Source organism: Nicotiana tomentosiformis, chromosome 3 (genome assembly GCF_000390325.3).
Source record: "Nicotiana tomentosiformis chromosome 3, ASM39032v3, whole genome shotgun sequence".
Classification (NCBI taxonomy): domain Eukaryota; kingdom Viridiplantae; phylum Streptophyta; class Magnoliopsida; order Solanales; family Solanaceae; genus Nicotiana; species Nicotiana tomentosiformis.
Window position 1 is genome coordinate 116,726,206 of NC_090814.1, and position 72,089 is coordinate 116,798,294.

Consider the following 72,089-nt stretch of genomic DNA (forward strand, 5'->3'; position numbering starts at 1 on the left):
ACTTTTTCAAACTCCGTTCGAGGACGATCGTTTGTTTTAGAGATGGAGAATGTGATGATCCAAAAAATCATCTTTAAATTTAATAAGTAATTCTGTGTTCTAAGACCTCAAAAAACACCATTTATCATTCCTCGACTTGCGTGCACAGTCCGTAAAATTTTCCAAAAAGTTTTCATGTGAAAAATGGATTAAAATGTGAAATAGAGCTTTAAAACTTAACTGAGTTGACTTTGGTTAATAGTTTTAGCAAACTGACCTGGATCAGTGTTTTGACAGTTCCGGTAGCTCCGTATCGTGATTTGGGACTTGGGCATATGCCCGAAATTTAATTTGGAGGTCCCTAGCTCAAGTTATGACCATTTAACAGAACTAGCAATTTAAAGGCTAAAGAATTTCAAAGTTTGACCATGGGATTGACTTTTTGATATCGGAGCCGGAATCCGATTCTGGAAATTTGAACAGCTCCGTTATGTCATTTATGACTTGTGTGCCAAATTTGAATTCATTCCGGATTCATTTAATATGTTTTGGCACGAGATTTGTAAATTGAAAAGTTTAAAACTCAAAGTTTGAATCAGGGTGTGAATTGTAATTTCAGCTTTGTTTGACGTGATACGAGACCCCGAGTAAGTCCGTATTATGTTATTGGACTTGTTGGTATATATTTATGGGGTCCTGAGTACCCCGAGAGTGATACGGATTGAAATTGGATCAAGAACTAGACTTTAGCAACAATCTGTATTTTTCCTTCTGCTGTAATCGCACCTGCAGATTTTTCTCGTGAGCTTGCAGAAGCGAGCCTTCAAACGCAGATGCGCCCGGGCATGGTTGTGCAAAAGTACGCAGGTGCGGAAACCTGAACGCACCCGCGCGTCCGCAGAAGCGGACAAAATGATCGCAGAAGCGAAGGCAGCGCAGGTGCGTATTTTTCCTCCGTAGGTGCGAGGCCTCGCTTGGCAGCCCCATTTCGCAGATGTGAGATTTTTTTCGCATGTGCGAGCCCAGGCACCGCAGGTGCGGAAATGCTTGGGCAGTGTATATATCGAAGAGTCCGACATTTTTACTCATTTTGGTCAATTTGAGCTCGGTTAAGGCAAAATTTTGGGCGATTTTCACGGGAAACATTAGGGTAAGTGTTCCTTATCCTATATTGATTATATTTCATGATTCCATACTCGTTTATATTATGAATCCATGAATTTATGGAAGAAAAATCAGTTTTTTCTAAAATCTTCCAAAAACGAAAATTTAAGATTTAAAGGTCCATTTGACATCGGAATTGGATAATTTTTGTATGGTTGAACTCGTAGCGGAACGGGTGTTCGAATTTTGCGAATTTTTTTGGGATTTGAGACGTGGGTCCCACTGTCGAATATTTAAATAAATTTTGAATTTTTATCCGTAAAATTAGTAAATACATATGGAATTAATTCCTATGATTAGTATATCGAATTGTTTGTGAATAGATTTGAAACTTTCGGAGACAAATATAAAAGGAAAAGGTGTGGTTGAATAATTTATTGGAATTTGCAAAGCGAGGTAAGTGTCGTGGTTAACCTTGACTTGAGGGAATAGAACCCTTAAATGATTTGTTATGTGAATTGCATGTGAACGACGTATAGGCGAGGTGACGAGTGTCTATACGTCGTCAAATTAATTGTTTGCCTGCTTACTTGAAAAATTATAAATTGTTTAAAATCATTAATTAATTATTATAATAATTATTTTTCTCCTATTTTTTGCTAAATATTACTTCTTAAATTCCTATAATAATTGCTAAATGCTTATTTGAATTATGTGCATTAATTGCTACTTGACATTTAGCATATAAAATATTAAACTGTTTATTTTCTCTATGATTTTCATAATAAATTGTTATTTGTCATTGTTTGGTTCATAAATAAATTATAATTATTGTGTGCCTTGATGCTTAATAATTTCTCATCGGACATGGTGTTTATTGGAGTAAATTTTATTACATTTATGAGATGTTTAAAAATTATATTGGGGGAACGGGTTGCACGCCGCAACGAAAATGAAAGTATAAATATATATATTGGGGGATCGGACTGCACGCCGCAATAGACTTATTTAAAAGTCAATATTGGGGGATCGGATTGCACGCCGCAATAGACTTATCTAAAAGTCAATATTGGGGGATCGGATTGTACGGCGCAACAAACTTATTTAAAAGTCTATATATATACTTGATTGAAATAAATATATGACAGACTAGATTAAAAGGAATATATTGTGAGAACGGGTTGCACGCTGCAACAGAAATGAATGTGAATATATTATGAGAGTGGGTTGCACGCTGCAACAGAATTGGTTAAAATAATAATGGATTATGACTGTCGAGTTAGCTTCAATTATTATAAATGAGTTACCTGATTTATTTTTATTATTTGTTGTTGTTATTAATATTGCGTACAGGTCAATGTAAGTGAATCGCCTTAGCCTCGTCACTACTTCGTTAAGGTTAGGCTCAACATTTACCAGTACATGGGGTCGGTTGTACTGATACTACACTCTGCACTTCTTGTGCAGATTTTAGAGTTGGTCCCAGCGGCGTACCATAGACTTGCTCGGATTTCAGCTACCAGAGGAGACTTGAGGTATAACTGCATGACGTCCGCACTTCTGAAGTCCCTGTCTATTTTACTTTAGTTGTGTGCTTATTTCCAGACAGCTTTATTTTATTCAGGCCTTTATTTGTATTTATTCTAGAAGCTCGTGCACTTGTGACACCAATTCTGGGATGGTATTTAGACACCGCTGTTTTTATGGATTATTTTACTATATTTCAAACTTTGCTTCCGCTTTTGTTTCCTCGATTATTAATAATTTAGAGATTGTTTAAAAATTGGTTAATATTATTCTAACGTTGGCTTGGCTAGCAAGTGAAATGTCAGGCGCCATCACGGTCCGAGGGAGGGAATTTCGGGTCATGACAAATCACTTCCCATTTCCAAGTCCGAATCTCTATAGCCTGTAATAATCCACCGGATTTCTGATGCTCAATCTTAACCTGCTGACAATTAGGGCACTGAGCAACAAACTCTGCTATATCCTTCTTCATTTTGTCCCACAAGTATATTCCCCTGATATTATGATATATCTTAGTCGCACATGGATGAGTAGAATAACGAGAATAGTGAGCTTCTCCCACAACCTGTTGGCGCAATCCTGCCACATTAGGAATACATAATCGACCTCGATATTTAAGGAATCCATCTCATGTAATCTCAAATGGTGTATTTTCTTTTTGAGGGGATGTATCTCTGTAATGAGCTAGCACAAGATCCTCATACTGGCGTTCCTTCACTTTAGTTACTAAAGGGGATGTTATCGTGTCCTAAATAGTAACTCCGATATCACCTGAGTCCAGTAATCGAACTCCAAGACTAGCTAGCTGATGAATATCATGGGATATCCCACACTTGTTTGGCTGTAAATATGAGAGGCTACCCATATATCTACGGCTGAGGGCGTCGGCTACTACATTCGCCTTCCCCGGATGGTAAAAAAAGATCAACGCCATAGCCTTTCAGTAGCTCCAACCATCTCCTTTGGCGTAAATTCAATTCCTTTTGATTGAAGATATATTGAAGTCTCTTATGATCCGTATAGATATCAATATGAATGCCATGCAAATAGTGCCTCCACATCTTTAGTGCATGAATCACCACGGCTAACTCTAAATCGTGGGTCGGGTAATTCTTCTCGTGCTTTCTTAGTTATCTTTAAACATAAGCAATTCCTTTTCGTGGTCGTTCTGCCACTTGTTGCATGGATACATGGCTTATCTCATTGCCCAATAATACTGAAATTTCCTGTAACTCATATGATCTCAAATATCATCTTTTGATTTTTTTTCTTCCCGTTCATTAGTGACGATATGTGCCAATTTCTTATGGAGTGCATACAATGTTATTGTGAGACTGTTGTTACAAGACCATATCTTCCTTAAGTCACTATGCTTAAGTTGAAGCCTTCTTCCTTATTCCCTCAGCTAGTCTTTCTTTGTAGTACTTAAGAGAGACCCTTTAACTCCTGTAAAGTTACGAGCTTGTTATATCGTATATCCGAAAGAATTTTTTTTTTGATGTTCTTACTCGCCTATAATTATCCTTAATTACTTACCTGTGTGCCCTTATGCTCGTAAGGTTGATTTTGAACTGAAATTTTTGATTGTCTTCTCAGTGGCACCATTTTTTTTTTCGTAACACTTATTCGGTACCTTTAACAACTCCAACTCCTATCTGAATATTTCTCAAGGATTACGATGTCATCATATTTGCGAGATTGAATTCCCTATGTTGGGTTTCGCTATGTTTATCTTGCACAACATGCTGATTTGTTGGTACCCTCTTGTTTAGCCATGGCTAGGTTCTTCCTGAATCAACTACTAACTACACGTTAGTCCATTCTCATATCTATATTCTGCGTAATCTTTTTTGGGTTATATCCTTTGTCTTAACTTATCCCGCATACTGGCTCCTTATGCATCCAGTGTTCATTTGCACTTATTTATCAATAACATCTAGTGATGGAACCCTTTCTGCCTCTCCCCGTCGTCATGCTTACATAATGTTCTGGAGTCGTATCATATCCGTAGGATCTGAATAAATGCAATCTCATTCCTTTCGCCTTTCTACCACATTCTTCCTTTATTATTCCATAGTTATCTTAACCACATAATTCCGACTTACTACCATATCACACCATCTTCCCCCTTTTAGGGGAGTACTAACATTTATTGCTATGAAGATTTACCTATAAATGTTTCACCTCTTCATATTTGGCGTCTTTTCACATCTTCACGGACTCTTACTTGCCTTGCGGTAACCCTTCTGTACCAGGGTTAATTTAATTTCTTACATACAAAGGTGACACATAGTATAACTGGCACACTTAGTCCCTTAAGTTTAACTCGGCTCACAATGCTTGTTTTAGGGAAACATCTTCCTGAATGACCTTTAAAAGTTATTCTTCTGTTGTCCATTCAATTATCGCCCGGAATGCGATCTCTGAAATTCTCATGATGTCAACTATTATCAAATCCTTCGGTCCCGAATTCATGTTCAGTTTATCTTATTCACTAGACCATACTAATTTCTATTACTCCGAGGGTCTAACTTTTCCTTCTGGTAATCATGTATGAGTCACCAACTCATTTCTCGAAATGGGGACATAACTTTATGGCTTATACTCTTTTATTGTCTCAAGGCTTGTAACTTCTTGTCTTTTCCTTCACTTGACTATAGAATTTGTAGTCTTGTCATATTTTATCACCCATATATCACATCTTACTCATGATTCTTCATTTACTCTCTTCTTATTCTGCGGATAATATTTTTGTCTATCACTTTATTCTGAAAACTTCAACAATACGTTCATTCACTTTTAGCTCCCCTTGCTTCATCTCACTAGCTCTTCGGAATGCCTAACATTCTTTTTTTTACTAGGGACGAGAGCCATACAAAGGTAAATATTTATCCCTTCTAGGATTCCAATGCCAATCTTCTGAAATTTCTGAACATTCTAGTATTCATATCTGATTGTACTATTCTAGAGTGCACCATCTGGGTGTCTCATAAGGAGAACCATTACCACGTTTGCAATATCCCTCAGAAAGGTGAGCTAATGATAACAATCCATCCACAATTTTGGGTTACTCTAACCCGAGCTGGATGCTGATATCCCATCCTTCTCTTAAATTATATCTGTTAGCTCCCACAGGGCATAACTGAAATGGGTGTTGTCAAGTGAATATATCTTTATTATTGTTGAAAGTAACTCAGAATGCTTATATTTCTCTGCCTGAGTTGTAAATACAGATAATCTTCACTAACTGGGTACCTCGTACCCTTCTTCACCTTGCTTCTTTTTGCTTGTTAAAACTTATATCTACTTTCTGATTCTCTTGTTGCTTTTTACCATAGGGGTAGATAGATATTCATGCCTTACGGCTCTTTATCAAGAAGCTCACACGTCGTAGTACACACATAAACTACTAAAGGCCTTACATTTACTCATCATAAGCATGATGCAAAATCGAGTTCCTCTGACTCAAATCTTCCACAGCCACATTCAATCTCTTACCAGTTGTCTTTCTCGATGTAGATGTCGTTGTATAGCGAATAAAATAGAACTTAGGAGTTTGAATTTCTTACAACTGAGCTTTACCACACGATCTAGAGTAAGAAGTGTCACACTTCCTTTTTCCCGTGGGATAGGGGAGTATGGAGTTTTTTCAATTAAAGTGACATTAATCAAAATGGAATTATTTATTTAATTCAGAGTCCCCACTTGGAATAAGTTATGGTGTTCCAAGTCACCGATTTATTTTAGAATCCCAAATCGAGAAAATTTGTCTCTTATTTTTGGTCCGCGAACACAGAAGACCAGGTAAGGAATTCTGTTAACCCGGGAGAAGGTGTGAGGCACTCTCGGATTCCGTGGTTTTAGCACGGTCGCTCAACTATTAATAATTGGCCTAATTATATGATTTATTACATGTTTTAGAACCCTTTATGTGTTAATGCTTTTATACTGCTTTTAATTATTTTAAACAATTTATGAAATTTATTTAAACAAGTCGCGATGTCGCGCACTCGCTTGTTTTTGTACATATTGCGAATCGCGTCACGTGAAACGCACCCGCGATCTACAACATATTGATTTTTATTATTTGAAATTGGGATCAAGTCGTGTGAAACACGCGAGTTTAGAATTATGTATCATGACTATGCCACGGGAACCGTACCCATAGTCACGATGATTTATAAGTAATCGTGCCTAAAGCAAGTTACGAGGTTCGGATATTATTTATTCTCCTAAGATTTGAGATTAGTGAGGCCATGAATTATGAAATCAATTGTGGAAAAGGATAAGCTTTTGCTCTTAATTATTCTGGTCCAGATAACTTAAAATTGATCATAGCACAATTGACCTTTTTAAAGCCAATTAATGAATATGCCCAGTTACTAGTTCATCAAGCTACCCCACTATCCATTAGTCAATTGCAGTAGTACATATTTCATTAAGCAAAGCCTAACCACCGGGCCCAATAATCTTTTTTTTTAAAAGTCCAAACCTCATTTTTTAATTTCAACTAGCAGACATGAATTTTATCCCCAAAGTTCAAATATTCACTACATACCCAAAAATCATGTTTTCATCAATTTTCATGTCAATCAAACAAGAAATAACTTAATTTAACAAAACTAATGAAACCTAACAATTAATACAGAAAAAAAAAATATTTCAATCTTCATGAACCTAAATAAGATCAAATTATATATTCAAGCATAATATCTTAACAAAATAATGATGGAAGAAATGGACCTTTACAAGACTGTTTTGAAGCTTGGATAATGACAAGGATGCAAATGGAGCCTCGACCAAAATCGACAAACGGAGCTCGAACTCGACGACTCAACTTTGGAGCTATTATTTTCTGTACAAAAGGGGACTGTTTTGCTGGGTTTTCGGCTCATTTTTGTCGTGCTTTTTAGCTTGGTTTCCAATTGGTTTCAGGGTTAGAGTTTGGTGATGGATTGCTGGATTTTTCGAAAGAAAGCCGAAGAAAGAATGAAACAAATAGAAATTCCCTTAACGTAGAATAAGCAAAAACATTTCTCTCAATTCCCTCCTCTCTATTTTTTTCTCCTACTCTTTTTTTTTCATCACATTTCTCTTCTATTTATAGAAAAAAATTCAAAATTTTCAGATTTTTATTTTTTATTTTTTATTTATTTATTTATTTTTAATTAAAAAGAATTTTCACTTCCCATTTTTCTTATTTTTTTAAAAAAATAATTCCCCACTTTCCTTTTCTTTTATTTTTTAATTTCTCACTTTTTTTTTACTTTTAATATATTTAAAATCTCACTTTTTTACTTTTCTTTTTTTATTTCCCACTTATTTTACTTTTCTTTTTTTTATTTTCCACTTACTTTTACTTCTTTTTTTAAAAACAAAAATCAGATACCATTACTTTTATTTTTTAATTCCAACTTTATTTTACTTTTTATTTTTTAAATTTCCACATTCTTTTACTTTTATTTTTTTAATTTTCCACTTTCTTTTACTTTTTTTATTAAACAATTTCTACCTACTTTTACTTTTACTTTTTAATTTTATATTTCTACTTTTCCTATTTTTTAATTCCCATCCGAAATTTGTTTTTTTTAAAAATAAATAAATAAATAATTTTTATTTATTTTCGGTTTTTAATTTATTTTATTTAAAAATAAAGATAAAAATAATACTAATAGTAATAATTGACCTTTTAAATTATTAATAATTTTTTCTATATATATATATATATATATATATATATATATATATATATATATATATGTATGTATAAGTGTAACAAAGCTAAAAGAATATATATATTAAATTCTGAAAATATTTACATAGTAGATGGTGATAAAAATTCAAATATAATCAAAAATTAGGTGCTCACAGCTGGCCCTCTTTGCTTGGAAACATGAAGAGTTCTCAGGCAAAGACTAGGTGAGCCACGTGACTAATTTTTGACCAAACCATTATTCAAAAGGAAAAGAAATAAAAGATAGGGTGCAACCGAGTCCTGGTTTTGGACAGCCTACATATCCCGGGTTATAGGGGAATCAGACCGTGTGTAGTTCAAGGAGAATGGTGGAATGATGAGTTGAGGAGTCGAGTGAGGTTCCGTCGAGGCTCCGGTCCGCGGTCCTGCTATTATATCAAAATAAAAAAAGAAACTAAACAAGCCTATCAATTATGAGTTACAAGATTTCTATCTATGAGTCTTCAGAAACTTGATCTTGAGTCTTGACTGGTTCTTCATGCAGACTCTGATCTAAACCTTGATACTCGCTAGATGTAGGTTCTAGTTCATTGTTCCTCATGTCTTAGCATTCCACATCTTTTCAATTGCTTTTGCATTTTGGATTCACTTATTTTTTTTCTTTTCTTTTATTCTGAATTGAGACTTCCTTTTTTGGTCATCTCGAACCCTGTGCCTCGAGGTAAAACCTACTCAGACACCAAAACAAATAATCGAACGAAATTTTTCTGCCCTAGATTGCACTAGGAAATTTTAGTGAGTTATTGTAATAAAATTCTAAACTACTTCTTTATTGATAGCAATAAAAGGTCGGGAGTAGTGTACCCTGAAAATGTCATGTTTTTTTCTGGATTGTGTTCTTTTATTGTCAAAAGGATGTCTCAATTAAGGATTGGTGTACCTTATGTTGGAAAAATGTGGCCAGGGAATGAGATACCCTATATTGGCAAAGATATCGGGAAATGGTGTACCCTGCCTTTAAGAACAAATCAAGTAGGGAGTGGAGACCCGATGTTGGAAAAAGCGACTAGGTAGTGGAGACTCTATGTCAAAAATAAAATCAACTAGGGAGTGGAGACCCTATGTTGGAAAAGACGACTAGGGAGTGGATACCCTATGTCTACAATAACATCAATTAGGGAGTGGAAACCCTATATTGCAAAAGCGACTAGGGAGTGAAGATTCTATGTCTAAAAACATCAACTAGGGAGTGGAGACCCTATGTTAAAACAGAAACTAGGGAGTGGAGACCCTATGTTTGAAAAGAGACTAGGGAGTGGAGACCCTATGTTTAAAATATCATCAACTAGGGAGTGGATACCCTATGTTGGAAAATCATCAACTAAGGAGTGGAGACCCTATGTTGGAAAAGAGACTAGAGAGTGGAGACCCTATGTCTAAAATATCAATCAACTAGGGAGTGGATACCCTATGTTGGAAAAGCGACTAGGGAGTGGAGACCCTATGTCTAAAATAAAATCAACTAGGGAGTGGAGACCCTATGTTGGAAAAGGCGACTAGGGAGTGGAGACCCTATGTCTAAAAATAAAATCAACTAGGGAGTGGAGACCCTATGTTGGAAAAGAGACTAGGGAGTGGAGACCCTATATCTAAAAATCATCAATTAGGGAGTGGAGACCCTATATTGGAAAAGCATCAACTAGGGAGTAAAGACCCTATGTTGGAAAAGAGACTAGGGAGTGGAGACCCTATGTCTAAAATATCAATCAACTAGGGAGTGGATACCCTATATTGGAAAAGCGACTAGAGAGTGGAGACCCTATGTCTAAAATAAAATCAACTAGGGAGTGGAGACCCTATGTTGGAAAATACGACTAGGGAGTGGAGACCCTATGTCTAAAAATAAAATCAACTAGGGAGTGGAGACCCTATGTTAGAAAAGCCGACTAGGGAGTGGAGACCCTATGTCTAAAAATCATCAACTAGAGAGTGGAGACCCTATGTCCAAAATAACTTCAACTAGGGAGTGGAGACCCTATGTTGGAAAAGCGACTAGGGAGTGAAGACTGGAGACCCTATGTTGGAAAAGCGACTAGGGAGTGAAGACCCTATGTCTAAAAATATCAACTAAGGAGTGGAGACCCTATGTTGGAAAAGAATATTAGGGAGTGGAGACCCTATGTCTAAAAATATCAACTAGGGAATGGAGACCCTATGTTGGAAAATAGACTAGGGAGTGGAGACCCTATGTCTAAAAATTATCAACTAGGGAGTGGAGACCCTATGTTGGAAAACGCAGCTAGGGATTGGAGACCCTATACTACTATGATTTTTTCTTTCTTTCTTTTTAATTTCATATATCTTTTTTAAGACAATGAGTAAAATGCGGGAAAGATTTTGGAGAAGACTTCCCTTTTGCAGTAGTTGCTGCAAAATTGTTTCTAGCCTTTGCGTAATTTCATTTTGGTTGCACCTGCTTCTTGCAAGGTTGCTTTTGGATTGCATGTGTTTCCCTATTTTTTTTCAAACAAAGAACAATTTGTCAGTTTGAAACTGTGGTTGGTTTTGTGGCCTTGATTGTTTCAGTCACTTGTCTCGGTCCTTTCAGTTGCAACTGGTTGTTTCCTGAATATCGATTGCATTTCTAACCTCGGAGAACCTCTGGCTTTTCCGGACTTTGCCATGATGGTTAGTCATGTGAGACTTAACCTTTTCAACTTTTATTTTGCCCTTGTGGGCATTTGACTTTGAATTTCTTCTTTCAACAGTTTTTGATTTCGAAACATCGGCCAACATGGCCAGTTGGAGTCAACTTGATGCCCTTGCCGAGATTGGGTGCCTTTTCTTTTGCATATTGGCTTGTATCAAGTGAGAACCCTGTAAATCAGTCCTGCCTGCCCTTCTTTGTCTTAGTTTATAAACAAAGTTAAACCGAAAAGGATTCAAAGAAAAGCAAACAATGGAATAGACAAATGAATTTAGACAAGAGGTATCCCTTTCGGGGAAAAGAAAGAAAGACTTATCTGGAGTGTATACAGACTTCAATGAACATAACATGCCTCTTGGACTAGATTCCTGATCTGTGTAAACCGTCCAACTCTCAGAAATTCATCACAACTCTTGCTTTGAGACTGAGAAACTTTGCCCAGGACTGTGTCGATGCCAGTGACTGTGAGGATCCTCTTTTCGATCAGTGGCTCCCTTTGCGGGTTTTCACCAGCTGGCCTCTTTCATTTCTCTTCTCACCATTGCTTTATAGTGCTCTTTGCGAGTTTTCACTAATAAGACTCTCTCATTTTTGAATTTCTCTGCTTACCATCGCCTTACGGTGCCCCGCAAGTATTTTCACCGATAAGACTCTCTCATTTTATTTCTCTCATCTTGTTGTATCAGATCCGGTTAACTGTATCCACCCATTTTGAATCTCTTTGTTGATTGATCGAAAGGACTTGAAAAGAATTTGGGTAAAAAGGATTTGGATTGAATTACAACTTTGGAACCTTTCAGACAAAACCATCGCCAAACCATTATAAATTCTGCCCCAGTTTCAACTTTTGGGGAATGTGGATTTTTATTTTGGTGTGACTGAACCCAGAGAGAGGCTGCCTACGTATCCTTTCGGAATCAAGTTGAACGTAGTTCAAGGAACATGAACTTGTTTAGATTTTTGTTTTGTTTTCTTTTTATTCTTCTTTCTTTCTTTTTTTTCATCTTTGTTTTGTTTTTCTTCTCTTTTTTCTTTCTTGTTTTTTTTTTTTTAATAACATCTTCAGGTTCCAAAGAGGGTAATCAAAGAAAGGTAACCAGCTCAAAATGGTTAGCAAAGGGTTAATGATGTTTGGATAGAGAGAATAAAAGCCTTCGTCATCCAAATCAGAGAACATTAATGCCACATAGAGGGTCAAACATAGTACCTTTTGACTACATCCGCGTTGACAGTTATTTCAGGGACATTTCCTTTGTTGCTTCCCAGGTACAACACTCTCTTTTGCAGTACTCGCGTTACAATGTATGGACCTTTTCAATTTGGAGCCAATTTTTCTTTAGCTTCTTCATGAGGTGGGAGGATACGTCTCACAATGAGTTGTTCTATTTCAAATTTCATGGGCCGCACTTTCTTGTTATAGAAACGGGCTATTCTTTGTTGGTACAACTGCCTGTGGCAAATTCTGGCCAATCATTTTTTTATCAATTAGTGTCAATTGTTACAATCGATTCGTGACCCAATCATTATCCTCAATCTCGGCTTCGACAATGACCCGGAGAGAGGGAATTTCAACTTCTACAGGTTTCAATCGGGCTTGGCATAGGATTATTCTCATACTGTTCCGATTTTTTGTTTTATTTCCTTAACCTCATTTTCATTGCATTCTGCTTCTTGATTCATTATTTTTGAAGTCTGACAGAGTTTTAGTATCTAGTCATGAAGTCCGCAAGCATGTCATGTTATTAAAATCTGCAAGAATCAAAACTGAAAAGAGAATAAGGAAAGTGACAAGATTAAAAAAAATAGACATTCCTAGACAATGAAATATTAATTTCATTTGACTTTTTTATTCTTTTTTTTTTTTGCTTTTTTTATTATTATTATATAATTTTGAAGATAGAAGGGTTTACATTGAAAAGTAAGACAATAAAGTAAAACATCCGGATCACACCCTGAGATAATCCGGACGCAGAAAGGATAGCAAGACTGGCTACCGAGACTCCCGTTTGATGGGGAACTTTCAGGCTTGGCGATCGTTTTTTGGGTTTTCTTCTGTCTCGGCAATGGCTGCAATGGCCTTCAGTGCTGGATCAAATTCCTCATCTTCACAAATCATTCTAATTACTGGCTCATTGGTGTTAGTAGGCATAGGATTGTTTATTATATTAGGAGCCTTTTCTTCCACTGCTCTTTTGAGAGTTCAACAATCTTTAGTATCATGTCTCACTGCTCCGGAGTAGCATTTACAACTAGCATCAACTCGGTACAAGGGGGACTCGGGGTTTGGCCTGTTTGGGGCTAATGGTTGTAGTAGACCTAGCCTGACTAGCTTTTAGAATAAGCTTGAGAATGATTCACCAACAGGGGTGAAATGATTCCATCTCGGGAGACTCTTTTTTTTTCTTTTTTTTTTTTTCATATCTTGATTTTTTTAATTTTTTTTTTATGTTATTTTTTTTGTCACTCTTTTCTGTCTTTTCCACTAAATTTTTTTTTCAGTTTATTTTTTCACTCTATTCATTTATGGCTATGATCGAATCCGATGGGGATTGCCCACGTATCATGACGCCACATGAATCAGATTTCGCGTAGTTCGGGAAGATTAGGAATAAAGTAAATAAACCAACTCTTTTTTTTTCCTGAATTTTGAATTTTTTTTTCAAAAGACTTATAAAGAAGAAAGAATTTTTTTTTATTTTGATTTCTTTGTTTTTTTTTGAGAATTTTTGAAAAGAAAGAAAATTTTATTTTGGATTTTTTTAAAAAATATTTTGGGAGAAAGACTTCTAAAAAATAGGTAGAAAATATTTTTGGATTTTGAATTGATTTGTTTCTTTTTTCAAATGAAAGACTTCTATAAAGATTTTTTTTTTTTGGTTTTACATTTTTATTTATTTGAAATTTTCTAAGGAAAAACTTCTAAAGAATGAATTAAAGAAAAATATTTTTGGATTTTGACTCTTTGTTTTTAAAGAGAAAATTCCAAAATAAAAACTTCTATAAAAGAAGGAAAACTTTTGAATTTTATGTGTCAAAGAAAAACTTATAAAGAAGGAATTAAAGGAAAATATTTTTGAATTTTTGAAAATTGGGGCCGGAACCGATTAGGTTTGCCTACGTATCTCACATTCGGTGAGAATCAGACCCGCGTAGTTTGGTAAGATTAGGAATAAAGTAAATAAACTAACTCTTTTTTTTTTCTGGATTTGAATTTTTTTTTTCGAAAGACTTAAAAAGAAGAAAGATTTTTTTTTATTTCGATTTCTTTGTTTTTTTTTTGAGAATTTTTGAAAAGAAAGAAAATTTTATTTTGGATTTTTTTAAAAAAATATTTTGGGAGAAAGACTTCTAAAAAAAAAGGTAGAAAATATTTTTAGATTTTGAATTGATTTGTTTCTTTTTTCAAATGAAAGACTTCTATAAAGATTTTTTTTTTTTGGTTTTACATTTTTATTTATTTGGAATTTTCTAAGGAAAAACTTCTAAAGAATGAATTAAAGAAAAATATTTTTGGATTTTGACTTTTTTTTTTTTAAAACAAATTCCAAAATAAAAACTTCTATAAAAGAAGGAAAAGTTTTGGATTTTATGTGTCAATGAAAAACTTATAAATAAGGAATTAAAGGAAAATATTTTTGAATTTTTAAAAATTAGGGCCGGAACCGATGAGGTTTGCCTACGTATCCCACATCCGGTGAAAATCAGACCCGCGTAGTTCGGTAATGATCAGGAATAAAGTAAACAAACTAACACTTTTTTCCTTTATTTATTTTTACTCATACACAAAACAGACCACGAAAACTTTTAACAAGAAACATATTTTTGATATTTGTTTTTTTGGAGGGGAATATTTGAAAGGAAAACTTCTTTAAGAGGAAAGAAAATATTTTTAGATTTTAATTTATTTTTTTTGTTATATTTTTTAAAATATATTTCTTTTCTTTTTTTTGAGAATTTTTGAAAAGAAAGACTTCTAAAGAAGAAAGAATTTTTTTTCTTTTTGAATTTTGATTTTGATTTTATTTTTTCCGAAGAAAGACTTCTAAAAAAGAAAAAAAATATATTTTTGGATTTTGATTTGATTTTTTATTTTTCGAATGAAAAACTTCTAAAAAGAAAGAAAATATTTTTGGTTTTAATTTTTTTTATTTGGGATTTTCTAAGGAAAGACTTCTAAAGAAGGAATTAAATAAAAATATTTTTGAATTTTTAAAAATTGGGGCCGGAACCGATGAGATTTGTCTACGCATCTCACATCCGGTGAGAATCAGACCCGCGTAGTTCGATAAGTTTTGACACAACAAGAAAACATGACTTTTGCAAATATTGGCTTATTTTCTTTCTTTTTTTGAAAAAAAAAAAACTCATCAGAGTTTCGAAATTTTTTAAATACCTACCTTCCACTCTTGTTTTTTTTTGTTTTTTTGTTTTTTTGTTTTTTTTGTTTTTTTTTTCTTTTCCTATTCTAGAAACCGGTCAACATGCAAGCCGAAACAAACATATGCACAAGTAGCACGTAAAAATACATCAGGATGGTATTTTATATTGGGTACACCTATCCTAGACGGACACAACCCGTGTGTTGAGTCCCCAAAGTCAAATGCACGTGATACAAACAAACGTACCTACTAGGGATCCGGCATGAGGTTATGTCATTCTAAGTTTAAATCCTGGGTGTATTGTTCTAGACCTGGATTACCCGAGCGGACAACTCAAGCCGAAGTGGGGCAGCGTACCGGGAATACAAAAGCTTCACCGGCTTTGCAACTTGTCCGATCCTCGTTCTAAAATTAGTATATGACTCTTACAGAAAAGAAGCCACGCGAAGTGCACGCTTCCCAGAAGATTTAGAAGACTCAGAGAGAATAAGGGTTTTCGTAACATTTTATATACAGTTCACGGCAAAATCAAAGCGGTAAAGAGCAGCAATTAACACATTAAGCTCAAACACGTTAAACAATCAGATAATAAACAAAAACCAAGTATAAAAGTCATCTAAGCTCGAATTTTGAACCATGAACCAGAGATTCTGGGTTCGTGTTCCCAGCAAAGTCGCCAGAGCTGTCACACCTCCTTTTTTCCGGTTGATAGGGGAGTAGGGAGTTTTTCCAATTAAAGTGATATTAATCGAAATGAGATTATTTATTTAATTCAGAGTCGCCACTTGGAATAAGTTATGGTGTCCCAAGTCACCGATTTATTTTAGAATCCCAAATCGAGGAAATTTGACTCTTATTTTTGGTCCGCGAACACAGAAGACCAAAATTGCTGGGTTTTCGGCTCATTTTTGTCGTGCTTTTTAGCTTGGTTTCCAGTTGGTTTCGGGGTTAGAGTTTGGTGATGGATTGCTGGATTTTTCGAAAGAAAGCAGAAGAAAGAATGAAACAAATAGAAATTCCCTTAACGTAGAATAAGCAAAAATATTTCTCTCAATTCCCTCCTCCCTATTTTTTTTTTCTCCTACTCTCTCTTTTTCATCACATTTACCTTCTATTTATAGAAAAAAATTTCGAAATTTTCAGATTTTTATTTTTTATTTTTTATTTATTTATTTATTTTTAATTAAAAAGAATTTTCACTTCCCATTTTTCTTATTTTTTTTAAAAAATAATTCCCCACTTTCCTTTACTTTTATTTTATAATTTCTCACTTTTTTTTTACTTTTAATATATTTAAAATCCCACTTTTTTACTTTTCTTTTTTTATTTTCTACTTATTTTACTTTTCTTTTTTTATTTCCCACTTACTTTTACTTTTTTTAAAATAAAAAAAATCAGATACCCTTACTTTTATTTTTTAATTCCAACTTTATTTTACTTTTTATTTTTTAAATTTCCACATTCTTTTACTTTTATTTTTTTAATTTTCCACTTTTTTTTACTTTTTTTATTAAACAATTTCTACCTACTTTTACTTTTACTTTTTAATTTTATATTTCTACTTTTCCTATTTTTTAATTTCCATCTGAAATTTATTTTTTTTAAAATAAATAATTAATTAATTTTTATTTATTTTCGGTTTTTATTTCATTTTATTTAAAAATAAAGATAAAAATAATAATAAAAATAATAATTGACCTTTTAAATAATTTTATATATATATATATATATATATAAGTGTAACAAAGCTAAAAAATATATATATTAAATTCTGAAAATATTTACATAGTAGATGGTGATAAAAATTCAAATATAATCAAAAGTTAGGTGCTCACAAGAAGAAAGAGTGACAGTCCTAAATGCCCTGTAGCCTCCTGCTTATAAGTGGTGCACAACACACCTATAAACAAGACTCTACTAGACACGACTTGTAGACTCCCGAGGACAGAACTGCTCTGATACCACTTCTGTCACGAACCAAACCGATGGGCCACGACGGGCACCCGGTACCTTACTCAATCGAGTACCAACGTAACATATCTTTCTTATCATACTATCATAGGTAATTGAGCCGGAGAGGCTGTCGTGAGTTAAGTAGAATAAAACATGAGGAAATACTCAATATAGGGTCACCCAACTGATATACCGATTTATACAAATGACGTACTGGCCTATAAGGCCATACCAGTATCTGTATATATGACATCTGTCTACAAGTCTCTAAGAGTACATAAATATCATAAAGATCGGGATATAGCCCCGCCATACCAAACAATACATATTCAAATCATACAGACCAAATAGGCAACTCCGGAGCAAGTGGAGTGCACAAACACCTTCTGCTGAGCTGATAGCCTACTAGGAGAACTCTCAACCTGTCTATCGGGACCTGCAGGCATGAAACGTAGCATCCCCAGGCAAAAGGGATGTCGGTACAAATAATGTACCGAGTGTGTAAGGAATGAAAATCAGTAAATCATAGATATGAGAGAAACATGGAGTAACAGACTCGTCATGTAAGTCTGAATAGATCTGTGAATCATTTAATATTATAATGTCATGCATGTGCGTATAAATATCATACCATGCATAGGTATATGCGTACATAACATCATCAAGCCTCTGAGGGCATCCCATCATATCATCTCAGCTACCGTGGGCAAAATCATCAACGTATACCAGCTGATCAGGTGGTGGTGCGTATATAACGCCTTAACCTTTTCCCATATCCCATATACATATAATATACGCGTATATAACGCCTTCTGGTCATGGGTCATTGTACATGTATAAATGCATGAAATGCATAAAAATACTTTAATAAGATTTCTCGAATATCATAAAATTAATATGCCTTTCGGACAAACTTTATCAAATACGTATTTTTCTGGGACCCATAAATAGAGGATATAGTAAAAATTCACATAGGGAATCAAGAATATAGACACCCCTAGTATTTCTATGAATAGAGTTATTTATGAAAGTTGCGTATTTTGCTCGTTTCGTTTGTATCATTTGGATCATGCCAAAAAGAAAGAAGGGATAGCCTTAACATACCTTAACTCCATTGAGTCCTTAATACCTGCCAAGAAATTATTCAAACAACTCAACTCAATCTACCATAGTATAAGGAGAAAATCAGTGTTGAGTAAAGACTAAGTCCGCAACTTAAACTAGTAGCTCGTTTACGTAAATTTGGGCAGCATCTCCCCTGTAACTAGGCCCTCCTCCAATACTATACACCAACAAAAATAAGAACACAATAATAACAACATGTAATCATCATTTTCCAACCTTATATCCATCATAATATACCACAAAACAGCCCACACACCCTAATCACTTCATACATAAAACGACAACCAAAGTAGTGTCAAACAACGTAAACAATGGAACGACGAACGACCAGCCCACCATTCCGTCATTATGTGGTGTTTCTCTACACCATTTGTCCTTCAAATCTCCATTAAACATTTGAAAAATATACAGCCCAAGGGAAACACAAAAAAACCCACAAAACAGTCCACAAAACAGTCCACTACAAGTCAAATAACTCGAACTCACGGCTTCCGATCACCGTCCTGTGAGTTCTAACTATTAGAAAGCGAATTTATCAAAATTCCTTGATAGTTAAACACTTAAATACAGAAATTAGGAATTTTATTAACTATTAAATACATTTCAAAACTCAAACTACAAAGAAAAAGAGAGGCGATATAGCGATACTTACGTCGTAGGGATCGTTTTAATGTTATCACTTCTTGATTTCGTGTCTGAGATGATAGTCTTGTTTGAAGCACTATTAGAGAGCTCAAGCACCGTTTTATGGAGTTCTCTGGTCAGATTCTATGTAAAAATGAAGAGAGAGAGACGAGTTAACAAAATATATATCAACTTTTGAAAAGTCAAAAGGTGCTAGCTTGGCACCCTCTGATTCGCCCATTTTCCGACGCTTATATCTTTTTATCCGGATATCGTATGAATGAACTGTTAAGAGTGTTGGAAACTAAATTCTAAGACCTTCAATTTAGTATATAAAATGTCCCCAAAAGACCTCATATAAACCACGAAATATATTTCTCAAAATACTCTATTACATGGCAAATCCTTAGTCGGTGTTTCCGCAACTTTAATCCGATTTTTTCCAAACTTCATATTTTCTATCCAAATATTATATATAGACATATTATGACTTTAAAATCATTTAAATCATTATTAAAAAGTCTCATATTCATTACGTCACCTTGGGACGCACAGGGTGTAACACTTGGTCTTCATCGCAGGTTGCATCTCCATCCTCGGGATTTTCTCCATCTTCAGATTCATTTGAGATCTCGGCGTCTTCCTCAGGGAAGGCCAACCTCCGGGCCCTGGCTTCCATTTTTCATGATCCATCATGCCCTTGGCCTTGGTCTAGATGGCCTCGACGTCGACCCTAAACTGGGCCACATTTGCATTAGCTTTTGTATTGGCCACAGTCACCTCAGATCTGGCCACTTCAAGTTCGTTGGCCAAGTTTGCTTTATCAGAAATGGCCAAATCAAACTGAGACTGAAGCTCTTTGATCTTCTCGACCTGCACCGAGGTCTTCTCTTTTGCAACTTGGAGTTGGGTCTCGGTCGACTCCAATTGCGCTTGAACGACTTCCTTTTTCGAGGCTAGGATGTCTATGTTCTTTTTGAATTCTTCCGCCTCGGCCTGTATCGCATCTACGTGCGTCTATAGCTATCCGATTTGTTCGAGCCTCTTCCGGACCTGCAGAATCAGATCATTATTAGTTATCTCCAATTCATCTTCACTACCGTGAAGAACTCGGAATACCTGCTCGGCCATCTCGGCATGCTCATCTCGAGCCGTCACTAAATCGGCCTGAAGCTTCTCACTGAGAAGCTTGTAAGTATCATTTTTCTTAGTGAGGTCCCGAACCTCAGCCTTGTGCTCCTCCCGGAATTGATGGAAAGCCTCATGATGCAACACCGAAGCCTGCAAATAAGTAAGAAGACATTAGAATTATCTACAACTCCAAAGTTTAAAAGAAATAATGAGAGATCCTCGAAGTTACCCGATTCAGAGCATGTTGGGCCTCGTTAAACAAGCAAGCGACTCCTATCGCATTCATCACAACTTGATCTTCCTCGGTCACCAAGGACCTAAGGTAGCTAGCAATCCCCACGGGGTGGGGAGGGGGGGGGGGAAACCTGAGCATCCTCTGGGACATAAAGCACTATATTCTGCCTGCGGTCGGGGTTAACACTATGGGCCGGGAAAAGGTCCACCAGTTTTGGGCTCGATGAAGACCCAATAACACCCGATGGTGGTGCTTTCTTCGGTATCGATAAACTAAACCCGGTGACATTCTCCGAGGAAGCAGACTCAAAACCATCCAAGAAGCCATGGATAGCAGTCGCCCCCTGAAGACCCCCGTAAGAGCAACCTTCTAACATATTGGCCTCACGGATCATAGCATCCAAAACCTGAGGGGATCCAGAAATATCCATCAGTCCGAGCTCGTCCCTCGGGATATCTTCCGCTGCCCGGGAAGCCTCTCCCCCGATATCTCTCTTGACCATCTCATCTTGGGATGGAGTGGCCTCAACTCTTTCTGGTTCAGGAACTTCGGCCAAAGCTCCCTCATCAACCTCCGCCAATTCGGAGGACTTTTGTATCAAAACATTTGCCCGCACAAGGGTCACTAGTTTGGAATTATCTTCCTCTTCTCCTTCTTCGGGCTCATCCCTTAATCGGCGGATCAAGTCCGAAGGCATAACACCGGTGTCCCCCTTGGGCTTGCGAGACTTCCTCACCGATTTTTTATTTTCCGAGCCCGGGGAACTCGGAGCCCCTTTTCTCTTCTTCTCTTTGACCTGCTTCGGAGAAGATGGAAGGACTTCTTCGTCACCAGATGGGGGCGTCATTGCAACGTCCTTCCCGAGGCCTACAAAGGAAAAAATGGGAGTAAGCAAGAGAAGAAGATCAAACGATAACCGTTCTAAGAGTGAAACTTACCATGATTGCGGGCCTCCCATCGACCCTTTGATAACTCCATCCAAGAATGCTCGGAGTGTGGTCTCTACGACACCAGACCCTCAACCCATTGCTTGAGTTCCGAAATTATTTTCGGCATCTGGGCCACAACTGTAACACCAAAAAAGTATACAAGGAAAGAAAATGAAAAGTAAAACAACAAAATTGAACGTTCAATGGGAAATACTACTCACGATTCATATTGCATTTCTTATGAAACGGCATGTCTTCTGCAAGGATCAGGTCTGAAGTCCTTATTCGGATAAATCAACCCTTCCAACCTCGGTCACGAGTCTCGTCTATGCTCGAGAACGGGGCTTTGATGGCTCGGCGAGCAAGCTTGATCAGCCCTCTTCGATAGAGTCGGGGACTGTTGATGTGATGCCAAAATGCTATCCTTTTAGCATATTACTCACCCTATATTTTGTTGGTCTAATAAGTTATTGTGCGATATTTGAACTAAATTGTGTTGTTTTATGTGTAGGAATATCGAAAGGAATCATCAAATGAAAATTACACAAAAAGAGGAAAAAAATACAAGAAAAGAGCAGAAAAGCATCAAGTATCCAAACCGTGCTACAGAATAGGCTTTGCAAGGTCTATAGCTAGGTTGACTGTGCTATAGACCATGCTTTGCGAGGTATATAGCTAGGTCGACCGCGATATAGACCAGGCTTCGCGAGGTCTATAGCCAGGTCGACCGCGCTATAGACCAGGCTTTGCGAGGTCTATAGCACGGTAATTAAAAGTTGCGGGTTAAAAGACTAAAACCCAAAATTGGACCAGGGGATTGACATAAAACTCCCTAAATGAGTTATTCAAGGGTTGGACATGATTTGGGAGAAGAAAAAGGCTGCCAAGCATAGGAGAGCCATTTTTAGGGTCAGACTCCACCAAGTAGGACGTCTTTGGAGATGGGATTCAGCCTAAAGATGCAAGAACACGCTAGGAGCAAGAAGGCGAATTCTTCTATGAGTTTTTCACTTCCTTCTTCCTATTTTCATTGTTGGTTATGAATTCTAGTATTGTAGTTTTGTATATTATTTTGAATAGCTAATTTGTTATCTTGAGTTTTGATAGAACCTTTTGTAGGATAAATACTTGTTATGTTTTTATACAATTGAGTTGTTGGATTCCTCTACTTGTTTAACTACGTGTTTATTGTTGTTGATTGAATAGCCATCAATTAACTATGCCTATTTAGTGTGTATATTGCTCGAGAGAGAGTACACATTTAGGTAGTTGTTGAACAACATCACTCCTAACATATGTGAGAGATCAATACGGAGGGTTTAAAGGTGGGATTAGAGATAACGAAACCTTGGTACGATCGTAGTGAGCAGTGAATTAGTGCAATCTAGAGTAGTTCGAGAGAATACGTCTAGTAAATTATGGTAGTTGCTCGAGAGAGAGAGCTATGATACCCAAAATAATTACGATCGGTAGAGAATGCTTAGGTGAAATTATAGAAGGTGTAGCGGGAAGGATTCCGACAATTGGAAAAATTATAACTCTAGACCTCCTTAGGCTTGTCTCCAATTTCATCCTTGTTAGTTAATAATTTTACTATTTGTTAGTTAATTAGTAGAAATAAAAACCAAATCTTTATAATTAGGAAATTGTTTGGACTTGTGTTTCTTAGCAATATTGAACAACTGTAGCTAAGCCTTAGTTTTCTATGGGATTCGACTTCGGACTTGTAAACCGGATTATTTTTACAATGACCGCTTAGTCATTTTTATAAGGCATAGTTGGGCGTGATCAAATTTTGGCGCAGTTGCCAGGGAACTAATAGTGTAGCTGTAGGTGTACATATTGTTAGGTTGTAAGTTTGAAGTTTTATTTTTGTTTACTTGTTGATTTTAGAAACGTGACATCTTAGAATTATGAGAGTTTTGATGTTGGTAATTCTACTTTTGATCCTACTTATAAATATTGTGGAGGAAATCATCCATGGCAAAATTATCAAAATATTCCCGAGAGCGAGTTATGTGCATCAGCTCAATCTTATGTATGGAATGTGTGTGATATGTGTGGTGGTCAAGATGGTCACTTTCATGGTTGTGCTTATATGTCTTATCCTCCCCTAACCCCTTACTATGATAGTTCTACTTTTTCTGGTGAAGTTAATAGGAACAAAGAACCCAGGGAAGCTAACATGAAGGAGATTAAAGATATGTTAAAGTATTTCATGGAACAAAGTAATGAGAAACAACTACAAATACAAAGGCTATGCGATACTATCCAAAGGCAAGAGGCAATTATTCATAACCTGGAGGCACAAGTGAGTCAATTAATTGAAGCATTTAATGCTCAACAAGCTGATATTGTGGATAATAGCCAAAAGGAGCATGCATTAGATGTAGAAATTGAGGTGTCAATAGAGGGGTCCATAGTAGAACACCAACAATCAATCAAAATAGAATTTGAGGATACCGATATTGTAGAAAAGATACTAGAGTCAACCAATAATATTGAGGATACATATTTAGTTGACTCTAGTGTCATTGGTGTTGAGGATGTAGACAGTCCCACTATTCATGTAGTTGAGCGTATTGGTCCACACTCCAAACATTTTTCTACATTGTGTTTGGATGATGATATAGAAATAGAGTCATCCGAGCCACTTGAGGAGTCAAAGAATGAGGAACAAGGTGACTACATTATGGAATACTTCTTGCCAGAAAGTCGGGATTACACATCTCATCTAAAGGCCAAGAAGTGAAGAATACTACATTGTTTTCTTGGGTCAGTTAGATTCTTTCCACCACCCCAGGAACATAACCATAAGCTTGAAGCAAAACTTGGGGTCTAATTCATAAGTTCGAAGTAGAGAGAAAGGTGGTAATAGAGCACGACGGGAGGTCGTGGCGCTGAGAGTTGGTCACAAAACGACATAAAAAGTATTTATGTACGCTCCAAACAACGTTTCGTACCTTGTGTCACCAGCCTTTAAGCTCGATGTAGGTCGCGCGCCACCTGGTTTCAAGCTCGCTATACAGCTCGCCCAACGAGGGATATAGCGAGGTATATCTCGCGTCAGACCTCGCCCAACCAGACCACCAGCTCGCTATGGACCTCGCATCGCATGAGTTGTAGCGAGGTACACCTCGCTGTAGCCCTCGCGTCGCCTGCTTCTCAGCTCGCTAAGGAGCTTGCCTCGCTAGGTATTTTGCTCACTGGGAGCTCGCGTCGCCAGGTAACGTGATGTTTTAATTTTTTTATCTTTGTTTTCTAACTTCTTTCTATTAAAACACTACACACACACACACACACCTCACTTAACACAATACACTGCCCATCCCTTTTCCTTCCCCCTCATACACAAATTCCATTGAAGACATTCACTCATCATCTTCTTCATTCACTTGAGACATCAATTAAAGAACACTTCAATCCTCCTAAGCATCTAAGGTATGTTTCTAACTCTTTCCTCTATCAAAAATTCGAATTGAGTTAAGAAATGCAATTCCACCACTTTTGTGTATATATTCATAGTAACAATGTGCTTGCTCGCCCTAATCCCATAAACCCCATAGGATTGGTATTGTTGTTGGGTATAAGGGTGATAACATGAACTTCCCAAGTCGATTTGGAGAGGGTGAGGCAATCCCTCATCTCTACAACCACTATGACAATACTAGTGCATGCTAAGTGTTTGTCGAAATGCCTCAAAGGCATTCTTGGCCGAAATGGAGTTCTTCTCTCCAAGATTGTAATGACTAATGCAATGTTGCATTGCAACACTCGAAATTGCAAATTTAGGTGGGCTAAATAGTAGCTACATGCATCACAATTATAGTAAACACCATTTTTCCATTGCTTTATTCGCATGCTAAAATAAAGCGGTGAAGTCTGAGTAGCCTCAAAATGGTTGAATATCACGTAGTGAAATCTTAAGTGTGGGGTCACAAGACCATGTTTTGAATTGATTCATATGCTTTATCACTGAGGAATGTTCACTTATGTAGGTATGAATGATGATGTTGAGGAGGGAGCAACAGATAACGAGTGGACAGCTGCAGATGGAGCCTTCGACGATGAGGGCTATGACGATGAATGATCAAGGAGTTTTTCCTACCACCTTACATGTTTTTTTTATGCTTATGAATTTATATATGCATTGGGGACAATGCATGAACTAAGTATGTGGGGGAAGGTATTCTTTGTCATTTGTAAACATTAGATAAAATATTTAGTTTGTGTGTTTATTTATTTTTATTTTACTTTTTAGCTTCGTCTTTCCCTTTATACAAAAAACAAAAACAAAAAATGACTGGACTTTTCCCGACGATGGATCTCTTAGGCAGTTTTCTTGAGGGACTTAAGTCTAACAAAAAATATATATATGTCTTTTTATTATTTTAGGTAGTAATTATCCCTTGTGATTTTTCTTTGTGCCTCGGTTCTTTTCCACGGGATGTAATTGAACCGGGTAGTAGTTTTTATTTTTTATATTTTTAGAGTAGATTAGGATTTAGGGAATAAAAGAAGGAAGATAAAATTTTTAGGCGTCCTTTTGACTTGTTTGATAGTAGCATATATAGGCTCTAACATGTGTATTACCTTCCCTATGGTTTGAAGTTGCTTATGATGCCTTGTTGAGTTAGATGACATGTTTATTAACGCCTATATCTCATTTTCTTGGCTTGTGTCATTTTGTGCTTAATGCTTAATATTTTTGTAGCTCCGTGAATACTTATAATTGTTTGAGAAATAGAATGGAACCGTCCTTAGTGAGTCATGTGCCATGTGTGGTGAAAAATTGTATAGTCTGTGTCATTGCATTAGAGTCTAAAACTTGCCCGACATGTGAGTTGAAGAGAAATTTTAGGTTTTGCTCGATTTGAAAAATGATATTAGGCTTTCTTTGATTTGTTTGAGCTTAATACTTACCACAATAAAAATTATCCCTAGTCAACCCTTTTGAGCCTATAAAATTTTATTTGACAATCACATTATAAGCCTATGCCCCTTTGTTCTTAATTATCATTATTTTAATCCTTTTACCTCTTAAAATACTTTAATTATAAAATGAGCGGTAAAAGAAGTAAGGATAAAATTTGGGTGGCTTTTGAGTGGAACTAATGAAAGAAAGAAAGGTGCACATGTATTGTAAAGAATACACCACTAGCAGGAAGGGTAGAAAAAAGTATTGTTGAAAAGAAAAACAAACTATGTAGCAAAGGAAAATAAGCATATCTTGTCCTTGCTAGTGTGTATGAATTAATGTGGTGCTTAAAGAAAGAGGAAATATTTTTGGGGGTGATAATTTTTGTGAAATTGAAGTGGATTGAAGAATTTGCGCTTAAAGTTTATTATGTGATGTGTTTTAGTCACTATTCCTAAATTTATCCTACCTGTCCTTAAGCCAACATTACAATCATAAAAAGTCCTAATTGATTTTAGATCGAGCAAGCCTACATTACTATAGGTTTATATAATGGGCAAGCATATGATACTTTGTGCATGCATGTGACTTCTTTGTGAGAGTGAGGAATTTCTTTGATATATGAGAATCCCTAAAATATATTTGAGCATTTGATTCGAATGTGTGGATTCAACTTAATCTATTGTTCTTGTTGTGAGGGCACATGATTTTGCAAGGGATAGGTGATGTTATTAGATTTTTCTATGATGTTAAGTGTTCAAGCCATGAATGCATTGTGATATTGAGTCGGTTTGTGAGGTTAGGATTGTTAGAAACATGTTGTCCTTTTGTTGAATAAAGATTTGAAGTATGGCATAAAATTAAGGGAAATGTGTGTCGAAGACATATGCTAAAGTTTAATTGTTGCTATAAACCATAGTCATAGGTATGGTGTGCTTCGGATGTGCTAAAAGAAAATAAAAGTGCTCTAGAAATTGGTGGTTAACTCGAGGACGAGCAACGTTTAAGTGTGGGGTGGTGATGTGATGCCAAAATGCTATACTTTTAGCACATTACTCGCCATATATTTTGTTGGTCTAATGAGTTATTGTGTGATATTTGAGCTAAATTGAGTTGTTTTATGTGTAGGAACATCGAAAGGAATCATCAAATGAAAATTGCACAAAAAGAGGACAAAAATACAAGAAAAGAGCACAAAAGCATCAAGTATCCAAACCGTGCTACAAACCAGGCTTTGCAAGGTCTATAGCCAGGTTGACCGTGCTATAGACCAGGCTTTGCGAGGTCTATAGCCAGGTCGACCGCGATATAGACCAGGCTTCGCGAGGTCTATAGCCAGATCGACCGCGCTATAGACTAGGCTTCGCGAGGTCTATAGCCAGGTCGACCACGCTATAGACCAGGCTTCGCGAGGTTTAGACCGCGCTATAGACCAGGCTTTGCGAGGTCTATAGCATGCTAATTAAAAGTCGCGGGGTTAAAAGACCAAAATCCGAAATTGGACCGGGGGATTGACATAAATACTCCCCAAATGAGTTATTCTAGGGTTGGACATGATTTGGGAGAAGAAAGAGGCTGCTAAGCACAAAAGTGTCATTTTTAGAGTCAGACTCCACCAAGGAGGACGTTTTTGGAGATGGGATTCGGCCTAAGGATGCAAGAACACGCTAGGAGCAAGAAGGCGAATTCTTCTATGAGTTTTTCTCTTCCTTCTTCCTATTTTCATTAATGTTTATGAATTCTAGTAATGTAGTTTTTCATACTATTATGAATAGCTAATTTGTTATCTAGAGTTTTGATAGAACCTTTTGTAGGATAAATTCTTGTTATGTTTTTATATAATTGAGTCGTTGGATTCCTCTACTTGTTCAACTACGTGTTTATTGTTGTTGATTGTCAATTAGCTGTGCATATTTAGTATGTATATTTCTCGAGAGAGAGTACACATTTAGGTAGTTGTTGAACAACATCACTCCTAACGTATGTGAGAGATCAATACGGAGGATTTAAAGGTAGGATTAGAGATAACGAAACCTTGGTGCGATCGTAGTGAGCAGTGAATTAGTGCCAGCTAGCGTAGTTCGAGAGAATACGTCTAGTAAATTGTGGTAGTTTCTCGAGAGAGAGCTACGACACCCAAAGTACTCACGATCGGTAGAGAATGCTTAGACGAAATTATAGAAGGCGTAGCAGGAAGGATTTCGACAATTCGGAAAATCATAACTCTAGACCTCCTTAGGCTTGTTTTCAATTTTCATCCTTGTTAGTTGATAATTTTACTATTTGTTAGTTAATTTGTAGAAATAAAAACAAAATCTTTATAATTAGAAAATTATTTGGACTTGTGTTTCTTAGCAATATTGAACAAATGTAGCTAAGCCTTAGTTCTTTGTGGGATTCGACTCCGGACTTGTAAATCGGATTATATTTACAATGACCGCTTAGTCCTTTTTATAAGACATAGTTGGGCGTGGTCAACTGTAAAGGCGCATAAGGTGATCGGGGGTGAACAGACACCCATCGATTTTGCTTGAGAAGAATCACTATTCTCCAAAAAGAAGGATGGATCTGGCCGAGGGTCACGTCGTATCTCTTGTAGAAGGCGACGATGACAGGGTCTAAGGGACCCAGCGTGAAAGGGTAAGTATAAACACTTAGGAACCCCTCAACGTAGTAGTAATCGATTCCTCAGGCGATGGGACTACCACATGCTTTTTGCCTAGTTGCATTCCTCTTTCACTTTGTCGAGGATTTCCTCGGTGATTGAGCACATGTACCTCGAGATTAGCTCACATTGTCCCGGTACCGAGGAGGCTTTTTCAACCTTACAGTCGATGACGGTTGGGCACCCTATCAGAACGAATTCCTTAGGGTGGGGCTCCGCCTCATCCTCACTACCGGCGGGTCGTGATGAAGAAGCGGCCTCTTTTTGCGGCACGGTTTTGAAAGTTTCGCCATTGATAAACAAGGGAAAAGAGAATTAGGATGGTATGTGGTTTGATTAGGGTTCTAGAAATTTTGGGTGTGAAAATTATGAAGCAAAGGGATTTTTTGAAGAAGAAGTAAGAGTAGAAAGAGCTTTGAGTGTAAAGTTTGAATGAGAAAAAATAAGGTTATTATAGGTTACTGGCGACAGTTCGGAACCGGTAATGGCCGACCAACGACTGACATGCATTTAATACCTTAGTAACTGGACCGACGGGATGTTTCATCGCATACGTCATAATCGGACTCATCGCTGACGTCATTACCCATCGAGTTGGAGTCCGGAAATTCATATCATTTCTCGTCATCTTCTTTCCGAGAAATGACAGGACTATCTGTATACGGTCAAAGCCGAGCTTGCCTTTCATATGACTAATCGAGACTGGAACATGATAGACCAAGGTTCAACCTCGTGTGATATCGAGCCCTGATGCGAAGTTAGGTTGCCGGATTCGTGAACTAGAGACCGATCAAGATCATGATCGGCCAAGATCGAGATTGAGCAAAATAGAGACCGATCAAGATCGAGATCGGTCAAAATCGAGATCGAGCAAAATAGAGACCGATCAACATCGAGATCGGCTAAGATCCAGATCGAGCAAAATAGAGACCGGTCAAGATCGAGGAAAGCTTATCGAGCCAAAAAAATAGAAAGCCGAAATATCCGCAATTGGGCGAGAATCTCGGCGGAAATCCCGGCGCATATCAAGGAGAGGCCAATTAATTAATCTATCATGAGATTCCTTACTGTATTTACAATTATATTGAGAGTAGGACTTCCCTACTATATAGGGGGAGGAGGGATCTTATCATTTGTAGAGGGGAACATCCACGCAATACAAAGCTATATACTATCTTCTCTAGGCTTTCAATATTTTGCCACTCTGTTCATATACTAGCGGAATCTTCACTTGGTTCTAGGGTGATCGAACTTGAGGGCCAAGGCTAATTGATTCACTTGGTTTGTATTTATTTCTTTTACAGTTGATTTCTATATTAATATTTATATTTTTTCAATTTGTGCCAAGTTATATCACGTATCCTTAGAGCCGCGTATAAATTCAATTGTTATCCGTTTTTCGGGTAAACAATAATCTTAACTTAAATTATATAGTTGTGTTAAAATATTCACTTAGTATATATAAATAATCGATGCATGCAGAACCCAATAAGTAAAAAGAATTGTGATCTAGAACTCATAAACTAACTACGCCTCTATACAAAATTCAAGTTCACTGTCAAGTCAAGAACATATGCTAACATCAAAGGAGAAAAAATAATTCTGGAAACGTAAAATATTGTACCAATATATAATTCTTATAGATGTAGTAGCCTTCAAAAAGAATTCAACAAACTTTCTCTCATCTTTAGTTACATGGCTTACATCAGCTTTAACCAATAAATTAAGGAAACCTGGTTTAAGATTAGGAGTTTGGTAATACAACCATAAATAGTAGGTAAGACATGATTAAAGAAAAGAGAACACACAAAGGTCACTGGTAGGTAATGTACGGACAAGATGTGGAAAGCAGAAAAGGAGAAAAGAAAGAGTGAAAAAAATAGTATAGTGGAACAAGAACAGGAATTGAGGAAACCAAAGTTAGCATAAATCTCATGACTTTTTCATGCCCCTTGTAAATAAGCTCAAAGCCAACTTTTCTACCTCAAAAGGCAAGAAAAGGGATAAAGAGTGAAAGTAAATAGAAACTACTGTAGTCTGTATACATGGAGTAATCTGTTGAGAATCAATTTTGCAGATATGTAGTTAGCTTTTAGCATAAAGTTAGATAAGCATGTCTAGGAAAAGAACATTTAAGTATGCATGCACCTTTTATTCTGTCCATAATTATACGATTCATTATTGTGACTGACTAAAACAGTTCTTTTGTTAGTAACTCATAACGATTTATTATGTTTCAAGTATAATACTCCTTTTTGGTGTTTAATATTTTGTTTTCTAATCGAATCATGATAATTATTTTCTATTTTTTGTGCGTGTGTAAACAGTATAGAGCATCAATATCGAGAAATAAACTTGCTGAAAAAAAGAGAACAAAAAGGACACCTAAATTTTAAACTTGGATTTAAGTTATATACTAATTACGTATAACTTTTGGCATTATCAATGTAGATTTCGTGTTAATTACTACAAAAAATATTGTTTATTTTATAAATAATATAATTTACCATTATAAAATTTAAATTCGACTTCACGTCGTCAGCCTCGAGGGTCGGATTGGTGCATATCTTGAAAGAAATATCCCCAAGGAGAAAACAAATAACGCTATTCTTCACCACATTTATGTTCTGGGCTTCTGGCATATACTCCCGACAGGGCCGGCCGGAGGGTAAGGCTGTTCAAGTCATTGCCTAGGCCCCAAATTCAGGAGGGTCTCAAAAATATTATACTATATTATTATGTATTATATATATTTTATGTGATTATTCTTAATAGTCTAAATTTTAATATTTATTTATTTGGTTAAGAATACACGTATGAGTGAGTAAAGAGCGATAAATCTCTGTCTTGTTAGTAGTATATTTATTTTCTTTTTCCGATCTAATTTTTTCTCTTTTCTTTCACATGACTTTGAGATTTCTCATTCCAATTTCAAATTCTATTTTTTTGATTTAGCTACTTTCTCACTGACCCATTGATTAGAACATAAGATCTTTTGTGTTTTACTGTTACATGAATTTTGTGAAATAGGTCTCTTAATACAATTTGACTTTAGGCCACCAATTTCGTTGAGCCGCCCTGACTCCGGAGGCGACAAAATCTTAGGAAAATGACATGCTAATTGATTTTGTTGGTTGTTTGGTGAGGACTCAGGAAACTAGAAGATGTCAAACTGTACTTATTTGCTCGAGAATAAGTTTGTCTTTTAATTCTCAATGTGACAAGATTCAACCTCTGTTTGGCCCATTTTTCCATTTGCCAATAAAAAGCAGGGGACTACAAAATCATGGTACCTTTAAATATAAATAAAAAAATATTTATATTATAAAGAATGTTGAGTCACTCTGTGATTTGACAATAAGGATAGAGTTGCTTTTCTTATTTCCCAAAATATTAGGAAGCTTATAGTATAATTTGGTTTACTACTAAGTAAGTAAGTATTAGGCTAAAGAAAAGGTATTAGGCAATGCCATGTGACCTTGTCGAAATTTCGTGTACTGGAAATTATTATTGTCGAGTACATAAACTTTTGACTGCATAAGAAAGAGGCAGAGTAAGAGAGATTTGTGAATTCCTTCAGGATGAGAACCAAAAAAATAAAAGAAACATAGTCAAAATCTAAGTAGGTTATATATTACACGATTAAAAGTTATAATTAAGTATTAAGCGTAAATATAAATGTATTCGTTATTGCTCATACTTCGCAAATCGATCACCGATGCTAACATACTCGTAAAATTTTGTGATAATAACTGTCATTTTATGTAATAACAGAATAATAGTAAGGGACAAGTTTTGTAAATGACTTATTTTGTTTCTCATATCCATAAAAATTGTTCAAAATATATTGGTGTATACGATCGAAATAGATTTCGGCCTTCGTATGATCGATCGAGTTCGAAACATAATCGATCGAAACGAGACTTCGAGACGGGTTCCGAAGATGACACAAATAAGGTTCGAGTCCGAGGGGCCGATCAATGTCGGGGGGGAGGGGGGAGATATCATTATCGAGCCCAAATCCAAATTGAACTATGATGCAAAGTGAAGTTATCGAGCTTATGATCCAGAGACCGACCAACATTGACCCCGAATCATTTTAAGGGTGCGAGTCAGAATCGAGCTCGAGCCAAGATCGAGAGCTCGAGTCAAGACCGAAAACTCAAGTCAATATCGAGCTCATAGACAAGAGTCCCACTAGAGGAGAGAATCTCGGCAGGTATTGTGAAAAAATTAATTTATCATGGGTCTCCCACTATGTATTTTTAATTATATTTAAAGTAAGATCCCTCTACTATAAAAGAGTTGGTTATCATTTCTATAAAGGGCAAGTTTTATGCTTACATTGTAAACAAATATCATATTCTCCGTAATGAAGAGTTGTTCTTTCAAGCTTCTTAAATTGATTCCACTTGTTTAGTTGTTCTTTCAAGCTTCTTAAATTGATTCCACTTGTTTAGTCCTAAATTTCATTTTCTTTGCAACCTTATATATTTAGCATTCTTTGTGACCCATATTGGGTATTTCTATTTATTTTCACGATTTGTATTAAGTTACACTACATATATTTAGAACTACATATAAATTTAACTGGTAAACAATTTGCTTTTGTATTAGTCACTTTCACAGTCGATGTAGTCTTATTTCTTAAGAAGGAGTTTAGCGAATCAGGAGGAAGAATCTTATTCTTTATCTTGTTTACTCTTAACTTTTAGTAGTAGAGTTCAAATAAAAGGAAAAGAAGAAAACAAATAAAAATTACTCCCGTATTTTGATTTTTAAAATAGTTTTTACTTTTAAAATATTGCACTATTTTACTAGTAATAATATTATTTAAATAGATTTAAGAAACTCTTAACAATAATATTCATTTATTTAAACATTCAATATTTTATCTTTAGCCAAAATTTATTTTCATTCACTAATGTAATACTTTAAAAAAAAATATATTTTTCAAACACTTCAAAATTTCAAATATCATTCCATTAACTATGCTTCCTAATATAATTAAATGAAGTTTTCCACTAGCTAAACTTTGATCGGATTTTTTTGGTCAAATGAAATTATAATCATTAATTCAGTATCTTTACATATAATTCATATATCACAACAGTTAAAATGAATATGCTAAACCTCCAAGTCAAGATGATGTAACATAAAAGGAGATATGGAAAGATCATAAAGTTTGGTAATAAAAGTAGTGTCGAAGTTTAGCACTTTAGCTTCATAGATTAAAGAAAACAAAAATAAAAAAGGAAATAGAAATTGTTTGTTTGGCAATATAATAGACCGTTTGGCCAAACGGGAGAAAAGAATTTTTTTGAAAAGTATTTTGGCGAGAAGCAATTTGTGTTTGACTAATTAATTTAAAAAGTACTTCTAAGCTGCAATTAGTGGTTGACCAAACTTTTTAAAAGTAGTTCTAAATGTATTTTTTTCAAAAGTACTTCTGAATTTTAGGAACAAACTATTTTTTTCTATTTCTCCAAAATTACTTCTGCTTCTGCTGATAAATATTTTTTTATCTCATAAAAGCTTGGCCAAACCATTTAAATTTGAAAAAAAATAATTTTTTTTGGTGTTAAAAAGTAAAATCTTGGTCAAATACGTTACAAGTATTATGGAGGTGGCTTTCTTAATTTTAGCGTGAACAGACAATCCAAAGGACTAGAACTAGCATCTGTAACTGTTCTCTACTCTTCCATTTCCCTTGTAGACTTGGTGTGACTTGTGAGTGGGGTGTGTGTGACCCTTTGTCTGCTTACAAAATCCTACTTCTTTACTCAACAAACTCCACTCTTTTCTTCACCAAAATTGTGTTGCTTTAGAGAATTCTAGTGATTGTGCTTTTGATCCGAGACAGACAACGGCGAGAGAACAAGTTTAAAGAAAGATGGGAGAGAAGCCTGAAGTGTTGGATGCTGTTTTGAAAGAGACTGTTGATTTGGTAATGGATGTTCGAATGATTTTTTTATTTGTAGTTGGGACTTTCTATTTTCTTCTTCTTGACAGTTTTTTTTGTTTTGTTTTGTTTTTGTTTCGGCTGTTATGTTTGCAGGAAAACATACCTATTGAGGAAGTTTTTGAGAATTTGAGATGTACTAAGGAGGGACTTACTGCTACTGCTGCACAAGAGAGGTTGTCCATTTTTGGGTACAACAAGCTCGAGGAGAAGAAGGTGTCTTAATTTTATCTTTGTTAAATTTTCTTCTTCTGGGCTATTTTCAACTGTAATTCTGCTCCAACCTTTCCCTTTTCTTTAATTATTTCTCCAACTGTCAGTTTTGATCATTGATAGCTTTAGTTCCTTAAGTAAAAGAAGGGTTTAAATTTACGGTTTTTGTTACCTATCAAAGCTGGACTATAATAAAGGCTTAACCTGTTCATGATTTACGAAGTGCTGGGTAAAAAGTAGAGAGTAATTGTTAACTGGTGTGATTACAGGAGAGCAAATTCTTGAAATTTTTGGGGTTTATGTGGAATCCTCTCTCATGGGTTATGGAGGCTGCTGCTATCATGGCTATTGCTCTTGCCAATGGAGGAGTAAGAACTCAGCTTTCTGAATTACTACTATTCTGTTCATTTTTTATGTTGGTTCTAGTGAACTCAGTGCAAGATATGTGGACTCTTCTTCTAGGGAAAGCCTCCGGACTGGCAGGATTTTGTGGGTATCATTACATTGCTTATAATCAACTCCACAATTAGTTTTATTGAGGAGAACAACGCTGGCAATGCAGCAGCTGCCCTGATGGCTCGACTTGCTCCGAAAGCAAAGGTACTTGACATGATTTCTATCTCCTGTCACCATTTGACTGCAAATAGACCTTGTTGTCTTTCAAACATAAATAGATGAATATATCTAGTTAGAGTTTTGTCCTCAATTGTCTGAATGATTGCACTTGTCTTTGTGGAGGTCCTTCGAGATGGAAAATGGAAGGAGGAAGATGCTGCTGTTCTTGTGCCTGGGGACATAATCAGTATTAAACTGGGAGATATCATTCCAGCTGATGCTCGCCTTCTTGAGGGTGATCCGCTCAAAATTGATCAGGTGATTAAATTTAATGATTTTATAGAGTATCTGCATTCATTCTACTGTTTTCCTGGCAGTTTCACTGTACTTGTCTCTCAACTTGCAGTCTGCTTTGACTGGTGAATCTCTTCCTGTAACAAAAGGTCCTGGAGATGGTGTATACTCTGGTTCCACGTGTAAGCAGGGAGAGATAGAAGCTGTAGTCATTGCTACAGGGGTTCATACCTTTTTTGGGAAGGCAGCTCACCTTGTAGACAGTACAAACCAAGTGGGACACTTTCAGAAGGCAAGTAGAGTCTTTACTCTGATATTTATTGCAAACGATCTTGATTATCTGACTAATGAAATCTTACATTGCAAAACGATATTTATGGTGTTCGTCAGGTTTTGACTGCTATAGGAAACTTCTGCATCTGTTCAATTGCTGTGGGGATGATAATTGAGATTATTGTGATGTACCCTATCCAACACCGCAAATATCGTCCCGGGATAGACAATCTTCTTGTTCTTCTGATTGGTGGGATTCCAATTGCCATGCCAACTGTTCTCTCAGTCACGATGGCAATCGGTTCTCATCGTCTTGCTCAACAGGTTTGTTAATATTCAGCGACTCTTGAAGTTTTGAGCTATGGTAGTTTGGCCTTTCTGCTATGTGAATGCTTGTTTGATCAATTTGTCTATACAGGGCGCCATTACGAAAAGGATGACGGCTATAGAGGAGATGGCTGGCATGGATGTTTTGTGCAGTGACAAGACGGGAACCCTAACACTGAACAAGCTGACTGTTGACAAATTCCTTATCGAGGTGAGAATATTAGAGTTCAGTCCAACACGTGATTGCTCGTATACTTGTTCCAGTAGCAGAGTGATTTTCTTTTGTTTGTTCTTGTTAATTTTTCAGGTATTTGCCAGAGATGTTGATGCAGACACTGTAGTTCTAATGGCAGCTCGAGCCTCTCGAACAGAGAACCAGGATGCCATTGATGCCGCTATTGTTGGGATGTTGGCTGATCCAAAGGAGGTAATTTTTAGCGCCGTGTGACTTTCCGATTAATGTGTACACCCTAGCCGGGAGATTGCTCTAAGGTTTGCCATAAATATAGGCACGTGCTGGCATTCGTGAAATACACTTCCTTCCTTTCAATCCAACTGATAAACGGACAGCACTTACTTATCTTGATGGTGAAGGAAAAATGCATAGGGTCAGCAAAGGTGCACCGGAACAGGTACTTTGGTTATCACACTTTGCAGTCCTCCTTTGCAAGTTTTTACCTTTGTTTGCATTTTCTAATCCACAGCTGCAATATGTATTCAGATTCTACATCTTGCACACAACAAGTCAGATATAGAACGTAGAGTTCATGCAGTGATTGATAAGTTTGCTGAGCGGGGTTTGCGCTCGCTTGCTGTGGCATATCAGGTATTTTCATTTTCTTCTGTCCAGAACTTATCATGTTATATATAAGTTGAATAGACCAAATCCACAGCTTTGGTTTATAACCTAGTGCCTCCAGCAAAGGAGAGTAGTGATCAATTCTCTTTATGCCCAAGTCCTATTCTTGTTGCAAACAAAAAGTTTTATCTGTTTGATTATGCATGTCTTCCGAGATCCGTGCAGGAAGTTCCAGAGGGAAGAAAGGAGAGCGCTGGGGGACCATGGCAGTTCATTGCTCTCCTACCTTTGTTTGATCCACCTAGGCACGACAGTGCTGAGACTATAAGGAGGGCTTTAAACCTTGGAGTGAATGTCAAAATGATCACAGGTATTATATGGTTTCTCAGTTTAGACTATCCCATTCAATATGTTGAGATGTTTTCTGCAAATTGAATGCATACCGTGTTGGTGACTGGTATTGACTGGTATGGATTCTTACTGCCGCTCCTTGGGGGCCAGAAAGAGAGTTAGAGGAAATGGTGTATTGGATGAGATGAGATGAGATTTCCTAATTGTCACTAAATTAAAATGGTAATGAACTCTGCCCTGAACCCTTGGTTGGACAGCATGATTGACAGAGTTGGATCTATAGATACTACTCTTGATTCTGCCCTGGGAAAGGTAAATGCTGAAGTTGCTGTACTTTTTCTTTTCTTTTTTACTATATTCTGTTTTGGCTGAGGAGTGAGGACAATGAGTAAGAGTTGGATTGATGGAGTAATTTCCATCCGAGGCACTACTTTGTCATGTGGCTGCTTGACGCTGTAATTGCCTGTGTCTTGCCGTTTCATTTTAATATGTTAATAAGAAATCTCCAACCTCTCATTGTTGAACTTTGAACACTAATAGTTTTGATCATCAACCTGTATTTTTCTATATTGCTTAGTGTTTGTACTTTTCCAGGGGATCAACTGGCAATTGGAAAAGAAACTGGGCGCCGTCTGGGTATGGGTACAAATATGTATCCGTCATCTGCTCTATTGGGACAGACTAAGGATGAATCTATCTCTGCTTTGCCAGTTGATGAACTTATAGAGAAGGCTGATGGTTTTGCTGGTGTTTTCCCTGGTACATTGTTTTTTGATTAACTCTTTTGCATATGTAGTTGTGCTCTTCAGTATAAAACTTTGGTTATAAAGGACGATTGGCCTTTACTGATACCTTGTCTTGGTCATTACTATAGAGCACAAATATGAGATTGTAAAGCGCTTGCAAGCTAGGAAGCATATCTGTGGTATGACTGGTGATGGAGTCAATGATGCTCCTGCTCTAAAAAAAGCTGATATTGGGATTGCTGTTGATGATGCCACTGATGCGGCTCGTAGTGCTTCTGATATTGTCCTTACTGAACCTGGTCTTAGTGTCATCATTAGTGCTGTTTTGACCAGTCGAGCAATCTTTCAAAGGATGAAAAACTACACGGTATTCTTTTTTCTTTTTGGGATTGGTTCATAAGTGTAATATAAAATTGTTATTTTACAGACAATGACTTGAATTCTTATCTTAATCTGTCTCTGAGCTATGATATGGATAACTCATCTGATTATGTATATTATGCATTGACAGATATATGCCGTTTCTATCACAATCCGTATTGTGGTAAGTTATTTGCAACTGCTTCATTCTTTTATCATGTCTATCTTATGTTTCAGGGTCAAATGCATCTTGTACTCTTTTCACCCTTTTCTTTAATTCAATGTCACAGCTTGGTTTTATGCTTCTGGCTCTGATATGGCAGTTTGACTTTCCGCCTTTCATGGTGCTTATCATTGCAATTCTTAATGATGGTTAGTCTTTTCACCAACAGAAATATATCTGATACTTAAGCCTTTAATCCTTCATCTCGACCTCTAATATAGGACGATATTAAAAGTATGGGGTAAGTTTAGAACTGAAATGTTATTAGCCTAATTTTGCTGTAGTTTTTTCTTCCAATGTGTGCAGCACCTCTCTGGTTAGTATCTCATCCGAGTATTAGTTTCTGCTCAAATCTTTACTCAGTGTGTTGACATCTAACTACCAAACATTAACAATATCAGGTACCATTATGACGATATCGAAGGATAGGGTCAAACCATCTCCGCTGCCTGATAGCTGGAAACTGGCTGAGATTTTTACTACTGGAGTTGTTCTTGGTGGCTACTTGGCAATGATGACGGTCATTTTCTTTTGGGCAGCATACAAAACAAATTTCTTCCCGGTGAGCGTACAGATCCAATACATTAAAAAGTTATGAGTGATGGTGTGATGCAGGCCTTCCCAATTGTTGAGTGCTCCACATTTAGTTGCCCTTTTAATTGTTTTAGAATGGACATATAAGAGATGCAGATGACCTATCTAGTACATGCAACAACAACAACAGACCCAGTGTAATCCCACAAGTGGGGTCTGGGGAGGGTAGTATGTACGCAGACCTTACCCCTACCTTCAAGAAGGCATAGACGCTGTTTCCGAAAGACCCTCGGCTTAGGAAAGATAAAAGGAAGGGCAGCAGCAATCACACCAATTCTAAAACCAAAGCAAAAATACAAAACTAAAACTGAGTATTGTAATCAGAAGGTCGAAACGAAAGCAACGACAAGTAATCACATAAATCAAGGCATACGAAAATACATACATAACACTAACTCATGTACTAAAGCTACTGTTACAGACAAGGACAATGCTAGGCGACCTATTCTAACCCTTTACCTTTATTCTCAACCTCCACACCTTCCTATCCCTGGTGATGTCCTCCGTGAGCTGGAGCAACGCTATATCATGCCTAATCACCTCTCCCCAACACTTCTTCGGCCTACCTCTACCTCTCCTTAGGCCCTCACACCTCCTCACTGGTGCATCTGCGTCTCTCTTATTCACATGTCCGAACCATCTAAGTCTCGCCTCCCGCATCTTGTCCTCCACAGAGGCCACACCCACCTTATCCCGAATAACTTCATTTCTAATTCTATCCAGCCTGGTATGCCTGCACATCCATCTCAACATCCTCATTTCAGCCACCTTCATCTTTTGGACACGGGAGTTCTAGTACATGCAAATAGATATTATTTCTTCTATCTAATTTAACCAAGTGTATGAAGGAGATATTATAAGCAATCCACAGACGTACAAACACACATTTAGTGGCCATTTTTATCTTATCAACAATAATATAAATCTTCTATCTCACCCATGCTGCATACATTTTCCTTATGCTAAACAATCTCTTGTATTCGCTGTTCGGAATATTTAGATGTTGAAGTAGGGTGTTGATGTTGGGCCACTCTTTGTTTTATATCTAACTTAATTTGGTGAATTTCCAGCGAGTATTTGGGGTATCAACACTTGAGAAAACAGCAACTGATGATTTTAGGAAGCTTGCCTCTGCAATTTACCTTCAAGTAAGCACTATCAGTCAGGCCCTGATCTTTGTCACAAGATCTCGAAGTTGGTCGTTTATGGAGCGTCCTGGGTTGTTGCTAGTGGTTGCTTTTCTGATTGCTCAACTGGTGAGTCATCTGCTGCTTATTTATTCTAGCAAATTTTCCTTAACTTAATGGATCATCTACCATTTGGGAACTAAATATGCACAGGTTGCCACCTTGATTGCTGTTTATGCAAATTGGAGTTTTGCTGCAATTGAAGGAATTGGCTGGGGTTGGGCTGGAGTGATCTGGCTTTACAATATTGTGTTCTATATCCCGCTAGATTTGGTCAAGTTCTTCATCCGTTATGCTCTCAGTGGGAAGGCCTGGGATCTTGTTATTGAGCAAAGGGTATGCATTGGGAAAAATAAAAAGATACTTATGAGTCACCCTTGCTCCTATTCTCTATTTATTATATTGTGGTATTTGATGTCTCCGTTATTTTTATTTCTCTTCAGATTGCTTTCACCAGAAAGAAGGATTTCGGGAAAGAACAGCGTGAGCTTCAATGGGCACATGCACAGAGAACCCTGCATGGCCTCCAAGTTCCAGACCCCAAAATATTTAGTGAAACTACCAATTTCAATGAGCTTAACCAGTTGGCTGAGGAAGCGAAGAGGAGAGCTGAAATTGCTAGGTAAGCGTCATTTGAAATAGGGGCATCAGGAGCAAAGTCCATGAGTTTAGTTATCATTAGCTGAATTTTTGTCCGGAACTTGCATTTGTTGGCTGGCTTTGCACTCTATTCCCTTTTACGCATATGGCCATCGTCGTTAATTGCATATGCAGTTATAGCTTAATTTTTCTCAATTCATTTTTTAAGCTATACTGAACAAATTGGGGGTTTTCTAAAATCTTAACTGCCTTTTTGAATTGCAGGCTACGTGAGTTGCACACACTGAAAGGTCATGTCGAATCAGTGGTGAAGTTGAAGGGTCTTGACATTGAGACAATTCAGCAGGCATACACCGTTTAAGGGGAAAGTCTGTTTGGGAGGTGTAGTTAGGTGTGGTCAAGGCAGCTAAGATATCAATGTCATAGTTAGTTACCTTTGAAATAGCATGTTCATATTAGCGACGTCTTCAGCACTTACCAGTGCCTTATAGGTTACTTTTATTTTGCCCTTTCCTGCCTTCATGTCCTAGCTCATGTAGATGTAGCAGTAGTAACACAGTGTGTGAACATCAAGTTATGCCAGCATTCTATGTCTATATTCGTGAAACCTTTTGTCTAAATATATTTCGTGTTTGGCATCCACTTATGTTGTACTGGTTTGCCTTCATTTCTTGGCTTCATATAACACGGAGAGCATTGTGTTTACTGCTATTGTTGGCTTCATTCTTCAGCTTAACGTTAGGCTTTTTACTATGTTTTCCCCCGTCCCTTTAGGTTGATATTCAGTCACGTAAAGATGTAGCATAACCATTGATGGCTCATAATTATCAATATAAAGAAATTTAGCCTTTCCAGTTCTTGCACCTTCCTCGTTACTCTGCCTACACTACAATTTCCATCTATTCTTTTCTTTCAGTCATACTGAAATCATTTTTAGTTTTACTTAATTTCTTTCTAGTTAATATTTGATGCCACACGTACTCAAGAGTTCAACTGTGGTTAAAAGCTACTACTACTATGATAATACTCTTCCATACACTTCTTCCCATTTAAATTTCAACAATAGGAGAGAGATTAATGGAGGCGTGGATTTAATGCTATTTTGTTCTAGACTTCTAGCTTTCCTATCACAACTTCTTTCAAAGCAAATGGCTGCTAAGGAATTGTATATGAGATGATCCATTTGGGTTGATCCTTAAATTCGTGTCAGACGAATTGTTTCTCAACATTTTGCCTTTCCATTTCAAGTGCTACGCTGCTAGTTTCATCATTTCCCTTGTACTTGTACCACCTGGCACATATTATGAAATAGAAAACATTAAGGATTCCCAATGCTGTAATCAAGAAGTAGAAGTAATCCAATCTCCCCTTGTTAAGGTCTTCAGGCAGCCAGTTACCAGTTTTAGCCTTTTCTGTTGTGTGGTGCACTATCGAGATCAAGAAACTATTCAGGTAACTAGAAGCAGCCATTCCCAAGAAGAAGAAAGATCCTGCTATGCTTCTCATATTTTCTGGGAACTGCTTATAATAGAATTCCACTTGTCCAATGGCACAAAATGCCTCTGCAAGTCCTGCTAAGGATAACTGAGGAACTAACCATAGAGCTGACATAGAAGAAACTAAACCTCTTTCTGAATGAACTCCTAATGCTGGATTTGTGAAAACTAGTTTTCTTCTTCGTTCCTCGATAAAGGCAGATACTAGGGATGATAAAACAATGAGGAATATGCCAATTCCCATTCTTTGAAGGATTGTTATGCCACCTTCTTTACCAGTGAGTCTTCGGAGTAATGGGACAACGATACGGTCATATATGGGTAGCCAGAGAGTGAGGCTTAACATGGAGAAAATAGTGTAAGTTGCTGCTGGAATTTGAAAGTTGCTATTGCCAAGATGTCTGTCTGATTGAAGTGCTTGAAAGACAACAAATTGTTGCTGCTGAATTATTCCAACATGGTACACAATTGCTGCAGCCCAAATGGGAATTACCCTCACAACACATTTAGCTTCTTCCACTTGCTGCAGACTGCACAGGTTCCATGGATTGGCTGCTGATCCATCTGATTTTATTTGGTCTTCTGGTGTTACAATTGCAGCCTTGTCAAGAAACCTTATAGCACAGGAAATTTAATCAGTTAAAGATTATAATAAACAGGAAAAAACTATGTTGCTCGGACTCTCTCAAAATGTCGCCGAATGCGTGTCGGATCCTCCAAAAGTAGTGCATTTTTAGAGGATCTGACACGGGTGCAGTAACAATTTAGAGAGTCCGTGCAACATAGGGAAAAAAATGACATAATCTATCATTAAAGATTATGTTAGGTAAGTTAATATGACTTTTTACAATATTTTGACATGGTGGTTTGAGTGCATTGACAGATCAATTTCCTAAAAGATTCATATCCTAGTGCTTGTATCCAATATCATGAAATGTCTTTTAGGCTAAGGGTCTATTTCTCTTCTGATCTGATACCCGTAAGTACAGGGCCCTACCATGTGATATATATAAAGAGAATAGATCAAGTAATTTTGTAAAATAGAAAGTTGTGGTTTAAGTTTACAATTGGTTTTGGTAAGTCATGTAAAGCATAAGACAAAACTACCTTAAAAAAACAGGTTTAGTTAAATGCTGAAAGTTCATGCATTGTTGCATTCCATCCTAACATACCAACAGAAACAAAAGAAAGTTATGAAACCTCAGATATTTTTTTCTGAAAAGTTATGAAACCTCAGCTATTTTGTTTTTCTGAAAATGCCTAATCGTTAAGTATAGTCGTTATGTTTCTTTTTTCAGGCCAATATCACGGTTTTAAAGAGGACTGGAATGTGTAGGTCCTAGGATAATTTTAACTGCACTTATGTAAATAATAAATCAGGCTACAGTGTCGGTGTGATTTAACTAGTTTGACAGGTTTAAGAATCAAATCTTAAAAGTTTAGTACTATTAATTAAACTAATGGAGACATACAGCAGTCGCTATCAACAGTAGTTATACCTAATTAATACCTAATGAACATGCAAATATACAAAGTACTAACAAGTGACCTGTCGAATATTCAAGACAAGTTTCACGAGGAATGCCGCTGCATAATTATCAATCCAATCAGCAAGCAAGGGGTTCAATCAAATTAATTAACTTGATGATATAAACTATAACAAAACCGGCAGCCCGGTACACTAAACTGCCGCTATGCGCGGGGTTTGGGGAAAGGCCGGACCACAAAGGTCTATTGTACACAGTCTTACCCTGCATTTCTGTCAAATGTTGTTTCCACGGCTCGATCCAGTGACCTCTTAGTCATATGACATCAACTTTACCAGTTAGGAAACTAATATTACTAATCAAAATCATTCTAAATTTATCATAGATTTGTTCCTTTGTTACCTGAATTGATGAGTGTAAGAAAGCTTGGAATTGATGGAGTTGGGAGGAGTGTAACTGAAAAGAGATTTCAACGGTTGCTCTGGCAATTTTAGCCTTCTTTTCTTGATAGAAACTACCAAAACCTGAACTACACTTGTCAAGGGGCTGCCTTCTGGTTTCACTTTCACATAAATTTTAGTTCCCCCAAAGAAGAGGAAACATGAAATCAACATGAATATTGCAGGAATAGCTAATCCTATGGACCAGCTAACATCGGATTGCACATAAACCACTAGTGTCACAGACACCATTTGTGCGAAAGTTAAGGTGAAAAAGTACCAGTTAAAGAAACTATTGATACCCCTTTTTCCAGATTCTGTATTGGGATTGAATTGGTCTGCTCCAAAGGCTAAGTTACATGGCCTAATCCCAGCTGCTCCTATGATCAGTAGCCCAAATCCACTCAACAAAAATGCCATTTGCCACCCTGTTGGTCCTATGCAGTTGCTGATATCTTTGGATTCGCAATGAGGAGGATGCAACTTCTTGAATACTGCTGTTAATGATATCACAAACAACCCCTTCAAACAATAAATAATGCCAATTAAACAACTGAATCAGCATTTCAAGATTGCTCTTAACTTTATGTTTAGACTTAAGAAGTGGTATTAGTTACTAGTTAGTACCAGAAAAGACATAATGGATGCAAATCCGAGTGTTTTGTAACGACCAAAGTAAGTATCAGATAAGAAAGCACCAAGCATAGTGGCAAAGTTGGTGGTTCCATTGAAGACATTAATCAAAGTGGTGGCTGTGATGTGCTTCAGGTTGAAAACTGCAGTGAGATAAACCAACAGGTTGGAAAGTGTGCCAATAGCTCCAAGTTTCTCAAAAGTTTCATTTCCTGAAAACATATGAAGCAATTCATTAAAATGGTCAAAAGTTAACTGATAAAAAAAGATAGAAAAAAGCACATTTCTTACCTATGATAAATGGCATGGCTTTCACTCCTCTGTAGTTAATCTGAGGTTCTTTCTCATTATCAGCATCTCTAATAGTACTTGCTGTTTTCTCATTCTTTTCCATAGCTTCTATCCTATTGTTATTCATTTTCACTTATCGCTCACTTTCTTGCTATTTTATATACTCCTCGGGAAGCTGAAATGGAGCATAATGTAGCAGGTGCAGATAAATAAAATAAAAGGGGTTCTTTTTAACCAACCACAACTCTACTATGTTTCTGTTACTTCTCAGATCTAGCTCTAAAGATACTTTCTCATACTCGAATCCTCTTTCTTTTTTATAGTAATTCCAGACACAAGGGTGAATCTTGTGGGCTTACTCATAATACTATAAATTCTAATTAATCAAACAACTTTTGTAACTTCCACTAATGATAGATGTGAAGTTTAAAGTAATTCAAAGACGTGTGGTCAACCACAATAATGATCTAAAGAAAATGAAAGAAGTGGGGACGATGGCGTAGGCACACTATGATCACCCTTAACCAAAATTAAAATTATATTGTATATATAAGTTAAATACTATTTTATATGACTATATATTATATTTTAAACATCCTTAACATAGTTGAGTGAGGCAGTCTGGCGGTTCAGGATATTTAAAGTGATATGTTACGTTGTTCACGAGTTCAAAGTTATCTGCCCATTTTGTTTGCCAAAATTAAACGAAAACCACCATGTGTATAGTTTATTTGACTCTATTTCAATCTATTAGTTTTTTAATCAAAATTTATTTCTTAAACAAATTTTATAATTTAAAACTCAGGCTCTACAAAAATTTCCTTAACAAAAGCTCTCTACAAAGTACAGACTACATATCTTCTCGACTCTCTACAGAGTACAAACTACATATCTTCTCGACTCTCTCTTTCCTTTAATTTTATGCTTACTTTTATTAGTAATTTCTATTGTTGTCTTTTTTTTTTTTTATGTTAATTTAAATTTTTAATATTATAATTCGATTACAAGTATTTTTATTGTTTAACTAAGTGAGTGTTTGGACATAAGAATTATAAAATTCCAAAATAGGGGGAAAAAATTTCAAGTAAAAATAGTATTTGAAATTTAAAGTTGTATTTGGATATGAATATAATTTTGGGTTGTTTTTGAAGTTTTGTGAGTGATTTGAGTGAAAATTTTGAAAAATAACTTTTTAGAGTTTTTCAAATTTTCGAAAATTTTCAAAATGCATCTTCAAGTGAAAATTAAAAATTTTATGAACAAACGCTGATTTGAAAAAAAAGTGATTTTATTTTTGGAAAAAAGAAAAAAATTTCTTATGTCCAAACAGGCTCTAAATGTTGCTTAGATTGATTTTTAAAAATTTGGTACACCATTCATCGATAAAAAATTTATTGACTTATTTGAAGTTTGAATACCCTTGGCGAGATTCGTAGCTACGCCACTGACAAATGATACACCCTTTTAGCAAGGGATGTCATCTAATATGTTGCTCCTCAATATTATTTTTGTATGTGTAAATAATATTAAAAGATAATACGTAGATATACTATAGGTCTATATCTCTTGAAAATAATTCAAAGTAAATATTGGTTTTACAAGAAGCAAAACTTCAAAATCATAACACTTCTAGATTCAAGAACTAACTTATAATAAGTTGAACTGTGATAATGAATCGACACTACTTGCTCAATATATATCTCGTGTACCCAGGTGGGAAAACAAAAGAAAAATTATCATCCGTTTGGACTATTTGTCAATGTACTAGTCAATACATACTGGTAAAGTCTAATTTTGTTATGTAATTTTGTCTTAACTGTAGAATGAATGCATTTAATCCGTGAAAAAGACGTCAAAGATACAAAAATCTCCACGACAGTCTTATATACACGGCTCTAAAAGAGAGTGAAAGTTCTACTTACTTGAATAAAGTTTGTAATTGGTTCGAGAGAACATCTAGATCAGACTACGACAGGCATAATGTTGAGGCTGGAAAATCACTATAAGTCCTTCTTATGGCAACTACTTATATATGGTATCCACCAGAGAAGAGAGTCACTCCAAAAGCAAACGCAAAATTTTGCAAATTCTAACCTACCACATTTCTTGATATTGTTTTCTTCTGGACAAGTATTGGATCCATGACAATAGTGTTCTTCCTTTTTTCCCCTTCTAGATCCGTGTATGTTCGTGTTTGCAGTTTGTCTCCTTTATGTTTAAGGATTTTACTTCTATAAAATGATAATATAAGATATTTTTATACTATAAATATATTTTAATCGATTATAGCACGTCAACTATATATTATATATTTTGATTACCAAGTTAAAATTAGTTTTATAGACGTACGACAATTACATGTCGTTGTAGGTCATAATAACATGATAGTGTAAAACAAGCGTCAGTCACGGAAGTTAAACTTATTTATGTTTAAATATGATGTTTTACTTCTTTTTTTTGAGAGGTTTGTGTTGTGAAACTACTGCCAAAAACTACTCCGCTATTTTCAAAATATCAGTGTCCCAGAGTATGGATATTTTACGTAGAGACGCAAATTGTGATGACCCAAAGTGTCATTTTTAAATTTAATAAGTAATTCCGTATTCTAAGATCTCGAAAAGTACTATTTATCATTCATCGACTTACGTGCGCAGTCCGTATAATTTTACGGGAAGTTTTTGTGTGAAAAATGGATTAAAATATGAAATAGAGCTTTAAAACTCAACTGAGTTGACTTTGGTCAATATTTTGAGCAAACAGACTCAGATCAGTGTTTTGACTGTTCCGATAGGTCCGTATCGTGATTTGAGACTTGGGCGTATGCCCGGAATCGAATTCTGAAGTCCCTAGCCCAAGATATAGAATTTTGATAAAAAATTAAAAGTTTGAAAGTTTAATGATTTTTAAGAATTTACTGATGTTGAATTTATTGACACCGGGTCCGTATTTTGGTTCTGAAGCTCGGTATAGGTCCACTATAATATTTATGACTTGTCTGCCGAATTTGGCGAGAAACGGAGTTGATTTGTCGTGATTCAGACGCCCGGTTGTAAAATATAAGTTTTAAAGTTTTCTTGAAAATTTCCTTTGATTTGGTGTCCGATTCGTAGTTCTAAGTGTTATTTTGGAGATTTGATCGTGCGAGCAAGTTCGTATGATGTTTTAGGACTTGTGTGCATGTTTGGTTTTGAGCCCCGAGGGCTCGGGTGAGTTTCGGATGCTCAACGAGCCATTTTGGACTTAAGGAAGATGGCAGAATTCTGGTGTTTTGTTGTAGAATTTTTACTCATCGCGATCGCGTGAGGTCGTTCGCGATCGCGTAAGGCAAACTGAGAGGCCAGCCAAAGTTGTTCTTCGCGTTCGCGAATTTGAGGACGTGATCACGTAGGGGTATGAAGTGGTGCTTCGCGAACACGTGGCCAAGGTCGCGTTCGCGTAGAGTTAAAGAGGCTAAAGTTGAGCCACGCATTTTACTCATCGCGATCGCGTGAGGTCGTTCGCGATCGCGTAAGTCTGTGAGTCAAAGCCTCGTGTTCGCGTAGAGTAAATTTCTTGGGCAGCAAAGTAGAGCTTCGCGATCGCGAGGCTATTCACGCGATCGCGATTAAGAAAAACTGGGCAGCCAAAAATATGCTTCGTGAAGCATTGTACGCGATCGCATAAGGTAAAATTTGGGCAAAGAGAACTTAAGTTTTGGAAAATGGAATTTGTCCCATTTTCAACCATTTCCAATTTTTGAGCTCGGGTAAGGCGATTCTTGGGCGATTTTCACGGAAAAACATTGGGGTAAGTGTTCCTTATCCTATATTGATTATATTTCATGATTCCATACTCATTTATATCATGAATTTTTGAAATTTTGGGAGAAAAATCAGATTTTTATAAAATCTTCCAAAAAAGAAAATTTAAGATTTGAAGGTCCATTTGACATCAGAATTGAATAATTTTTATATGGTTGAACTCGTAGCGGAACGGGTGTTCGGATTTCGTGAGTTTTTTCGGGATTTGAGACGTGGGTCCCACTGTCGAATATTAAAATAATTTTTGGATTTTTATCCGAAAAATTAGTAAATTCATATGGAATTAATTGCTATGATTTGTATTGAGTATATCGAATTATTTGTGAATAGATTTGATGCTTTTGGAGACAATTTCAAAAGGGAAAGCTGTGGTCGAATAATTTATTGGAATTTGCAATGCGAGGTAAGTGTCGTCATTAACCTTGACTTGAGGAAATAGAACCCTTAAATTATTTATTATGTGAAATACATGTGAACGACGTATAGGCGAGGTGACGGGTGCCTATACGTCGTCAAATTAATTATTTGCATAATTATTTGAAAATCCTAAATTTATTTTAGTACACGAACTAATTGTTATTGTCACGACCCGAAATTTTTCACTGACGGGACCGTGATGTCGCATAATATTTCACTTGCTAGGCAAGCCAACGTTAGAAAATCGTTAAACCAATTCCTTATTTCCATTCAGTAAATAACAATAATTAACTAAGATGAAATATAATAAGTGCGGAATATCATAAAACTGTATCAATTACTACCACCCAGATCTGGAGTCACAATTCACGAGCATTCTAGAATTTACTACAAGTAATAGTCTGAAAGAAATACAACTATCTGAATGAAAGAAAACAGTATGACATAAAAGATAGACGGGGACTTCAAGGTCTGTGAACGCCGACAGATCTACCTTGAGTCTCCGGACAGCAGACCAGTAGCAAATCTCGATCAACCTGAGCCGGTATCAAAATCTGCACAAAAAGTGCAGAGTACAGCATCAGTACAACCGACCCCATGTACTGGTAAGTATCGAGCCTAACCTCGGCGAAGTAGTGACGAGGCTAGGACAAGACTCTCACATATAACCTGAACAGTATAATCATGCGAGTGGCAACATCAGTAAGTAAAGCAATAACGCAGAAATAATAGGAAGGAGACATACAGTGGGGGAATACAACATAAAGAGTGAGAATAATGAAAAGACAGAATTAAACAGAAAATCCGTAAACAAATTGAGCAATTAAAACAACAAAGGAAAACTGCACGGCATCACCCTTCGTGCTTTTACTCTCAATCTTACCAAATAAATAAATAGAATGGCACGGCATCACCCTTCGTGCTTTTACTCTCTTCCTCATAATATAAATAATTCATGCACGGCATCACCCTTCGTGCTTTACACTCTTCCTCACAATATAACTAAATTATGCACGGCATCACCCTTCGTGCTTTACACTCTTCCTAACAATATAATTAAATTATGCACGGCATCACCCTTCGTGATTTACACTCTTTCTCACAATTCACAGAATCAATAACAACGGATAGAGAGAAGTTTCACAAGAAATCAATATTTCATCAATGATTACCTTCATAATTTAACATCTTGACCTCAAATCAATATTCACAATCTTATCGACCTTGGTGGAATCGGATACAAGTCTCCCAACATTTCAACAACAATAATAAGTATGGATAACAAGATTTAAGATTACAATTTGCAAGAAATGGAATTTCACTCGCATGCTATGACTCGACCACAATGTATAGATGCTCGTCACCTCAACTATACATTATTCAACAATAAAATACGTAGCAAATACTCACACAATACCTATTCCCTCAAGCCAAAGTTAGACACAACACTTACCTCGCTCCGAAGGCCACTTAATTCTCAATCACAGCTTTTTTTTGGAATTCACCTCTAAACCACTCGTATCTATTCAAAAATGACTCAATAATATCAAATATTGCTAAAGGAATAAATTATATTTCATAAATTAAATTTCCAAAGTTTTCCTCTAAAAAGTCGAAAAACAATTGACCCCGGGCCCGCTTGGTCAAAACCCGAGGTTCGGACCAAAATCCTTTTACCCATTCACCCCCGAGCCCGAATATGTAATTAGTTATGGAATCTGACATCAAATCGAGGTCTAAATCCCCAAATTTCTGAAATCCCTAGTTTCTACCCTAACCCCTAATTCTATCATGAAAACTCTAGATTTTAGGTTGAATTCTAGTAAAATGAAGTAAAAGATTGAAATAAACGAGTTAAGTAACAGTTACCTATGATTTGGGGAAGAAAATGTCTTTGAAAAATCGCCCTAGGCCTCATATCCTTTTGAAAACGAGAAGAAAAATGGCTGGAGTCCGAATTAAATGAACTCACTGCCCTGCGACCTTCGCACCTACGGTGCTTTAGTCGCACTTGCGCATCCGCATGTGCGGACAGGATGTGCGCTTCTGCGGAAAATGACTGGGCCAACTGGGGCCGCACCTGCGGACAGGGTTCCGCTTCTGCGGTCCCGCTCCTGCGGAGAAAAGTTTGCATCTGCTGAAAATGAAGTCCAGGACTGGGTCGCATCTGCGGGGCTATGGCTCGCACCTGTGAGCTCGCACCTGCGACCAAAGGCTCGCAGGTGCGGGCACACCAGATTTGGTGCACCAGCAGCCTTGTTGAGGTTTGAACTCAACTCGAGCATCGCCCGAATGGCACCCGAGCCCTCGGGGATCCAAACCAAATATGCACGCAAGTCTAAAAATATCATATGGACCTGCTTGCGCGATCAAATCGCCGAAATAACACCTAGAACTCTAAATTTAGCACCAAATCAAATGAAATTCTCAAGAACATTTTAAAATTTCTATTTTCTCAACTGGACGTCTGAATCATGTCAAATCAACTCCGTTTCTCACCAAATTTCACAGACATGTCTTAAATATCATAATGAACCTATACCGGGCTCCAAAACCAAAATACCGACCCGATACTAACAATGCCAAATATCAATCAATTCTTAAAAATAAATAATTTCCAAACTTTTAATTTTCATCAAGAATTCATAACTCAAGCTAGGGACCTCCGAATTCGATTCCGGGCATACGCCCAGGTTCCATAATTCTGTACGGACCTACCGGGACCGTCAAAGCACGGATCCGGGCCCGTTTGCCTAAAATATTGACCGAAGTCAACTAAAATCAACTTTTAAGGCAAAAATTCTTATTTTCATTAGTTTTCAACCTAAAAGCTTTCCGAAAACCTGCCCGGACAGTGCACGCAAATCGAGAAGTGTAACACATGAGATTTTTAAGGCTTAAGAGTGCAGATTCAAGTTTTAAAACATAAGATAACTGTTTGGGTCATCACATTCTCCTCCTCTAAACAACTGTTCGTCCTCGAACGGACATAGAAAAGTACCTGGGCTGGTGAAAAGGTGGGGATATCTACTCCGCATATCAGACTCGGACTCCCAAGTAGCTATCTTAATAGGTTGACCGCTCCACTGCACTCGAACTGAAGGGTAACTCTTTGATTTTAACTGGCGAACTTGTCGGGCTAGAAGTGCCATCGGCTCCTCATCATAAGTCAAATCCTTGTCCAATTGGACAGAGTTGAAATCTAATACATGGTAGGATCACCGTGATACTTTCGAAGCATGGACACATGGAATACTGGATGAATAACTGCTAAACTAGGTGGCAACGCAAGCTTGTAAGCCACCTCTCCCACTCTCTCCAGAATCTCAAAAGGTCCGATATACCTAGGGCTCAACTTGCCCTTCTTTCTGAACCTCATTACAACCTTCATGGGTGATACCCGAAGTAACACTCTCTCTCCGACCATGAATGCAACATCACGAACTCTACGGTCGGCATAACTTTTCTGCCTGGACCGAGCTGTGCGAAGTCGATCCTGAATAATCTTGACCTTATCCAAGGCATCCTGTACTAAGTCTGTGCTCAACAACCGAGCCTCTCCCAGCTCGAACCATCCAACTGGCGACCAACACCGCCTACCATATAATGCCTCAAAGGGAGCCATCTGAATGCTCGACTGGTAGCTGTTGTTGTAGGCAAACTCTGCAAGGGGCAAGAACTGATCCCATGATCCTCCAAAGTCTATAACACAAGCGCGGAGCATATCCTCCAAGATTTGAATAGTACGTTCGGACTGCCCGTCCATCTGAGAAAGAAATGATGTGCTTAACTCAACTCGCGTACCCAACTCACGCTAAACTGCCCTCCAAAAGTGCGAGGTAAACTGCGTATCTCGATAAAAAATGATAGACACATGCATACCGTGAAGACGGACGATCTCACGAATATAAATCTCTACCAACCGCTCCGAGGAATAGGTAACTGCCATAGGAATGAAATGCGTCGACTTAGTCAGTCTGTCCACAATGACCCAAACTGCATCAAACTTCCTTTGAGTCTGTGGGAGTCCAACAACAAAGTCCATAGTGATATGCTCCCACTTCCACTCAGGAATATCTAACCTCTAAAGTAAACCACTAGGTCTCTGATGCTCACACTTTACCTGCTGGCAATTTAGGCACCGAGCTACATAGGCAACTATGTCCTTATTCATTCGCCTCCACAAATAATGCTGCCTCAAGTCCTGATACATCTTGGCGGCGCCCGGATGAATAGAATACCGGGAACTGTGGGACTCCTCAAGGATCAACTCACGAATTCCATCCACATTAGGCACACAAATACTACCCTGCATCCTCAAAACTCCATCATCTCCAACAGTAACCTGCTTGGCACCCCCGTGCCGCACTGTGTCTCTAAGGACAAGTAAATGAGGATCGTCATCCTGTCGATCTCTGATGCGCTCAAACAAAGAAGACCGAGCAACTGTACAAACTAGAACACGGCTGGGCTCAGAAACGTCTAACCTCACGAACTGGTTGGCCAAGGCCTGAACATCCAATGCAAGCGGTCTCTCCCCAACTAGAATATATGCAAGGCTACCCATACTGACCGACTTCCTACTCAAAGCGTCGGCCACCATGTTGGCCTTCCCGGGATGATACAATATGGTGAAATCATAGTATTTCAATAGCTCAAGCCACCTCCTCTGCCTCAAATTGAGTTCCTTCTGCTTGAACAAATACTGCAAGCTCCGATGATCAGTGAATACCTCACATGGCATGCCGTAAAGATAGTGCCTCCAAATCTTCAACGCGTGAACAATGGCTGCCAGCTCGAGATCATGAACAGGATAATTCTTCTCGTGAACCTTCAGCTACCGCGAAGCATATGCAATAACCTTGACACCCTATATCAATACCGCACCTAGACCAATACGAGATGCGTCACTATATATTGTATAAGATCCTGAACCTGTGGGTAACACCAATACCGGTGCCATAGTCAAAGCAGTCTTGAGATTCTGAAAGCTCGCTTCGCACTCGTCTGACCACCTGAACGGGGCACCCTTCTAGGTCAATCTGGTCAATGGGGCTGCTATGGATGAAAACACCTCCACAAATCGACGGTAATAGCCCGCCAAACCCAGGAAACTTCCGATCTCTGTAGCTGATATGGGTATAGGCCAGTCCTAAACTGCCTCAATCTTCTTAGGATCCACCTGAATACCCTCTACTGATACAACGTGACCTAAGAAAGCAACTGAACTCAACCAAAACTCGCATTTTGAGAACTTAGCATATAACTGGCTATCTTTCAGAGTCTGAAGAACGATCCGAAGGTACTGCTCATGCTCCTCTCGACTATGGGAGTAGATCAAGATATCATCAATAAACACAATCACAAAGGAATCTAGGTAGGGTTTGAACACCCGATTCATCAAATCCATGAATGCCGCTGGGGAATTTGTCAGCCCAAATGACATTACTAGAAACTCATTATGCCCATACCGAGTCCGAAAAGCTGTCTTAGGAATATCGAATGCCCTAATCCTCAACTGATGGTAGCCAGATCTCAAATCAATGTTTGAAAATACCTTGGCACCCTGAAGCTGATCAAATAAATCATCAATCCTCGGCAATGGATATTTGTTCTTGATGGTGGCTTTGTTCAACTGCCGATAATCTATACACATCCTCATCGATCCATCCTTCTTCTTCACAAACAACACAGGTCCACCCCAGGGCGAGAACTAGGTCTAATGAAGCCCTTATCAAGCAAATATTGCAACTGCTCCTTCAATTCTTTCAACTCTGGCGGGGCCATGCGATATGGCAGAATAGAAATAGGCTGAGTGCCCGGAGCCAAATCAAAGCAGAAATCAATATCCCTGTCGGGTGGCATCCCCGACAGGTCTACAGGAAACACCTATGGAAACTCACGAACAACTGGCACCGAATCTATGGAAGGAACCTCCGCACTAGAATCGCGGACATAAGCCAAATAAGCTAGATACCCCTTCTCGACCATATGCCGAGCCTTCACATAAGAGATAACCTTGCTGGCAGAATGGCCAAGATTTCCTCTCCACTATAATTAAGGCAACCCCTACAAGGCTAAGGTCACTGTCTTGGCGTGACAATCTAATATAGCATGATAAGGTGACAGCCAATCCATACCCAGCATGACATCAAAATCAACCATGTCGAGAAGTAGAAGATCTACACGAGTCTCAAGACTCCCAATGGTGACCACACACGAATGATAAATACGATCTACAATAATAGCATCTCCCACTGGTGTGGACACATACACAGGAGCACTCAAAGAATCACGGGGCACAACCAAATAGGAAGCAAAATAGGATGACACATAGGAGTAAGTAGATCCTGGATCAAATAGAACTGAAGCATCTCTACTGCAAACTGAAACAGTACCTGTGATAACAGCATCAGATGACTCAGCCTCAGGCCTGGCTGGGAAAGCAAAACACTGGGGCTGGGCCCCACCACCCTGAACTACGTCCCTGGGATGGCCTCTAGCTGGCTGGTCTCCACCTCTAACGGCCTGACCTCCACCTCTAACTATCTGGCATCTACCTCTGGCTGCCTGACCCCTGCCTCTGGCTGGCTGAGTAGGTGGTGCAGCAACTGGTGCCGGAACCATGGCACGAGAACTCTGATGCTGTGAGTTGCCTGTTGCCCGAGGGAAAAATCTAGCAATGTGCCTTGGATCACTACAAGTATAACATAACTTCGGCTGCTGTGACTGCTGACCCTGAAACTGACCTTGTCGACCTGAATAACCACCCTAATAACTCTGGAGTAGAGGTGCACTAATAGGAGCTGGTGGTGCACTATAGGCTAGCTGGTCGGAATAATACATCTGAGGGCCACGACCACCTGAGGCACCGTGGGATACCTGGAGCGCTGAATGAAATGGCCTGGGAGCATGGCCTCTACCAAAATTACTCCTGCCTCTAGATGAGGCACCGCTGAACTCACCGGAATAACGAGGTCTCTTGTTAGACCCCTGACCTCCCTGAGTAAGAACCAGTTCGACTCGTCTGGCGACATTAGCAGTCGCCTGAAAAGAAATCTCACTCCCAGTCTCCTTAGCCATCTGCAATCTGATAGGATGAGCAAGTCCATCAATAACCCTCTTCACCCTCTCTCTCTCTCGGTGGGAAGCAGAAGAATAGCATGACGGGCCAAATCCACAAAACGGGTCTCATACTGAGTAACAGTCATACTGCCCTGCTGGAGTCGCTCAAACTGACGGCGACGCTCCTCTCTCAATATGATAGGCAGAAATTTCTCTATGAAGAGCTGAGAGAACTGGTCCCAAGTAAGAGTAGGCGACCCAGCTGGTCTGGTCAACAAGAAATCTCTCCACCATTTCTTGGCGGAACCGGTCATCTGAAATGCAGCAAAATCGACCCCATTGGTCTCCACTATACCCATGTTCCGTAAAACCTCGTAACAGTTGTCAAGATACTCCTGGGGATCCTCTGAAGGAGCACCACTGAAATGAACAGGAAAGAGCTTGATAAACCTATCATATCTCTATAAATCCTCAGAAGACATAGCTGGCCCATCTCCGACCTGTGCCCCAATAACCGGCTGAACTAATCCGACTGGCTGAGCTACTGGAGCCTAATACTGGGGAGCTATCTACTCCGGAGCGGGAGTGGTAGGAGTCTGGGCTCCTCCTCTAGCCTGAGAGACTGCTGGTGCCATGGGAAATGCGCCAGTTTGGGCCACACTCTCCATAAGGCCTACCAAACGGACCAAAGCATCCTGAAGTACTGGGGTGGCAATGAACCCCTCCGGAACCTGAGCTGGTCCGGCAAGAACAGTCTGGGATAGAACCTCCTTGTCAAGCTATATCTGAGGCTTCACTGTTGGGGATGCTGCTTGGGCCCTAGGTTGAGCCCTGCCCCTACCTCGACCTCTAGCACGGCCTCGGCCTCGACCTCTGCCCCGAGTAGGAGCTGTCATTGGAGGCTCTGGCTGCTGCTCAGCTGAGGAGCGGTACATGTTCTCGCCATCTGCGAGAGAATAAGAGTAGAAGAGTTCAATCAGTTTTGAGAAAGCAAGATCGCACGACAGAGAAGAATAGAAGTGAAACTTGATCCTAAACTTCATAGACTCTGGAAGATAAGCACAGACGTCTCCGTACCGATCCTCCAGAATCTACTAAGCTTGCTCATGAATCGTGAGACCTAGGCAACCTAGTACTCTGATATCAACTATCACGACCCAAAATTTCCCACCGACGGGACCGTGATGGCGCCTAACATTTCACTTGCTAGGCAAGTCAACGATAGAAAATCGTTAAACCAATTCCTTATTTCCATTCAGTAAATAACAATAATTAACTAAGATGAAATATAATAAGTGTGGAATATCATAAAACTGTATCAATTACTACCACCCGGATCTGGAGTCACAATTCACGAGCATTCTAGAATTTACTACAAGTAATAGTCTGAAAGAAATACAACTATCTGAATGAAAGAAAACAGTAGGACATAAAAGATAGATGGGGACTTTAAAGTCTGTGAACGCCGACAGATCTACCTTGAGTCTCCGGACAACGGACCAGTAGCAAATCTCGATCAACCTGAGCCGGTATCAAAATCTGCACAAAATGTGCAGAGTACAACATCAGTACAACCGAACCCATGTATTAATAAGTGTCGAGCCTAACTTCGGCGAAGTAGTGACGAGGCTAGGACAAGACTCTCACATATAACCTAAACAGTATAATCATGCTAGTGGCAACATCAGTAAGTAAAACAATAACGCAAAAATAATGGGAAGGGGACATACAGTGGGGGAATACAACATAAAGAGTGAGAATAATGAAAAGACAAAATTAAACAGAAAATCCGTAAACAAATTGAGCAATTAAAACAACAAAGGAAAACTGCACGGCATCACCCTTCGTGCTTTTACTCTCAATCTCACCAAATAAATAAATAGAACGACACGTCATCACCCTTCGTGCTTTTACTCTCATCCTCATAATATAAATAATTCATGCACGGCGTCACCCTTCATGCTTTACACTCTTCCTCACAATATAATTAAATTATGCACGGCATCACCTTCGTGCTTTACACTCTTTCTCACAATATAATTAAATTATGCACGGCATCACCCTTCGTGCTTTACACTCTTCCTCACAATTCACAGAATAAATAACAACGAATAGAGAGAAGTTTCACAAGAAATCAATATTTCATCAATGATTACCTTCACAATTAAACATCTCGACCTCGAATCAATATTCACAATCTTATCGACCTTGGTGGAATCGGATACAAGTCTCCCAACATTTCAACAATAACAATAAGCATGGATAACAAGATTTAAGACTACAATTTGCAAGAAATGTAATTTCACTCGCATGCTATGACTCGACCACAATGTATAGATGCTCGTCACCTTAACTATACATCGTATTCAACAACAAAACACATAGCAAATACTCACACAATACCTATTCCCTCAAGCTAAAGTTAGACACAACACTTACCTCGCTCCGAAGGCCACTTAATTCTCAATCACAGCTTTTCCTTTGGAATTCACCTCTAAACCACTCGTATCTATTAAAAAATGACTCAATAATATCAAATATTGCTAAAGGAATAAATTATATTTCATAAATTAAATTTCCAAATTTTTTCTCTAAAAAGTCGAAAAATAATTGACTCCGGGCCCGCTTGGTCAAAACTCGAGGTTCGGACCAAAATCCTTTTACCCATTCATCCCCGAGCCTGAATATGTAATTAGTTTTGGAATCCGACTTCAAATCGAGGTCTAAATTCTCAAATTTCTGAAATCCCTAGTTTCTACCCTAACCCCTAATTCTATCATGAAAACTCTAGATTTTAGGTTGAATTCTAGTAAAATGAAGTAAAAGATTGAAATAAACGAGTTAAGGAACACTTACCTATGATTTGCGGAAGAAAATGTCTTTGAAAAATCGCCCTAGGCTTCCTATCCTTTTGAAAACGAGAAGAAAAATGGCTGGAGTCCGAATTAAATGAACTCACTGCCCAGCGACCTTCGCACCTGCGGTGCTTTGGTCACACCTGCGCATCCGCATGTGCGGACAAGATGTGCGCTTCTGCGGAAAAGGACTGGGCTAACTGGGGCCGCACCTGCGGACAGGGTTCCGCTTCTGCGGTCCCGCTCCTGCGGAGAAATGTCTGCATCTGCGAAAAATAAAGTCCAGGCCTGGGTCGCATCTGCGGGGCTATCGCTCGCACCTGCGAGCTTGCACCTGCAACCAAAGGCTCGCAGGTGCGGGCACACCAGATTTGGTGCACTAACAGCCTTGTTGAGGTTTGAACTCAACTCGCGCATCGCCCGAATGACACCCGAGCCCTCGGGGCTCCAAACCAAACATGAACGCAAGTCTAAAAATATCATACGGACCTGCTCGCGCGATCAAATCGACGAAACAACACCTAGAACTCTAAATTTAGCACCAAATCAAATGAAATTCTCAAGAACACTTTAAAATTTTTATTTTCTCAACTGGACGTCTGAATCGCGTCAAATCAACTCCGTTTCTCACCAAATTTCACAGATATGTCTTAAATATCATAATGAACATGTACCGAGCTTCGAAACCAAAATACGGACCCGACACTAACAATGCCAAATATCAATCAATTCTTAAAAACAAATAATTTACAAACTTTTAATTTTCATCAAAAATTCATAACTCAAGTTAGGGACCTTCGAATTCAATTTCGGGCATACGTCTAGGTCCCATTATTCGATACGGACATACGGAGACCGTCAAAGTACGGATCCGGGCCCGTTTACCAAAAATATTGACCGAGATCAACTAAAATCAACTTTTAAGGCAAATATTCTTATTTTCATTAGTTTTCAACCTAAAAGCTTTTTGAAAACCTGTCTGGACTGCGCACACAAATCGAGGAGGGTAAAAATGAGATTTTTAAGGCTTAAGAGTGCAGATTCGAGTTCTAAAACATAAGATGACCTTTTGGGTCATCATAGTTATGATAATTGTTTCTCTCCTATTCTTTGTCAAATATAAATTCTAAAATTCCTACAATAATTGCTACATGCTACTTGAATTATGTGTCTTAATTGTTACTTGACATTTAGCATGTTAAATATTAAATTGCTTATTTTTTCCACGATTTTCATAATTAATTGCTAATTGCCATTGTTTGTTCATAAACAAATTGTAAATAATTTGTACCTTGATGCTTAATGTAAGCACGTAATTTTTGACCCGCACATTAGAATTACCTTTAATAGTCCTAGTATTTTTTAGAATATTTATTTGAGTTTATTTCTATAGGATTTTACTTTATTATTAATTTTAATTCTATTTTTAAAGCACAAAAATTGAAAAATACAAAAATAGTTTCATTTTCTCTATTTAATTCAGGTATCAGGTATTTTTAGAAAGATATTATTTTTAATCCATTTTTTATTTTAGTATAATCCTTGAAAATATCAAAAAATAGTTTCATGTCATAATATAGTTGTTTTAATTAATTAGGATTGACTTTATATTTTTATGGTATGATATTTTAGGAAAAGAAATTAATATTTTAGCTTTGTAGAATTAAAGGACCACTTTTAAAGGAAAATTTGGCCCAAACTTGAGCCCAAATTCTGGCAGCCCACTCCTCGCTTCAACCCATTTACCCATTCCCTAACCCACAACCTTTTTATAATCAAAATTAAACCTAAATCCCTACACCCCTAAGCAGTGAGCCGGTTAAGACCGGGCCCGGCCCAGGACCGCAAGCCCATATGGGCGGTGGGCCTAAACAGTCCTAACCGGATAGGACTGGGAACATGGGGAGGTGGGCTGGGTAGTGAGCCGGTCCCATAGGCGAGGCCCGCGAGACCGGGACCGGCTGGGAAGTGGGCCGGTTCAAACGGTCCTAAACGGGCCTATCCGGGCCCAATGGGTAATTTGTTTAAAAAGAAATCTGCCACATTATAGCCGTTATGACATTTAAAATCTAGCCGTTTTCTCTGCCAAAATAGCCGTTGGCTACTTACAAAATAGCCATTTAACCCCCCAACTTTGTTTTAACCCCAAATTTTTTATAATTATAACATCCTAAATTTTAATATTCAATATCTAATATCGAATATAGCTTTTATATATATATATATATATATATATATATATATATATATGGATATCTTTTACCAAAATAAAAATTTCAGGAATACAAACATTGTTTTGGCAAATATAAGCTTTAGGTAATTTATAAGTAATACCCATTTGACCCCCACTAGCATTTTTTAATATTTGCGTGGTTTTATAAAAATACCTAGAAGGTATTACTCCTTTTATACAGCTTAAATCCGCTCCACTATCAAATAAAGCGACAAATTCTTTTTTAAAATTATAATCAATTAAAAGAGTTACCTTTATAAGGAATTTTTGAGTTGTGAAATAATCGAGTTTTTGCAAAAATTCATCTTCTGCATAATTAATAGCTCCTAATAATTTTTCAGCCGACGATTCTTCCTCATCTAGTTTTTCAGTGATATCAACACCGAATTCTTCTTCTCTGAGTTTAGAGTTTTTCAATTTTAAAACTCTTTTGTCTAAGGCTATATTAGAAGCCTTTAAATCAAAGATTTCTATTTTACTTTATCAATCTCACTACCTAAATCTTGGACAGTAGTAATCCTATTAGATAATGATTTTTCCCTAATCATTTTCTTGATATTACCCATTATGAATGGTCCTTTTTGAGACGGAATAGTTGGAGTCTCTATAGAGGGTATTTCCTCTATTTTGTTACCTAATTCAGAAGTTGTAACGACTCGGCCAGTCGTTTCGAGAGTTATAGCCCCGTTTTTCCCATTTCTACTTCTTTTTGTGTTATTCAGCTATATTATATTATATCTGGTTAGTTGGTTCGGGACCGGAGTGGTTTCAAAGTGAATTGAGACACTTAGTCTCTTAAGTAAGTTGGAAAAGTCAATCAGATATTGACCTATGTGTAAACGATCTCGAATTTGAATTTTGATAATTCCGTTAGCTCCGTTAGATGATTTTAGACTTAGGAGTGCATCCAGAATGTGATTTGGAGGTCCGTGGTAGAATTAGGCTTGAATTGGCGAAATTAGAAATTTGGTGATTTCGGTCGGCAGTGAAAAATTTGATATCGGAGTCGGAATGGAATTCCGAAAGTTGGAGTAGGTGCGTAGTGTCATTTGTGATGTGTGTGCAAAATTTGAGGTCATTCGAATGTGGTTTGGTTAGTTTCGTCATCGGTTGCCGAATTTGAAAATTTAGAAGTTCTTAGGCTTGAATCCGAGGGTAATTTGGTGTTCGGATGTTGTTTTGAGTGATTCGAAGGTTCGACTAAGTTTGTATGTTGGTATATGACTTGTTGGTATTTTTGGTTGAGGTCCTAAGAGCCTCGGGGTGATTCCGGGTGGTTAACGGATTTGTCGATGTGGAATTTGCAGCTGGAGCTGCTGCTTCTGCTATTTCCACAGCTGCGGAAGGAAGAGTCACAGGTGCGAGGCCGTTGGTGCTCGTGGAGAGTGCGCAGGTGCGGGCAATGCTAGGCCAAGGCTGGGAACGCAGGTGCGAAGAATTAGCTGCATCTGGGAGCCCGCAGGTGCGAGGCCTTGAGCGCAGATGCGGAGAGGAGGATTTTGGGCTGACTTTGCAGAAGCGGAAACAGAGGTCGCATGTGCGATTGTGCTGGGCAGAAAAGCCCCAGCTCGTGTTTTGTCTTCATTTTTCAATTTTTGGATTTGAGAAACTCGGGAAAGAGGCGATTTTTCGAAGATTTTCAAGGAGCAACTTTGGGGTAAGTGATTCTAACCCATTATGGTATAAATTTCGTGAATCTATGGCTTTGTTCATCATTAATCAGTAGTATTTTGGAGTGAAAGTAGGGAGTTAGGGCTTGGAATTTTTAAGAGTTTAATTTAAGGATTTGAAGGATCAAACGATATCGGATTTTGATGAATTTGGTATGGTTAGGCTCGTGAGTGAACGGGCTTTCTAGTTTTGTGAATTTTATCGGATTTAGAGACATGGGCCCGGGGGTCAGGTTTGAGCCAATTTCGGGTTTGGGTCTAATTTTATAGCTTTTCTTATGGAATTCATTCCATTAGCATACATTGATGGTATTGTACTGATTATGAATAGATTTGAAGCATTTGGAGGCCGAGTCCAGAGGCAAGAGCATTGCGGGGTAGAGATTTGACCGATTTGAGGTAAGTAACGATTGTAAATCTAGTCATGAGGGTATGAAACCCCAAATTTTGTATCATTCTACTATTTTTAGTGACGTACATGCTAGGTGACAGGCGTGTGGGCGTGCACTGTTGGTGATTTGTGACTTCGTCCGTCCCGTAGCAACTGTAAAGTTGCATACTTTGTTGAAACCATATGACACTTATATGATTTAGAAAGAATTTCTGTAAATTGGGCTGAATGCCATGTTTGGGCCTTGCGCCAATGATGTTTGGACCCTTAGGGGCTGTTTCTTACCATCCTCTCATTGTTTTCGATTGAAGATCTATACTCAATCATGTTTATACTTGTTTACTGCATAACTCAGTTTTATGACTCTATTTTGATGCATTTAAATGTTTTGGGCCGTATGCCCTGTTTTACTGAAATGCCCCAGTGGCTTGAGAGGTTTATGACTGAGTGAGGCCAAGGGCCTAATTTGTGAGGATGAGTGTGGATCGGGGCTGCCCGCCTACAGCATACTTATTTATTATAGCATGTGAGTTGTCAGTGCAGCACATGAGTTGTCCGTGCAGATTATAGCGCTTGGGCTGAAGGAGCCACTCCGGAGTCTGTACACACCCCCAGTGAGCGCATGTACCTATTGAGTGCGAGTGCCGAGTGACTGGGAGGCATGAGTGATTATGAGGTATGCCCGAGTGGCAAGAGTGATTGTGAGGTTTGCCCAAGTGGCAAGAGTGATTGTGAGGTTTGCCTGAGTGGCACGAGTGACTGTGAGGTTTTCCCGAAGGGCTGTTTATGATTTCATCATTTTTGCTCACCTTTGCATTGAGCCTTTGTTTGAAAAATTGTTGAAAAAATATCTTTAAATGATTTTTACTGGAACCGGGTTTAAACGTGATGATTTGATTCAAACACTGATTTTTAAAGCATGTTGTACTTTACTGGGATTTCATAATATGAATGTTATATGCTTTATTTCTCGTCACCACTACTCAGTCTTTATTTATTGTTGTTACTTACTCAGTTGGCGTACTCACGTTACTCCCTGCACCTTGTGTGAAGATTCAGGTGTAGCTGGATACGGTAGTGGTTATTGATTGTTCTCGTTGAAGATTTTCTTGGAGAAAGCAAGGTAGCTGTTTTGCGATCGCAGCCCCTGCTCTTCTCCCTCTTGTCTTCCTTTAGTTGTATTTAGCTATTTTTCAGGCTGAGTTAGCCTTGATATTGTTAGACAGATTGTAGTAGATGCTCATGACTAGTGACACCCCGATTTTCCTTCCGTACTTTTATTTTGATTTGAACTCCTTTACGAAGGTTTTTATATTAAATAACATTGAAATTATCTTTGAAATGAAAATATCGGTTTGTTTTGGAAATGAGTTGGCTTGCCTAGTTCCACGATAGGTGCCATCATGTCAGGGTTAGTTTTGGGTCGTGACAGATTGGTATCAGAACCTAGGTTACATAGGTCTCACGAGTCATGAGCGGGTTTAGTAGAGTCTTGCGGATCGGTACAGAGACATCTGTACTTATCTTCAGGAGGCTAAAGAACCTTTAGGAAACTCCACATTCTTGAATTCTTGTCGTGCGAATCTGTTGATTCTAGTAACTAAACATCTGTTATTTTATTCTCTCACAGATGGTGAGGACTCGTGCTACCGGTCAGGAGGGCCAGCCACCAGTACCACCAGCCAGGGCCACGAGAGGCCGAGGCCGCGATATAGGCCATGGTAGGGGCAAAGGTGCAGCCCGTACAGCAGTTGGGGCAGTACCTGCAGGTCCACCAGTTATCCCAGATCAGGACTAGGTTCCAGTTGTTGATGCACCAGCTCAGGCACCACCTGTGCCTATTGTGATTCCAGGCCTTCAGGAGGCCCTAGCTCAGATTCTGACAGCATGTACTGGCCTTGTTCAGGCGGTCTCTATTTCAACGACTGCAACCACTTCTCAGGACAGGGGAGGCACTCAGACTCCCGTCGCTCGCACACCCGAGCAGGTTATTCAGGGGCTTCGAACAACGGAGGCACCACCAGCCCAGTCGATTACAGTTGCTCAGGATTATGTGGTTCCTGCTATGCCTGAGGATGATCAACGTAGGTTGGAGAGGTTTGGGAGACTCCAGCCACCACCTTTCAGTGGCACAGAGAGAGAGGATGCTCAAGATGTTTTGGACAGGTGTCAGAGGATACTCCGTACTGCTGGTATTTTGGAGACTTGTAGGGTCTCTTTCACTACCTTTCAGTTTTCTAGGGCTGCACTCAGATGGTGGGAGACTTACGAGAGGCGTAGGCCTGTTGGCGCAGCACCCCTTACTTGGCAGTAGTTCTCCCTGGTCTTTTTGGAGAAGTTCGTGCCTCGATCCCGCAGAGAGGAGTTGTGCAGTCAGTTTGAGCAGCTTTGCCAGGGTGATATGTCTGTGACACAGTATGAGATGTGATTCTCTAAGTTGGCTCATCATGCTATCTTGTTGGTTCCCACGGACAGAGAGAGGATCATGAGGTTATTGATGGCCTCACTTATCAGCTACAGTTGCTCATGATCAGGGAGTGGGTTTCGGGTGCTACCTTTGATGAGGTTGTCGACATTGCTTGGTAGATTGAGATAGTTCGCGGTCAGGAGATGGTTGAGAGGGAGGTCAAGAGGCCTCGTGGTCAGGGTGGATTCAGTGGTGCTCCTTTTGGGGGTCAGTTCTAGCACGGTAGAAGTCGTCATTTCAGACAGGCTCAGTCATTTCGGCCATTTCATCAGGGTGCATCATCTGGCCATGGTTCTCACAGTTCTCATCAGGGCCACTCATCACTTAGTGCCCTTCCTGTTCAGAGTTCGCCCCGTGCTCTACCTGTTCAGGGCTCTTCCATGCCAGGTTCTTCTACCAGTCATCCCGGTGTTTGGGGTTCCCTTCAGTTTCTGCCACCAGCACTAGGGAGTTGTTTTGAGTGTGGGGAGCTTGGGCATACGTGGAGGCAGTGTCCTCGTCGTCATGGGGGTCTATCTCAGCAGAGGAGTCAGCCTTCGACTACAACATCAGTTACCTCACCACCCGCCCAGTCAGCTCGGGGTGGAGGTTAGTCAGCTAGGGGTCGCCCTAGAGGGGGAGGCAGATCAGGGGGTGGTCAGGCCCATTTCTATGCTCTCCCTGCCATACCAGATGTTATTGCTTCAGATGCTGTGATTACAGGTATTGTCTCAGTTTGTCACAGAGATGCCTCAGTATTATTTGACCCTGGTTCCACATATTCATATGTTTCCTCGTATTTTGCCCATTTCTAGATATGCCCAGTGAGTCTTTAGTTTCATCTGTACATGTATCTACTCTTGTGGGCGATACTATTATTGTGGACCGCGTATATCAGTCATGTGTGGTGACTATTGGTGGTCTGGAGACCCGAGTGGATCTATTGTTGCTCAGTATGGTTGACTTTGATGTGATATTGGGTATGGATTGGTTATCTCCATGTCATGTTGTTCTAGATTGTCACGCTAAGACGGTGACGTTGGCTATGCCGGGAATTCCGAGGGTTGAGTGGAGTGGTTATGTAGATTATGTACCAAGTAGGGTGATTTCTTATTTGAAGGCTCAGCGCATGGTTGAGAAGGGTTGCCTATCTTATTTGGCTTTTGTGAGGGATGTTAGTGCAGAGACTCCTGTCATTGATTCTGTCCCGGTGGTACGTGATTTTTCGGATGTGTTTCCTGCAGACCTGCCGGGCATATCGCTTGACAGGGATATTGACTTTGGTATTGATTTGGTGCCGGGCATTCAGCCCATTTCTATTCCACCGTATCGTATGGAACCGGTGAAGTTGAAGGAATTGAAAGAACAGCTTCAGGAACTCCTTGATAAGCGGTTTATTCGGCTTAGTGTGTCATCTTTGGGTGCACCGGTTCTATTTATGAAAAAGAAGGATGGCTCCATGAGAATGTGTATTGATTACAGGCAGTTGAACAATGTCACAGTCAAGAACAAGTATCCTTTGCCTCGTATTGATGATTTATTCGACCAGCTTCAGTGAGCGAGGGTGTTCTCCAAGATTGATTTGATGTCCGGTTATCACCAGCTGAAGATTCGGGATTCAGATATTCTTAAAACAGCTTTCAGGACCCGATATGGCCATTATGAGTTCTTGGTGATGTCTTTTGGGCTAACCAATGCCCCAACAACGTTCATGCATTTGATGAACAGTGTATTCCAGCCCTATTTGGACTCATTCGTTGTTGTATTCATTGATGACATCCTGGTGTACTCTCGTAGCCAGGAGGAGCACGCTCAGCAATTGAGGATTGTATTACAGAGATTGAGGGAGGAGAAGCTTTATGCAAAGTTCTCCAAATGTGAGTTTTGGCTCAGTTCAGTAGCATTCTTGGGGCACGTGGTGTCCAATGAGGATATTCAGGTGGATCTGAAGAAGATAGAGGCAGTGCAGAGTTGGCCCAGACCATCCTCAGCCACAGAGATTAGGAGTTTTCTTGGTTTGGCGGGTTACTACCGTCACTTTGTGGAGGGATTTTCATCTATTGCATCGCCCTTAACCAAATCGACCCAAAAGGGTGCTCCATTCAGGTAGTCGGATGAATGTGAGGAGAGCTTTCAGAAGCTTAAGGCTGCTTTGACCACAGTTCCAGTGTTAGTTCTGCCATCAGCTTCAGGTTCTTACATCGTGTATTGTGATGCCTCGAGGATAGGCATTGGTTGTGTTTTGATGCAGGAGGGTAGGGTGATCGCCTATGCCTCGCGCCAGTTGAAGAACCATGAGAAGAACTATCCTGTCCATGATCTTGAGTTAGCAGCCATTGTTCACGCCTTGAAGATTTGGCGTCATTATTTATATGAGGTTCATTGTGAGATCTATACTGATCACTAGAGTCTGCAGTATCTGTTAAAGCAGAAGGATCTTAATTTGCGTCAGCGGAGATGGTTGGAGCTTCTTAAGGACTATGATATCACTATTTTGTACTATCTGGGGCAGGCCAATGTGGTGGCTGATGCTTTGAGTCACCGGGCAGAGAGTTTGGGGAGTTTAGCATATCTTCCAGCAGCAGAGAGACCTTTGGCATTGGATGTTCAGGCCTTAGCGGGCCAGCTTGTTAGATTGGATGTTTCGAAGCCTAGTCGAGTATTGGCTTGTGTGGTCTCCAGGTCTTCTCTTTATGACCGTATCAGGGAGCGTCAGTATGATGACCCCCACTTGCTCGTTCTTCAGGACATGGTTCGGAGAGGTGATTCTAGGGATATGTCTATTGGTGATGACCGCGTGCTGAGAATGCAAGGCCGGATATGTGTGCCTAATGTAGATGGGCTTCGAGAGTTGATTCTTGAGGAGGCCCAAAGCTCGCGGTATTCCATCCATCCGGGTGCCACAAAGATGTACCAGGATTTGAGGCAGCACTATTGGTGGAGACGGATGAAGAAGGATATAGTTGGGTTTGTGGCTCGGTTTCTCAACTGTCAGCAGGTTAAGTATGGGCATCAGAGACCGGGTGGCTTGCTTCAGAGATTGGAGATACCAGAGTGGAAGTGGAAGCGGATCACCATGGACTTTGTAGTTGGGCTCCCACGGACTTCAAGGAAGTTCAACGCTATTTGGGTTATTGTAGATTGGCTGACCAAGTCCGCGCACTTCATTCCAGTTGGTACTACTTACTCTTCAGAGCGTTGGCTGAGATTTACATCTGAGAGATCGTTCGCCTGTATGGTGTCCCAGTTTCCATCATTTCAGATAGGGGTATTCAGTTCACATCGCAGTTTTGGAGGGCCGTGCAGCGAGCGTTGGGTACTTAGGTTGAGTTGAGCACAACTTTTCACCCTCAGACGGGCGGGCAGTCCGAGCGCACTATTCATATATTGGAGGACATGTTGCGTGCTTGTGTCATTGACTTTGGGGGTTCATGGGACCAGTTTTTGCCAATCGCGGAGTTTGCATATAATAACAGTTATCAGTCGAGTATTCAGATGGCTCCGAACGAGGCTTTATATGGGAGGAGATGTAGATCTCTGGTTGGATGGTTTGAGCCGGGTGGGGCTAGGCTCTTAGGTACAAATTTGGTCCAGGACGCATTAGATAAGGTGAAATTGATTCAGGAGCGGCTTCGCACGGCGCAGTCTAGGTAGCAGAGCTACGCGGATAGGAAGGTCCGTGATGTGTCTTTTATGGTTGGGGAAAAGGTATTGATGAAGGTATCACTCATGAAGGGTGTTATGAGGTTTGGGAAGATGGGAAAGTTTAGCCCCCGGTTTATTAGGCCTTTTGAGGTGCTTTAGAGGATAGGAGAGCTGGCTTATGAGCTTGCCTTGCCACCCAGCTTGTCGAGTGTGCATCCAGTATTTCATGTTTCCATGCTCCAGAAGTATATTGGAGATTCGTCCCATGTTTTGGATTTCAGCACGGTTCAGTTGGAGGGAGATATGACTTATGATGTGGAGCCGGTGGTTATTTTGGATCGGCAGGTTCGAAGGTTGAGGTCAAAGGATATAGCTTCAATAAAGGTGCAATGGAGAGGTCAGCCTGTGGAGGAGGTCACCTAGGAGACCGAGTGGGAGATGCAAAGCAGATATCCACGCCTATTCGTGACTCCAGGTATGTTTCTAGACCCATTCGAGGACGAACGGATGTTTAAGAGGGGGAGGATGTAACGACCCGGCCGGTCGTTTCGAGAGTTATAGCTCTGTTTCCCCCATTTCTACCTCTTTTTGTGTTATTCAGCAATATTATGTTATATCGGGTTAGTTGGTTCGGGATCGGAGTGGTTTCAGAGTGAATTGAGACACTTAGTCTCTTAAGTAGAATTTGCAGCTAGAGCTGTTGCTTCTGCTATTTCCGCACCTGCGGAAGGAAGAGTCGCAAGTGCGAGGCAGCTGGTGCGCGTGGAGAGTGCGCAGGTGCGGGCAACGCTAGGCCAAGGCTGGGAATGCAGATGCGAAGAATTAGCCGCATCTACGAGGCCGCAGGTGCGAGGCCTTGAGCGCAGATACGGAGAGGAGGAATTTGGGCTGACTTCACAGAAGAGGAAACAGAGGTCGCATGTGCGATTGTGCTGGGCAGAAAAGCCCCAGCTCATGTTTTGTCTTCATTTTTCAATTTTTGGATTTGAGAAACTCGGGAGAGAGGCAATTTTTCGAAGGTTTTCAAGGAGCAACGTTGAGGTAAGTGATTCTAACCCATAATGGTATAAATTTCGTGAATATATGGGTTTGTTCATCATTAATCAGTAGGATTTTTGGGTGAAAGTAGGGGGTTAGGGCTTGGAATTTTTAAGAGTTTAATTTAAGGATTTGAAGGACCAAACGATGTCGTATTTTGATGCATTTGGTATGGTTAGGATCGTAAGTGAACGAACTTTCTAGTTTTATGAATTTTTTCAGATTTCGAGACGTGGGCCCGAGGGTCGGGTTTGAGCCAATTTCGGGTTTTGGTCTAATTTTGTAGCTTTTCTTGTGGAATTCATTCCATTAGCGTACATTGATGGTATTGTACTGATTGTGAATAGATTTAGAGCATTTGGAGGCCGAGTCCATAGGCAAGAGCATTGTGGGGTAGAGATTTGACCGGTTTGAGGTAAGTAACGATTGTAAATCTAGTCCTCAGGGTATGAAACCCCAGATTTAATATCATTCTACTATTTTTAGTGACGCACATGCTAGGTTGGGCTGAATGCCATGTTTGGGCCTTGCGCCAATGCTGTTTGGACCCTCAAGGGCTGTTTCTTACCATCCTCTCATTGTTTTCGATTGAAAATCTATACTCAGTCATGTTTATACTTGTTTACCGCATAACTCAGTTTTATGACTCTATTTGATGCATATAAATGTTTTGGGCTGAATGCCCTGTTTTACTGAAATGCTCGAGTGGCTTGAGAGGTTTATGACT

General features: G+C 38.6%; 3 protein-coding genes across 3 annotated transcripts; 1 reads left to right on the forward strand and 2 right to left on the reverse strand.

Annotated features, from left to right (window-relative positions):
* Positions 1-19,804: 19,804 nt before the first annotated feature.
* LOC138908386 (uncharacterized) lies at positions 19,805-21,306 on the reverse strand. The gene is made up of 3 exons (XM_070199048.1): positions 20,590-21,306; positions 20,213-20,374; positions 19,805-20,089 (listed from the first exon to the last, which is right to left on the reverse strand). Exons 1-3 carry the CDS (start codon positions 21,304-21,306, stop codon positions 19,805-19,807), a joined length of 1,164 nt encoding a protein of 387 aa, XP_070055149.1.
* Positions 21,307-34,636: 13,330 nt separating this feature from the next.
* On the forward strand, positions 34,637-42,097 carry LOC104117618 (plasma membrane ATPase 3). Its single transcript, XM_009628692.4, has 21 exons — positions 34,637-34,918; positions 35,030-35,149; positions 35,416-35,514; positions 35,609-35,746; positions 35,885-36,019; positions 36,108-36,287; positions 36,386-36,592; positions 36,687-36,806; positions 36,903-37,022; positions 37,105-37,227; positions 37,317-37,421; positions 37,620-37,764; positions 38,340-38,504; positions 38,620-38,858; positions 39,003-39,035; positions 39,142-39,223; positions 39,476-39,636; positions 40,739-40,924; positions 41,009-41,191; positions 41,299-41,477; positions 41,720-42,097. Exons 1-21 carry the CDS (start codon positions 34,865-34,867, stop codon positions 41,814-41,816), a joined length of 2,871 nt encoding a protein of 956 aa, XP_009626987.1. The 5' UTR covers positions 34,637-34,864; the 3' UTR covers positions 41,817-42,097.
* A 346-nt stretch (positions 42,098-42,443) lies between these two features.
* On the reverse strand, positions 42,444-46,126 carry LOC104117617 (protein NRT1/ PTR FAMILY 2.11-like). The gene is made up of 4 exons (XM_009628691.4): positions 45,803-46,126; positions 45,506-45,723; positions 44,841-45,400; positions 42,444-43,565 (listed from the first exon to the last, which is right to left on the reverse strand). Exons 1-4 carry the CDS (start codon positions 45,927-45,929, stop codon positions 42,662-42,664), a joined length of 1,809 nt encoding a protein of 602 aa, XP_009626986.1. The 5' UTR covers positions 45,930-46,126; the 3' UTR covers positions 42,444-42,661.
* Positions 46,127-72,089: the final 25,963 nt, after the last annotated feature.

Bases quoted from the DNA above. Each gene is read 5' to 3' on its own strand.
- LOC138908386 (XM_070199048.1), bottom strand. From the start codon at position 21,306: ATGACGCCCCCATCTGGTGACGAAGAAGTCCTTCCATCTTCTCCGAAG. The intron at 20,375-20,589 runs GTTTCCCCCCCC...ACTTATTTGCAG, and splicing joins ATGTCCCAGAGGATGCTCAG to GCTTCGGTGTTGCATCATGA. The intron at 20,090-20,212 runs GTATTCCGAGTT...GATGCGATACAG, and splicing joins ATGCCGAGATGGCCGAGCAG to GCCGAGGCGGAAGAATTCAA.
- LOC104117618 (XM_009628692.4), top strand. From the start codon at position 34,865: ATGGGAGAGAAGCCTGAAGTGTTGGATGCTGTTTTGAAAGAGACTGTT. The intron at 35,150-35,415 runs GTGTCTTAATTT...GTGTGATTACAG, and splicing joins ACAAGCTCGAGGAGAAGAAG to GAGAGCAAATTCTTGAAATT. The intron at 39,637-40,738 runs GTGAGCGTACAG...GTGAATTTCCAG, and splicing joins ACAAAACAAATTTCTTCCCG to CGAGTATTTGGGGTATCAAC.
- LOC104117617 (XM_009628691.4), bottom strand. From the start codon at position 45,929: ATGAATAACAATAGGATAGAAGCTATGGAAAAGAATGAGAAAACAGCA. The intron at 45,401-45,505 runs GTACTAACTAGT...TATTGTTTGAAG, and splicing joins CATCCATTATGTCTTTTCTG to GGGTTGTTTGTGATATCATT. The intron at 43,566-44,840 runs GTAACAAAGGAA...CTGTGCTATAAG, and splicing joins TCTTACACTCATCAATTCAG to GTTTCTTGACAAGGCTGCAA.